This window comes from Neofelis nebulosa, chromosome Y, assembly GCF_028018385.1.
Source record: "Neofelis nebulosa isolate mNeoNeb1 chromosome Y, mNeoNeb1.pri, whole genome shotgun sequence".
NCBI lineage: Eukaryota > Metazoa > Chordata > Mammalia > Carnivora > Felidae > Neofelis > Neofelis nebulosa.
The window spans coordinates 5809116-5878857 of record NC_080801.1 but is presented as its reverse complement, the minus strand read 5'-3'; the positions used below and the strand labels follow the sequence as shown (position 1 = coordinate 5878857).

General features: G+C 55.2%; 6 protein-coding genes across 6 annotated transcripts in view; all 6 read right to left on the bottom strand.

Annotated features, from left to right (window-relative positions):
- Positions 1-1560, bottom strand: part of LOC131503477 (testis-specific Y-encoded protein 3-like) — a 3113-nt gene extending 1553 nt beyond the window's left edge. Inside the window, 2 exon segments of the mRNA XM_058714947.1 lie at positions 457-1082; positions 1245-1560. Of these exon segments, the coding sequence (XP_058570930.1) occupies positions 457-1082; positions 1245-1560 (942 nt within the window).
- A 13333-nt stretch (positions 1561-14893) lies between these two features.
- Positions 14894-17628, bottom strand: LOC131503430 (testis-specific Y-encoded protein 1-like). Its single transcript, XM_058714900.1, has 5 exons — positions 16942-17628; positions 15636-15713; positions 15368-15479; positions 15085-15230; positions 14894-14979 (listed from the first exon to the last, which is right to left on the bottom strand). Exons 1-5 carry the CDS (start codon positions 17626-17628, stop codon positions 14908-14910), a joined length of 1095 nt encoding a protein of 364 aa, XP_058570883.1. The 3' UTR covers positions 14894-14907.
- A 6335-nt stretch (positions 17629-23963) lies between these two features.
- LOC131503476 (testis-specific Y-encoded protein 3-like) lies at positions 23964-27053 on the bottom strand. The gene is given in 7 exon segments (XM_058714946.1): positions 23964-23992; positions 24505-24589; positions 24686-24831; positions 24924-25035; positions 25180-25257; positions 25950-26575; positions 26738-27053. Coding segments are annotated over 7 exon segments (1392 nt in total).
- Positions 27054-40388: 13335 nt separating this feature from the next.
- Positions 40389-43123, bottom strand: LOC131503437 (testis-specific Y-encoded protein 1-like). Its single transcript, XM_058714909.1, has 5 exons — positions 42437-43123; positions 41131-41208; positions 40863-40974; positions 40580-40725; positions 40389-40474 (listed from the first exon to the last, which is right to left on the bottom strand). Exons 1-5 carry the CDS (start codon positions 43121-43123, stop codon positions 40403-40405), a joined length of 1095 nt encoding a protein of 364 aa, XP_058570892.1. The 3' UTR covers positions 40389-40402.
- A 6343-nt stretch (positions 43124-49466) lies between these two features.
- On the bottom strand, positions 49467-52556 carry LOC131503475 (testis-specific Y-encoded protein 3-like). Its single transcript, XM_058714945.1, is given in 7 exon segments — positions 49467-49495; positions 50008-50092; positions 50189-50334; positions 50427-50538; positions 50683-50760; positions 51453-52078; positions 52241-52556. Coding segments are annotated over 7 exon segments (1392 nt in total).
- Positions 52557-65905: 13349 nt separating this feature from the next.
- Positions 65906-68622, bottom strand: LOC131503474 (testis-specific Y-encoded protein 8-like). The gene is made up of 6 exons (XM_058714944.1): positions 68311-68622; positions 67918-68148; positions 66571-66693; positions 66366-66477; positions 66083-66228; positions 65906-65977 (listed from the first exon to the last, which is right to left on the bottom strand). Exons 1-6 carry the CDS (start codon positions 68620-68622, stop codon positions 65906-65908), a joined length of 996 nt encoding a protein of 331 aa, XP_058570927.1.
- Between the last annotated feature and the right edge of the window lie 1120 nt (positions 68623-69742).

The window sequence follows — 69742 nt, the reverse complement described above, 5'->3', positions numbered from 1 at the left end:
GCTCATGAGGACACTGAGGACGCTTACTTCCACACAGCCAGACAGCACACATCCGGTCTCGCGCCGACCAGTGGGCATTCACATCGCCTTCCCCGCAGCAAGATGCTGAGCGGGACCCAGAAACGTGCCCCCACGCGCCTTTGTGTGGGAAGAAGCCCTCGGTCATTTCCCCGTCCTGGCCTGGACCTCCACCGCCACTCCCCACTCTCCCAGCGCTGTTTCCGTGCCAGGTGCGACGTAAAGCACACATGCCTCCCCCACCCCGGCACTGCCCTCCTCCCACACTCATTGCAGAGCCAGGACCGCCGGATGGGATCACGTTTGCACGTTCCCGGCCACTGGAGCGCGGCTTAGCTCCAGTCCCTGTCCTGGGTTCCTCTAAATGTCACCTCCCTTTCCTTCCTCTTGCGCAAGCCCAGCCCCCTCTGGACCCTCCACCAGCAGCAGGAAGGATACAGCCTTGGCCCAGAAACCACGGATGCCCTGGATAAGGGCACTTCTCTGTTCCAGATGACGCTGCCGCCTCTGCCACATCCTGAGTTGGAGTGGAGCGTGCTCCCGGCTGGCTTGTTTATTCACCGGCTGTAGCTCTATCTGAAGGGCCTCCAGAGCCTCCAGTGGGGAAGGGCAAGGACGGAGGCCTGACTCTACCCGCTCCTTCTTCTGCTGCTTCACCTGCAGCTCCTGGGCTTCTTCCACCCATCGGCCTTCCTGCTCACTCGGCTTCTGTTCCTCCTCCTCCTCCCGCTCCTCCTTGTCCTCCTTTCCCTCCACCTCCTCCTCGCCCTGCTGCTGCTCCTCCAGCGCTCCCTTCTCCTGCTCCTCTTCCTCCTCCGTTTGCAATTCTGCTCTCCCTTGGATGGCTCCCACGCCTTCCCTTCCTCCTCCTGCTCCTCCTCCTGGTCCCCTTCCCCTGCCACTGCCGCCGCCGATGCCTCCACCGCCACGGCCGCGCCCGCTTGTACACCCTGGTGCTCCTGCTCCTCCCCTTTCATTTCCGCCAACTCCTCCTCCTTCCGCTCTTCCTCCTTCTGCTTGGGCTTCTGCTGCTCGTCCTCCTTCTAATCTTTGACTCCTGCTGCCTCTCCCCCTCTTCCTCCTCCTCCTCCTTCTGCTCTTCTGTTCCTGCTGCTCCCCCTCGTCCTTCAGGTCCTTCTCCTCGTGAACTTGGACCTTGTCCTTCCCCTGCTCCTGCTCCTCGTCCTCCTCCCCCTTCTTCCTCTGGTCATGCCCCTCTTCCCCACGCGTGTCCTCTTCCGCGGCCGGCACCTCAACCTCCTCCTCCACCAGGCCCCACAGCGCCTCCACCGCCATTATGTCATGCACCAGCGGCACCGATATCTCGCTGGGGCCGCCCACCTGCCTCTCGGGTCGGGCCTGGCCTTCCTGCACAGGCTGTTCGCTTGTGGCCTGCAAGCCTTCGGCCTGCGGCACCTCCGGCGCTGCCGGAGGCCCAGTGTCCCCACGGGCCCTCGTCTCTCGACCGCCCCCTTCCCGGTCGAAGGCGGCATGGGGCCTCCGGGCGTCCCCAGTGTTTCGGAAACACGAGTCGCGCAACATGCGGCCCCGGCCCGAGACACCAACTGTGGCTCCTACCGGCGACGAAGCGGGACGTGAAAGCACGGCCCCCCTCCCCAGACCCAGTCAGTGGAGCCCTGAGGGCAATGGCTGGCAACTCGCTCCCCCTTCCTCCCAGAGCCCAAACGTCGAGGGGGCGCATGCGCATGGTGCTGTACCCAGGATGCCTCGGCGGTGGCTATCGCCATGCCGATGCTGCCTCGGAGGCCTTTGTGGTGAGAGGTGTGCGCCTGCGGCTTTGAGGCTGAGGGAGCTCCAAGCCACGCCCAGGCTGCTTCACTGCCTTCGGGACCAATCATAGGGACGGTGGCGTGCGTGGCTTCGGCGGTCCCGCCCCTAGGTCACCAGGAAACTGGGGCGCGTCTGTTGCATAGGCAGGAAGGCTGTGGGCCCCGTGCGGGGCAACTCCTCCGGGGGGCTTGCAGCCGGCCCTCTGTGCGCTCTGGGTGCCCTGTTTGGCTTCTGGCCATGCGAAAGCGACCTTTGCATTCCACGCTGCGCTGGGCACGCGGCTGTCTATACACACGGGTAAAGGGGGACCTCCACGCTTTTCCCATGTACACCGCCACCGTTGTTCATTGTGCCCCTAGTCTGACAAATCCACTCAGCGGTCACCTTGGCTGTCCGGGAGACGCATTTCAGCTGTGCGCCTGCTGTCTGTGCACCCTGGTTTTCCATCTGCTCAGCCTCCTTTGCATATTCTCTACGTCCATCTTTGCTCCCAGAAGACATGTATGTCATGACAGCAGTCTAGCAGTGCACCGGCTAGGGAAGGTCGGTGACCAGAGGTGTGTGACGTGGAGAGGACGCCACACTAGGGGAGGCTGCGTATCACGCGCGCCGCTCTTGCCGTTTGTCCCCGTTGCCTGGAACGTGACACGCTGGCAAGCACACACCCCCCTCTCACGATCGGCTGCCCATTCCTCCCGTGTGTGGCAGTGCACAGGAAAGACCCGTGCCCGTGAGCCCTGGGATTCCTGGAGCTTGCGTCTGCCGCACAGACAGCGGTCCCCTTCCTCCCACAATGGTCGGCCATCTTCTCACAGGGACCCTCCCCAGGCCTTCGTTGGCCATATGTCTGTTCATCCTGCTCCCATTTCCTTTACCACTCACTTAGGCGGCAGGCTGCCATGAGCGTGGGCGCTGACTCAAAACACTGTCCCCCTGTGCCACAGACAGCATGATTTCAAGGGTCTCCGAGAGGTTTCAGGGGGTTGGGGGATGTAGTGTTGGGACCCAAGTGAGGGACACGCCCCACGGTCTACACGAAGCCACATGACCACTTTGGGGAAGCAATAAGCTGCAGACGGTGTGCAGTGAGGGCAATGATGTGGTCTCCCTCCCTGTCAGGGCAGTGGTGATGTGGACTCCCTGCCGGTCTATGTCAGACAGCACCAGCTACACATACACACACACACACACACACACACACACACACACACACACACACACACACACACCACACAGAGCCACTGCAGGATTGGAGGCTCGAGATGCATTGCCTGGCCAGGCACCACACTCATGCATTGCTTTTCCCTTTGGTGGAGTGCAGTGTTCCCCTACCTCTTTATGGGACCAGGAGGCTGCCCCGCAGGCGGGGGATTTTAGGATTTCCAAATTCGTGTGCCGGGCCCTCTGGCCAACATGTTGCTTCCGTGACACAGAAGAGGTTCCTCCAGACTCGTTGGGCTATGTCACGATACGTACGGGGTACAGAAATGCTCCAGGGTGGCTGTGATATATGAGGCAGCACACCACCGCTTCAGGTGACAGCAATGCATAGACACGCAGGTGGATGGGGGGAGGCTGACCAGGTGGTAGGGGGCTGAGAGGGGGTGGCCAGTGTGACCGACAGAGAGGCAAACGCTTACCCAGAAAGGGAGAGGAACAGGTCCAGTGGTGAGCCCTCAAGCTGCCCTCAGCAGAGGACGTAGGGGGTGGGCAAGACAGGAAAGCAGGCCCAGACCCTGGTGCACCTGACCTATGCAACTCACTCCCTCCAGAGAAATGGGGCCTGTCAAACTCCCACGCATCGCTGGGAGACCCCGTGGCAGCAACGTGGGAGCAAATCTGGGTCCCAGGTGCAGGGACTGTCTGGGACAAGCAGGCAATGCCTTTCAGTTTGACCAACACCTACCACAATATTGGGGCCCAGGGGCCGGGCCCCAACTTCGCAAGGGACTCTAGACCAGCCAGGCCCGTCTCTGCAGGGTCATCCAGGAGGATGTTCACCGAGACACATCCCCAGGCTCGGACCACAAGGCCTTGCGATGATCCCCTAGGCCGCTCCAGGAGCAGGGCCAGACTTACTCTTGCTATCTGCTGCCTCCCTCCACTAATGCCCACTTCCTTGCAGGGAACTTTGGTCCTCCTCCACTGCACCATGGAAGGCCCAACCCCAACTTGCCCCTGGCCAAGGCAACACAGGATGAGCGGACCCAGGCAAAGTCCAGGCTTTCCTCCCGTCATGAAAGGTGTTCAGCTAGCTCCGTGTCGATCCCAGGAGCGAAGGGATTGCACTCGCTGCACTTTGGCACTGGAGCCTCCCCCTTACTCACCAAGTCAGGAAAGCCCCCAGTCTCTTTCCTTCGCTAGCCAACGGCCTACGCACACTCACTCAGGCACAAAGATGCACGGCCACGCGGCACGTGGACACAGACACGCGCACGCTGCCAGCACAAACGCTAAGGCACAGGCAAAAGTACTCACAGGCGCCAGCCACAATACATTCACAGACACGCTCTAGTGGACCTGTGCACTCACTCATGCCCTCTGCCACATCCCACTCACGAAGCTAGCTCCTCCCCACGACTCACACTTGCTTTTCCCCCTCACACAGCACATGCATTTGTCCTGGGGCCCAAACCTGGCTGAAAACTAGGGCCGATTCAGGACCTCCATTGGGTCACGGAAGCTTGCATTGAGATGCCAAGGAAAGAGAGCCACACCTGATACCAACCTTCCAGTACCAATGGCACTGGAACATGGCAGGTGGAGAAACACCAGCTACGACTAGGTTCCCTGCTTCCTCGGCTCCTGCCCTTTCTTCAGACCCTCTCAACACTGGGGAGTCCCTTGGGTCTCAGTACCTCCCAGCTGGCTGCAACCTACAGGGCAAGGGGCAAGGGACTGACCTTTCTCAGTTCACATGCATACCCAGCTTGTGTGGGCTGCCTGGAGGCAGTCACGGCTTAGGAGGTCTGGATGTGCTCTGACCCCTGGTACTTGTGCGTTCCTTTGTGCGTTCCCCTGCAGCCCTGTGCCATCAGCAGCCTACTACGTCCATATGGACATGCACAGCTCACGGAAACCCACATGCACTGATACTGTCCCAGGACAGGACAGAGACAGAGAAAGAGAGATGGAGGTGTGGGAGGGAGGAAGCGTTCCCTAAAGAAAATGATCACAGGGACTCAGAGACAGACAGAGGCCAGAGGGACATGGAAGGAGGCCGAGGAAGGAGAGTAAGTCACAACTAGAGACAGCCACAGAGGGGGAGTGTGTGTGTGTGCCCGTGCCTGTGCCTGTGCGTGCGCGTGCGCGTGCGTATGAATGAGTGAAATTGTCTGGGACTGAGACGGGCGTGCTGCCACGATGCCTGGACTCTCGAACGCCCTCTTCTAGCAGAATGGAGGCCCGGTATTCTCAGGAATCTCAGCGTTTTCCGGAACATGACTCCCTTGCTTTGGGGCCTTAGCCCATCCTCAGGCTAGGGCCATAGAGCACAAGGGGTGGGAACTTGAGGCATGAGGCTCCAGACTAGGCCCGGCAGGTGGAGTGTCGAGGCCCAAGGTTTTTAAATGCCTGCTGCCTCCTTCTGGAGCCCACCAGCTTTTGGGAAGCACGCCCACGGCCACGTGGCCCTTCGGACACTGCAGTGGCTGTGGCTGTGGCTGTGGCTGTGGTGGAGGTGGGGCAGAGGCAGGGCAGTGAACTTTTTGACCACAGGTCCTTGGGGTGAAGGAGCTCCAGGCCAGACCCAGACAGTTGGCTGCTGTTCAGGAACCATCAGCTGGAGGGTGGTGGGCGTGGCTCCAGCATTGGAGCCCCTGCCTCCCCTCCCAGGTCTGGAGCAGGTTCTCTGCCTCCCCCTCCAGGGTGACCTCCCTGTGTGGTACATGCCCTTTTCCGCTTTGTCACCGACCACAACTGTCCTATGGGATGTCTCATATCAGAGAACTGGTGCTACACATCTCACCTCTTTGGGGAGGAGCCAAGATGGCAGACAGCATGGAAGCTTCTTAAGTGTCTCGTGTGCATGAAATACAGCCAGACCAACACTAAACCATCGTACCCACCCAGGAAACTGACTGGGGGATTAGCACAGCAATCTGCATATCCTGAACCTCCGAATTCAGCAGGTACGTGGCATGGAGAAGTGAACTTGGAGAGCGAGGAGGCGCAGGAAGGGAGGTGCTTTTGTGCGCGGAGAGGCAAAGGAGACTGGGCAGGTGGAAATTTTACTAATTTTCTTTAAAACTCTTCTACATTATTCTTTCCTTTTGTGTCTATATTCACAAATTCTATTTTACTCCCATCTTCTCCTTTTAGTCTACTTCAGTGTATTGAGTTTTCAAATTCTCACGACATTTCCCTTTTTAATATTTTTATTGGTATTTTCTAAATTTTTCTCCACTCCCACTATTTTTTTCTCTCCTGTGTCAAAACCACTTTATTTATTTATTTATTTTTTTAATTTTTTTTTCCAACGTTTTTTTTTTATTCATTTTTGGGACAGAGAGAGACAGAGCATGAACGGGGGAGGGGCAGAGAGAGAGGGAGACACAGAATCGGAAACAGGCTCCAGGCTCTGAGCCATCAGCCCAGAGCCTGACGCGGGGCTCGAAATCACGGACCGCGAGATCGTGACCTCGCTGAAGTCGGACGCTTACCGACTGCGCCACCCAGGCGCCCCTCAAAACCACTTTCAACACCCAGATGAAACATGCCTAGAATCTAGCATAATTCATTCCATTATTTACGTGTGTGTTTTTAAGTTTTTACTTTTAACATTTTACACTTTGAATATTTCATTTGAATTTTCCACCTCATGAGTTCCTTTTCTCCATTCCAAATGACAAAAGGAAGGAATTCACCCAGAAAGAAAGAGCATGAAGAAACGAGAGCCAGGGATTCAACCAACACAGGTACAAGCAAGATGTCTGGAGCAGCATTTAGAAGCACGATGATGAGAATACTAGCTGCAGTCCAATGTAGATTAGAGTCCCTTTGTGCAGAGAAAAAATGAAGTGAAAACTGGCCAGAATGAAATTAAAAATGATATAACTGAGCTGCAATGACGGATGGATGCAGCGGTGTCAAGGATGGATGAGACAGAAGAGAGAATCAGCGATTCAGAGGACAAACGTATGGAGACTATGGAAGCAGGAAAATCGAGGGAGATTAAGGGAAAGAGCACGATTGAAGAATTGGAGAAATCAGTGACTCATGCAGAAGGAACAACATCAGAATCATAGGGGTCCCGAGGAGGAAGAGCGAGAAATAGGGGTAGAAAGGTTATGTGAGCAAATCATAGTGGGAAATTTTGCTAACCTGGGGAAAGACACACCATCAAAATCCAGGAAGCACCGAGGACCCCATTAGATTCAACAAAAACTGACCCTCAGCAAGGCATATCATATTCAAACTCACAAAGTACTCAGGCAAAGAGAATCAGGAAGGCACCAAGGGGAAACAAGTCCCTAAACTACAAGAGAAGATAGATCAGGTTTGCAGCAGACCTATCCAGAGAAACTTGGCAGGCCTGAAAGGAGTGGTAGGATACGTTCAAAGTGCTGAATTAGAAACATCCGCAGTGAAGAATTCTTTATCCAGCAAGGCTGTCATTCAAAATAGAAACAGAGAAAAAGGTTCCGAGACAAACAAAATTTATTTTTTTTTAAATTTTTTTTTCAATGTTTTTTATTTATTTTTGGGACAGAGAGAGACAGAGCATGAACAGGGGAGGGGCAGAGAGAGAGGGAGACACAGAATCTGAAACAGGCTCCAGGCTCCAAGCTGTCAGCACAGAGCCCGACGCGGGGCTCGAACTCACAGACCGCGAGATCGTGACCTGGCTGAAGTCGGACGCTTAACCGACTGCGCCACCCAGGCGCCCCTGGACAAACAAAATTTAAAGGAGTTTGTGACCGCTAAATCAGACCTGCATGCAATTTTTAAGGGGGGACACTCAGAGGGAAATTCATATCTATCTATCTATCTATCTATCTATCTATCTATCTATCTATCTACCTACCTACCTACCTACCTATCTACCTGTTTATATTTATACTTTTTATATTTATATTTATATTTAGAAATAGATACAGAATTAGATATATAAAGATATATAGAGATATATAGATATTGATATAGATATAGATATATAGATATAGTTATACAATACGTATACATATACACATACACATACATATACACATACATATAGATATACATATACATATACATATACATATATATATATATAAATATACATATACACATACACATACATATACATATAGATGGAGATGGAGACGTAGATATAGATATAGATATAAAGATATATAGATATTTTATCCTCCAACCCTTCAAACAAGATAATGGCCATAAATTCATATCTTTCAGTACTCACTTTAAACGTCAGTGGACTCAATGCTCCAATCAAAACACACAGGGGAACAGAATGGATGAGAGAACAAGTTGCATCGATATGCTGTTTACCGGAGACCCACTTTAGATGTGAAAACAACTTCAGAGTGAAAATAAGGGGATGGAGAATCATCTGTCATGCTAACCGTCAACCAAACAAAGCCAAAGTAGCCATACTTCTATCAGACAATCCAGACGTTAATGTAAAGACTGTGTCAAGTGATGCACAAGGGCATGATGTCATAATCGAGGGGTCTATCCACCAAGAAGACCTAGCAATTGAAAACATTTATGTGGTGTATTTGAGAGCAACCAAATATACAAATCAGTTAATCACAAACATAAGGAACCTCATTCTTAGTAATGCCATCATAGGAGGAGACATCAACTCCCCACTTGCTGCAATACACAGATAATCTAAACAAAAACTCAACAAGCAAACGGGGGCGTTGAAGGACACACTGGACATGATGGGCTGCACAGATATCTTCAGAACATTTCATAATAAAGCAGCAGAACATACGTTCTTCTCCAGTGCTCATGGAATATTCTCCTCTATAGATCATTTCCTGGTGGAAAAAGTCAACCCTAAGGAAGTTCAAAGAGATCGAGGTCACACCGTGCACATTTTCAGACCACAACACTACGAGACTCGAAATCAACTACAAGAAACAATTTGGAAAGGTCACAAATACTGGGAGACTGAAGAACATCCTACTAAAGACTGAATGGGCTAACCAAGGGTTTAAAGAGGATATACAAAGTATACCGAAGTCAATGAAAATGTATATGGAAGTTACTGATAACACCACAACCCAAAACCCCTGGGACGCACCGGGTGTGTAATAAGAGGACCTATCTAGCAAGTCAGGTCTTCCTAAAGAAGAAAGAAAGGTCTCAGAGACACAACCTCACCTTACGCCTTAAGAGGCTGTAAAAAGAACACCATATGAAACCCAACACATTCAGAAGGCAGAAAATAACAATCATTAGCGGAAATTAACGCTATTGAAACCAAAAATGAAACAAAACAAAAACAAAAACAACCTCAAACCAACCAACCAACCAACCAACCAACCAACCAACCAACCAACCAAAATAGGAGAACAGATCAATGAGCCCAGAAGCTGCTTCTTTGAAGGAGTTAACAAAATTGATAAGCCAGTCATCAGTTTGATGAAACAGAAAAAGGAAACGGCCCAAATCAATAAACGCAAGAATGAAAGAGGAGAGATCACAAGCAACACAGCAGAAAGGCAAACAATAAGAAGAGCATATTAGGAGCAATTATTTGCCAATAAAATGGGCAATCTGGAAGAAATGGACAAATTCCTAGAAACATTTACACTACCAAAGCTGAAAGAGGAAGAAAAGGAAAATCTGAACAGACCCATCACCAGTAAAGAAATCAAGTTAGTAATCAAAAACCTGCTGAAGGAAGAAGACTGCGGGGCCGGATGGCTTTCCAGGGGAGTGCCAGCAAACATTTAAGGAAGAGTTAACACTTATTCTCTTGAAGCTGTTCCCACAATAGAAATGGAAGGAAACTTCCAACCTCTTTCTATGAAGCCAGCGTTACCTTGATTCCAAAACCGGAAAGAGACCCCACTAAAAAGGAGAACTATAGACCAATTTCCCTGATGCACATGGATGCAAAACTCCTCAACAAGATATCAGACACTCGGATCCAACAATACATTAAAATGTTATTCACCACGACCCAGTGGGATTTGCACCTGGGATGCAGGGCTGGTTCAGCATCCGCAAAACAATTAACAGGATTCCTCACATCAACCAAAGAAAAGACGAGAACCACAGGATCCTCTCACTCGATCCAGACAGAGTGTTGGACAAAATACAGCATCCTTTCCTGGTAAAAAAAAAAAAAAACCCTCAGGAAAGTAGGGATAGAAGGAGCACACATCGAGGTCATAAAGCCATGTATGAACGACCCAACGTGAATATCATCTCAATGAGCAAAAGCTCTCAGCTCAAGTCAGGAACGAGACAGGAATGTCCACCCCCTCCGCTGTTACTCAACACAGTATTGGAAGTCTTAGCCTCGGGCCTCTTCATCCTTCTGCTCCCCCTCTGCAGCTACTGCGCTTCCAGCCCTGGCTCTACCTTTCCTCCTCCTCGTCTTCTTCCCTCTGCTCACGTCCTCCTCAATTTCCTCCCCAGCTACTACTGCTCTTCGACTCCTGCTGCTCCTCTTGCTCGTCCTGGACTTCCTCCTCCTCCACTTCTTCCCTCGCCTGCACCCGATCATTCACTCGTCTTCCTCCTCCTCCTCCTCCTGTAACTCCTCCCAATCCTCTTCCTGCATCTGATCCTCCTCGTCCTCGTCCTTCACCTCTTCCTCCTCCTCCAACTCTTCCTCCTAGGACTCTTCCTCCTTCTCCAGGTCCTCTCCTGCTACTGCCCTTCCTGCCCTACCTCTGACCTTTCACCTCTTCTTCCCTCTGCTCTCGTCCTAGTCAACTCCCTCCTCCAGCTGCTCCTGCTCCTTTGGCTCGCGATCCTCCTCTTCCTGGTGCTCGACATCATCCTCTTCCATTTGTCCTTCTCCTGCACCCAGTCATTCCCTACTCCTTCTCCTCCTCCTCTTCTTCTTCTAACCCCACCCAATCCTCTTCCTCCAACTCTTCCCGCTCCTCCTCTCCCTCCACCTTTTCCTCCTCGGGCTCTTCCTCCTTCTGCTCCTACACTTCTACTCATGCTCTTCCACCCTGGCTCTATCTTTTCTCCTCATCCTCTTCCCTCTGATCTCGCCCTCCTCAACATCCTCCCGCAGCCGCTCCTACTCCTTTGGCTCGTGCTCCTCCTCATCCCGGACATCCTCCTCCTCCACTTGTTCCCTCTCCTGCACCCAATCATTCACTCCTTCTCCTCCTGCTCTAACGCCTCCCAATCCTCTTCCTCCAACTCCTCCTCATCGCCCTTCTCCTCCTCCTTTAATGCTTCCTCTGGTCATCCTTCTCTTCTCCAGGCACATCTTTGTCCCTTAAGACCACCGCAATCTCCCCTAAGAACGGGAGCAATAGCTCTCGCACTGCCCCCAAGTCATCCGCAATGAGCACCGGACCCTGAGGCATGGGCCCTGACAAGCCTTTGTGTCCCTGCAAAAGGAGCCTGGCAACCTCCCAGGCCTCCCGGGGAGACCTGGTAGTGGGAACCTGGGAGCAGCGACAGGATCCCCAGTGCAGCGACACCCAAGGGACGATCATATTGTGCTCTGTCTTTTCAACAACACCTACAGCATTATCGGACCTAGAGGCCGGGCCCCAACGGGCCTCACACGCGACCCCTGACCAGCCAGCCCTGTGTCGGCAGTGCCATCCAGGAGGAAGCTCACCGACACACATGCCAGGCCTGGGACCCAAAGGCGCTTCGAACACCCGCTAGGCAGATAAGGTCAGGGCTAGGTTACTGCATGGGACCTGATGCATCCCTACAGTCGTCCCCAATTCCTTGTAGGACAGGTCGGACCTCCTCCACCGGGCCATGGGGTCTCCATGCTGTCAGCTGGCAGCAGCCAACACATGACCAGCGGTACTGGGACACCGTCCAGCCTTCCCTCTCATGCTGGATGGTGGCTGCGTGTTTACCGAAAGCCCTGTATGGGGGCAACGGGCTATGTGGAAGGCAGGTAGGCGGGTAGCCAGGCACAGACGAGACCACCCGCTGTGATCCCGCAGGGTCACTGGGACTTCACTTCCATCTGGCCCACACGCAAATCCTAGGGATGGGGCTTTGGGGGCAGTGCGAAGCCTTGCAGCTTCAGCGTCAAGGAGCTGGGCACACACACCTGTGGGCACAGCCGGCAGCAGACTGGGACCAGTGTTCCTCCCTAGGCCCCTTTGAACCTCCACCACCTGAGAAGAATACGGGAGGGGCTGTAAGGCTTTAGATTCCCCAAAGCACACACAGAGTGGGCCACGTGCTGCCCACTGCGGTTTGGGGCGGGGCAGGTGGAGCCCGGTCAGAATCCTGACCACACTGTCCACAGCATCCTCCGTCGACATGCAACCGCTGAGACGCTGAGAAAGGAACCCAGTTCCCCATTTTCGTGAGGCCAGGAATCGACAAAGCCTGAGGCTAATCAGGGTCGCCCGCACAGGGACTGAGAGGCTCATTCTGGCACCCCGTACGTGCAAGGGGAACAGAGTTCTGGGACACACCTTGACATGTCCCCAGCCCAGCTGCAGCGACAGTGGTGATCTTGTGCTGCGGGGAGAGGTGTTGCTGGCAAGGAACTGTCCCCTCAGAGAGCAGCTGGCAGGCTGCTCACCTGCCCATCCACACACGGATCCCCACACACCATCCTGTATGGCACCCCTGGGGGTCTCAAGTCACCTGAGGTCTAGGGTCCAAGCTCGTCCCTTTCCCTGGGCCTGGTGCACAGGAAGCAGAGAGGAGAGCCCCGAGGAACAGCTGACTCGTGACAAAACATGGCACGTCTGCCAAGAGCAGACATTCTTGCTGGACGGCTCCCTCCAGGGAAATACCTACGCCCTCTGCACACCACGTAGCCTGACAGGTTGGGTTCCCTAGCTACTCTGTGCACAAAGCCTGGGCACAACCATGTAGCCCCTACGTATTTGCTACTGTAGGCCCACCAGGGCAACGCAACACACACACACACAGACACACAGACACACACACACACACACACACACACACACACATACACACTCACTCCCACATAGACACACACTAACACACACACAAGCACACTCACTCACAAGTGGTCCACTGGCCACTGGGCACAGGCTTTCCTCCCCTCGGCCCCCCTCTTGACCTTGCACCAATTTCCCTTTTGCATCCTGACTTGAGCCCTCTGGCACAGCAACGATTGCACCCATCCTGCCGATTACCATCAGGACTCAGGAGGGAAGGGACTGCACTCTTGTATTCTGGCACCTGACTGTCCCACCTAAGCACCTCATCCACAGAGACCCATGTGTCTCTCCTTGTCTCTCCAGCGGCTACACACCCACTCCTGCACACACAGAGACACACGGCTATGCAATCGCACGAACACATGCACGCTCACACTGCTTCACCACCACGGATCTCAGGCCCAGTTTGCCACAGACACCCGCACACACTCGCAGGAACTGACGCTGGATCTCCGCCCTCGCGCGTAGTCTCTCCATGAAATCTCACTCATAAGCCTCGCTGCTGCCCACAACCTACACCTGCCTCTTCCCCTCACACATCTCCCATCCTGAGCCACTGTCTGAGGACAGGGCTCGGGGTCAAAGGGGCCCCGGGTGTGGGAGGCAGCAGCAAGGTATACTGGCATCGACTGTGAGGAGCTTGCCTACTCCTGAGTTCTCCGGGGACACGGGGCCTTAGCTCTGATCCTGACTGGAGGCTTTGTTCCCTGGATTCTATCTCACCAAGGACAGGACACCCTTCTGGGAGCAACGGTCCTGGCTGAATCCCACCAAGGCCTGGCCACACTGTACCAGGACCCAATGGACCAATTTGGTCCCACTGTGCAATCCCCTTCCCTGCCTTTCGGCTTTGGCCTATACAACAGGTCTCCAAATAACAGGTCTGTCTCTTCCTCCTCCTCTTTCCAGGCTCTGCCTGCCCAAGAAGGCAGGCCTCAGTGCACATGGCAACACCTGCCCCACACCAGGACTGCACCTCTCCTGCACACACAGAATCACCCGGGCAGTGGCTAGGACAGTCACACTCAGGTCCCGATCTCGTCGTCCCTCCTGAGGTCCCCATAAACACATACACACACACACACACACACACACACACACACACACACACACACACACAAACAGAAGGGTTTTCAACGTCCTGTATGTGTCCACATAAACATCATGGAAACTCTTCAAGGCTGCCACACGTTATCTCTTCCTCAATTCTCTCCGGGGCACGTAGAAGACAGGAGACTCATCCACCCATCTCTTCCAGCACTCGTGGTGTCCTCCATTGTTTCTGCATGGGCAAAGATAGAAGCTCTGCGCATTCACCCCACACAGATGCAGAGCCCCTGACTCATGTGGGCACACGCAGACACATTTGCGTACACGCTCACACACACACCCCCACGCAACAGACACCAAGAATGATACGGGATATTGGCAAATACTTCCCAGCTGGTGTCACTCTTGTGCCTCGCCCTTTTGCGATCCCCCTTGCTTTCTCACCCAGGGATTCATTTCCAGCCCCCAATGGCCTTGGACCAGTTCTAAGAATGGCTGTGAGGTTGCGCGAGGACATGGCGTGGTGGGGCACATGGAAGGAAGTGCGAGATTCTCACCACAGTGGCGTCTGGGGACACGTCAGCTCCTGACCCAAAGACTGGCAGGCAAATCCAGACTGAAGGAGCAGGGGGAAGTCCGGGAGAGGGCGGACATCCACGGGGAGCATTTGTGGTGGAGAAGCATTGCTCGTCCTGAGTTGCTCTCCAAAGCCCCAGCCCACAGCACAACTGCATTTGGTTTGCAGGCTTCGACCCTCTGTGTGTTTGCAGCTGAGTCTGTGCAGGTCCCCTGTCATCCTCCCACCCTCTCCCCATGCTACCTGTGTCCCTGTCTCGGCGGACCTTCCATTTCCAAGCCAATGTCTGGCCCACGTTCCCTTGCCCATACAACACACAGGTCAACACACCGCATACTGGGGTTCTCACCGACACGTGCGCACGTCAGATCACTGTCTTCTGGTCCCTTCCTCCCTCAGGTAGTACTGCAGGGGATTGGGCCACAGGTCCTCGATGATGATCTGGAAGGGGACACAGGCCGGCACCACATTGGGCATAGCCCATTCTCCTCTCTGGCCGGGGGCCACCCACATTCCCACTGCTGACGAAGGCCTCAGGGGCCCCACCTCGGCAATCCTGTTCGCCCCTGGGCAGCTGTGCTCACACAGCCAGTTGAACAAGTTAAGGCTGGTGGGGTCATGCCTGCGACTGGGAGCTCCACGTTCATAATCCCAGAACCACTGGACTGGAGTGGAATGCGATGCCCTGTAGCCTGCAGGAAGAGAGGATTTGAGGAGCAACCTGATGGCCTCCTCCCCACCCACCTCCCCCTCCCCGTCGCCCTCCCGCATGCCCCTGATTCATGCTCCTCACCCCCTGCCCCGCACCATCATGGGACCCACACCCTACCAGCAAAGCTAAGCTGATACTCCTTAATGATCACTGGGTTCCGGAAGTACGGGTTGGCCCCAAAGAAAAACATCACTCTGCAGCGGTACTTGGGATGGCCCACTTCTTCCACCTGCCGTGAGCAATGGGACAGGAGGGGGCAAGTGTCCTCCCTCGGGCTCCCGAGCTACTTGCCTGGCTGTGAGGGTGAGTACCTTTGCCTCACCCTCTCCCGCCCAAATCCCACACCCGACGGGACGGCCCCCAGCCACAGCCTCCCCGGTCTGACCTCCAAGTCGACCACGTAGCTGAGCACGTCTTTGTCCTGGGCACCCATCATGGCCGACAACTGGGGGTGATTCAGAATCTGTGCTGTGTCAAGGAGCTGTGCCTTCAGATGCTGTGGAAACAGACACACACCCCCTCCAAACCTCCCAGGCTAAGAGCAAAGGACGGGATCATGGCATTTGCAGAAACACCAGGAAACACTAGTCCCCACACTCCTCAGCCTCTGCAAATGCATCAGACCCCATCGACACTGGGCAGTCCGTTGGCTTCCTGTACCTCCCACGCTGTCTGCACACAGCAGGGAGAGACTCCACTGCCTGCACTCCTCACAGTTCCTTCCTATATCTGACCTGTGTGGGCTGCCAGCAGCCCATCATAGCTTGGGATGTCGGCCTGTGCACTGACCCCTCCTCACGGCTGGGTTTCTTGGCATATTCCCGTGAAGACCTAGGTTGTCACCAGCCTTCTGAGTGCAGATGGAAGAACATGGCTTACAGGAACCCGACTGCCCACTTACGATGCAAGCGGAGGGTGTGGGAGGGAGAAAGAGATCAAGAAGCACGGACGAGGAGGGCCGAGGAGGGAAAAGAAATAGACACAGTGACACAGCCAGTCCGGAGAGAAAGACATGGGTGGGACCCAGCCGGAGCCTGAGGACAGAGAGGGAAGCAGCGGTGGACATACCAGGAGAGAATCCTGTGTGTGTGTGTGTGTGTGTGTGTGTGTGTGTGTGTGTGTGTGTGTGTGTATGTCAGGGTCTGTGCAGGCAGCTTGTACCCCGTTCGGAGTGGGTCTGAGTCGTCCTACTGTCTGGCAAAGGGGCGTGGCGTGCTTCCACTAAAGGCCATGAGTGTGTGTCTGAAAAGCTCTCCTTTGACGGAACTGCTAAGAAACCGTGCACAGCCTGTGAATGTGAAGGTGGGTGTGCGGCCTGTGTAACTCTCCCATTTTGCAGCGAAATATTTCCTTGCTTTATCTGCTCTGAGTGAAGGCTGCTTTGTGCTACCCTAGCTCTGGTAGCATGGGGACACATGACTCGCGTCCGCAAATAATGTTTGAGAGCAGCCTGCAGGCCAATGTTGGCGGAGACCAAGAGGAAGCAGCTCCAAGTCCCCGGGTCCCCCCGTGCCCAACAACCGCCCCTGTGCAAGGCCTTACACTGGATCCCAGACCACACCAACCCAGGGCCAGGGACCATTCCCCAGCTCTCCTCCCTCGGGGCCATCGCCCTGAGGCACCCTGCTCTCAGTGCCCAGCCCTCCTGCACAACAGCCCCCGCCATCACCCACCAGCACAAGGAAGGATACCGCCTGGGCCCAGAAGCCAGGGATGTGCTTGATGACGGCCCTTCTGTGATCCAGGTGAGAAATCCGCCTCCGAAGAATCCTGCGCTTCAGCCGCCGTAAGGCCCTGGAATCCTGGGCATTCCCAGCGCTGATCTCCAGCTGAAGACGCTCCAGCACTGCCAGTGGGTCCTGGGCTGAGGCAGGACGCAGCGCTGCCTCTCGCTGCTGCAGCTCCTGTGAGAGCGGGGGCCCCTCCTCCGCCTCTGCATCTGCCTCGCGCTTCTCCTCTTGCTCCTGAATCTCCTCCTGCTGCTGTCTCTCAACTTCCACCTCCTCCTCCTCGTGCATGTCCTCTGCTTCTGGCTTGGCTTCCTCAGAATTCTCCTCTCCAGCCACCTCTTCCTCGGTCGCCCCCCCGCCGTCCTCTTCCTCCTCCCCGATCACCACCTCAGCCGCCACCATTCCGTCATCCAATATCAGCACCAATTCCTCCGCTGGGCTTGCCACCTGTATCTCACACCCGGCCTGGGCTTCCTGCACACGATGGGCGCTTGCCGCCCCTGAACCTGGGGACTGCGGCCAACCCACGCCCTCCAGCGCCCCTGCACTCCCGCGGGTCCGGGACTCTCGACCTTTCTCATCCGGGACGATCAGGGTCCAGGGTCGACGGGAATCGCTGCTTTTTCCGGACCGCGACACGCTGGCCATGACTCTCCGCCCCGGCCCCAGTGTAGCTAGGGCAGCCTCAGGACAAGGACAGGGAAATGGCAGCCGGTGGGGGGAGCCTTGGCCGCAAGACCTTTAGCTCCCTGCTGCCTCCCGCCTCAGCCCGCCCAAGTTGGGCGCAGGCGCACAGGCTCTGGGATTTGAGGACTCCGCATTGGCTGTGGCTGCTGTGGAGGAGGGGCCGAGACAGAGGCAGTGAAGAGTGGGCGCATGCGGCCTGGGGCGAAGTGGTTCCAGGGCAGGTCAGGCCCGCTGGCCAGCTTCGCGGAACAATGAGTTGCAAGACAGCAAGACAGGGTGCTGGTGGCCAGCAAGCGCGCGCCAGCGGCCGGTCCGGGCTCTGGAGCAAGTGCCCAGCCACCAGCGTGAGCCCCGTTTTGCCGCATGTCCTCTTCAGCGCTGTCACCTTCCAGGCCTGACTTGCGAGGTCCCCGGTATCACACAATCTGTGGTCGCTTGTACACCCTTTCCCCAGAGGCCTCAGTACGGGCACCAGAGCATTCAGCACAGGAACGTCCACGCCGTGAGCCACTGCATGCTCCGTCCCTTGCCCCTTCTTCATGAAGCTGGGGCAAGGCCTGGAGAAGTCCTTAGGTGTCGCGCCTACTGGGGCCACATGGCCGTCCGCACGGTTTCTCCTCCCTGGCCGTCAGGCTGAGGGCAGCGGTAAGGTGGGTGCCCACCCAGAACCGGTGACACCCACCCTAGATCCACCCCAGTGCCGTGTCCCTGCCAGAAAGCAGCTCAGTAGACCTCACTGCACTGCAAATGAGAGCAAAGAACAACCCCCAGAGCCCCATCTGCCACTGGTGCCCTACTGATCTCCGTGCAGAGGGCCAGGGAGGTGGGGTAGTAGGATTTAGCAGTTTGCTCCGGTCCGGAAATCTAACCTTCCACTAAAAGAAGGACGACTCCAACCAAGCAGGGCACTTAGGGGGCCCTTCACCGAGTATTGCAAACTTGTCTGTGTCTGTCTCTGAGAAAGCCCCGTGCCTGCTTTCACTAGTACACACGATAGCAGACGAGTTCCCTTCACATTTCCCAGGCGCCAACGAGAATTCTGAAGAAGCATGCACCCAGACACAGAAGGTCCACTGAGAGAGACAGCGAGAAAGAGACACACAGAGAGAGGGAGCTATAGAGGGAGAGAGAGAGACACGTGCAAGCAGATGAAGGAAGGACGAGTGGAGGGGAAGACCGGCCTGGAGAGGGAGAGTCCCAGGGAGATTGGCGGGACTGACAGGGAGGAGGAGCAAGACAAGAAGAGACAGAGGGGCACCTATTACAAGGAAGACCGGCGGAGACAGGGGGAGGCAGTAGTGATGGAGAGGAGGGAGACGAAGACAAAGAGAGCTGGAAGGAAAGTGGGAGGGAGGGACAGGAAGAAGACAAGGGAGGGGGAGGCAAGGAGAGGGTAGGAGGAAGGAGAGCAGGGGCAGCCGAGGCAGAGACAGGTGGGCTGACTCTGAAGACAGGGCAACTGCAGTGTGCAGTTTCACCTGGTGAAATTCACCTGTGCAATTTGCACAGAGACGAATGCTGTACAGTGGTCAGCCCTCAGCACAAAAGGCACCACTCCGACCTGGACCTTAAGGGCAGTCTGAAACGAACCCTGAACTAGAAGGAAGCTAGTTCTAGCTTCCTAGACTGAGGAATGACTGAGGTCATTCGGGGTGAGGAAGAGGGCACCGCAGGGAAGAACACCAGGACCCGATCCCCACAGGGCTGCTGGAAGCCCTGTAGTTACCAGCAGGAGACAGGAAACGGGACTGCCGGAAAGACACAGCAGAGATTTAGGCACAGCACGTGCGGGAAGAAATCACGTCCCAAAGCTCAGCAAACTCAAGCAAAGGCAGAGGCTGCACATGCATGAATGTCAATGCTGTCTGAGTGGAACCAACGAGGTTCTCACAGATGCCCAGGAAATGTGCTCAACTCTGAGAACCCTCGCCTCTGGCAAGCTTCTCATCCAAAGCGACTCATCACGGAGAAAGGGTGCACCGTGAGCAAAAGAGCCAAGGTCTCCTTCGGATCCCCGGACGCAGACAGGTGATCCGCCCAGTACTGTCAAGCCAATGGATGGTTATAAAGCTTACCTTCCACCACAGTGATGGAGGAAACTGGCACCCGAGGGGAGGACAATGAGTGAGAACCGCATCCCAGGCTGTAGGCTAAGGACAGACCATCAAGCTGTATTGGAAGGTCATGAGACCGTGACTCAAATGTCTGTACAGACACAGAGCGTCTGCAGAAGCACGAGGGCTGGATAGTTGTAAGCAGGTGGCGGGATTTCTAAGTCTGCGCTGCCTGTATGATACGAAAGGCTAACACGTGCAAGCAGAGCTATGCCCGTGTGATGCGGATCAGCCTCCTGAGGCGGTACTTTGTACCCTGTGGAGGACCTGGGACACGCATGCAGGCGGGCTCCTTGTGCACCTCTGCCACCAAGCACATAGGTGGGAAACGTAGGGCCAAAGGGCTCGCCGCCGGGCTTAGTGTGGCTCACCCTTGGGCGGGTGCATTGAGCATCGGTGCAGAAAGCACGGGGCTCACTGAAAGAGGCCAGCCCCTGACAGAAGCACAGTGGTGGTGAGCCCTGCCTGATGGATTCCTGAGGAGACTAAAGGAGTTAAAGGCATGCAGTCCACCAGAGAGCAGAGTGGTGTTAATCAGGGGAGGGTGCGATGAGGAGGTGTCGGGCCTCGGGTGTGAAGATGCAGTCCTGCCGTGTGCATGAGTTCTGGAGATCTAACTTGCACAGGGCAGCCGTAAGCAATGCTTCACCGCCTCGTCAGATTCCTCAGAGGCAAGGGCTCTCACCACAAACAAAGAGGGGTCGCTGAGAAATGTCCCGGTGAAGGTGGCTGGACGGAGCGCTTGCACGTGAAGGATACGGGCACATCCGTCACTGCCCGTTGTGTCCCTCACTCACGCACTAGTCCTGGGGGACTAAGCTGAGCTCAGAACCCAGCAGTCACAGGGGTCAGCCTCGTTCCCGCAAACATGAATCAGACTCCCAGGTAGGACGTAATGGACAAATTAGGGACCAGAACACACAGGAGGCACACGGAAACGAGACACACACTGGCAGGGGAAAGTCTCTCCCAGCCAGGAACATGCCACATGGCAAAAGAGTAAGTGGGAAAACGTTGCTGGACCGCTTTACACAATTTACGCGTGCATGTGCAAGGTGCAGGCCAGTGACGTTTGAGCCCCTCAGGTGCAAAGGGTTTGAAAACAGAGGGACAGAAAATAGAGGTGTGACTGCATGCTCACAGCAAGGCAGCTGCATTTGGGGACATGAACTGGCTGGCAGTGAGTGCATGGCCAATCCTCTGACGAAGGTCCTCCAGGCACGGAAGGATTTCTGGCTCCTGGAACACATAACAGAATGCGCAGAAGCCCCTCCACCTGACAGCAGGACAGCAATTGGATCTGTCAGTGGAAGAAAGGGTTTGAATTCAGAGGGAAACACACTCAAGCGCAGAAGCATACATCAAAGTCAAGACAGGCCACCAGAGCCACAGCTGACACAAGACACAGGTGTGCAGAGACGAAGGCGGTTACACGGGTACAGCTGTGCCCACTTAGGCCAGGCAAGGAGGCATCACCAGAGAGGTGTCGGCACAGGCAAAGCCAGGAAAAGACACAAACACGCCAGGGCTCACTCAGGGAGACAGAGGAGCACAGGCAAAGCAAGACATTTCCTGTGCACAGAGGACAACATGACGATCCCAACAGACCAATGAGAGACACGTGTGGTTCAGGAACATGGAAGTCAGAAGGCTCCTGAATTGCTGAGGGTGTCCTCTCTCAAGGGACAGCACTCTGGAGCCCACACACGCTGATGTTGGGGTGGAAGAGGCCGCTGGGCAGCAGATACAGTTGTGCAGGCGGTTTAGCAGCTCCTGGACCCTAGGGGTCCCCAGGGAGTGCTGCGCATTAGGGAGGAAATCCGGGGCTGCCGTGTGTGCAGCATGAGGGCTGTAATCCCTCGGACACAGAGCACCAAGGCCTCTGACCACGGACCTCATGTGTCCACACTTGAGGGTTTGGCTCTGGGGGCCGTGAATGCAACCACACCCACACCTTGTCCGTACCTTGTCTTTGGGACAGGCCGGGCGGAAACATCACCCTGGCCCCTAAGGAGGTATTGGCTGGAGATATTAACGTGTGGGGGACCCTGTGTTCACCTGTCCCGTAAAGTGTTCCTGCTCGGCAAGACCTATCAAGTAACGGCCTGTTTGTGCAGAAAGATGCCCCAAGGGGCCCAGCCTCATGACCACTGAGGCCGTATTCCCACTGCAGAATCATGGGCCATACTTTCTTTGGATGTTCACACCCAAAGACTCGGGTCAGCACAGGGAGCTTTTCCTGGGTACCCTGACATTTACACATCAAGCAGCTGAGAAGACGTGCTTCTCCAGCCAGTGTGCAGACAGCAGCGAGAGAAAGACCTGCCTTCCCTTCTAGAGAGTGCGACAGCTTCCGCCCTGGAAGAGGTGAGGCTTGGTTGCACAGATCCTCAACTCCACAGCCTGGTGACACGCTGCTGACCATGTTGTCTGCATACTGAGAGGGACAAGAGGCCTCCATGCATTGGGACTGCCCTCGCCTTCCCTGGAATAGAGCCACTGCAGAGAAGGCTCTTGTACTGCAGAGCTGTGCAGTGGGGATCCTGGGGGGCTTGGGCAGCTTGGGAGACAGGAATATTAGTGTCGGGATGTCACTCTCAGGCACGCTGTGCTGGGGGCCGTGTTACTTGGGGATACAGAAGAGCCTGCGATGGACAAGGCTGAACTCTGTCTACTGCACTGCTAGCACGGTGGAGCTTTTGCCCCATCCCTAGCACAGACATCTCTGGCAAGCAGCCATCTGCTCTGTAAGGAGTACCCCCGCACTCACGTCGTCGCAGGTGAGGCTCGTCCCAGTCCTTTCTAAGCTCCAGGCCTGCCCGGCACCTCTGCACAGAATGCTAAGGCCTCACAAGTCCATCGTTCCCTATGTGGCTGAGGCAGCCTTTGTCCTGGCACTCAGGCAAAGGAACACAGGCTGCCTGGGACGACGCGACCTCCCTGAGCGCCTGCTGGTGTTTGCACTTGGGAGTCTTCTCACAAGTCTCACATGGCGTGTTGGACACAGGGCTTAAGCCTGTGGACACAGAGGAAGAACATCACCCGACTCATCACGGCTGATGATGAGAGGGCAGAGGGCACACGGGAGAGGATGGTGTGTTCGTGCCCTGTAAGAGCTCCACCTCCCCGCGACCCTCCCCTCTGTTGGCTTGCAATCTGGGAGACCCATTCGTAACCAGAGGTCTTTTCAAAAACAGCGAAGTTCACACAAGGGCATCAGTACTAGGACTCCTTCAGGAGTCGTGTGTGTGTGTGTGTGTGTGTGTGTGTGTGTGTGTGAATAAGTGAAGCGGTGTTTGGGAGGCTCAGCTTCAGGAAGTGGAACCAGAAAAGTTGGCTGTGATTTTGGAGTTGCGTGAGACTGTAGTGGGCTGTTTTCTCTGCAGCGTGTACGTTGTCCCTGTCAACTGTGCCTGAAGCAGAACTTCATCGGTCTTACCCACCCACTCTCCCTCTGGTCCCTCGGTTCCTTCCCCTGGACACCAATCTTACAACCTGCTCACAATCCCTCAAATATGTATGGCTGGTCCTGAGATCCTGACCTTGTCCCCAAGACAGTCTGCATTGGGAGACGTCTGAAAACCAGAGGGTAATCAACCCTGGGAATTCCTCCCTGTGTGGCGGTTCACTCAACATGACTGAGGGTGTCCCCATGCGGGATTCTGGGGGCACCATCATGGACATGCCCAAACCCTGAATATTGGACCTCCCTGGCCTGTGCTGGCGTCTCCATTTCCTTGAATTTCCTCCTTTTCACAGGAAAGATAGGAACCTGGGCACTGGCCTTTCTCTCAGGTTTGTGCCCTGGCCTCCCTCACCCAAGTCCCCATTGCTTCAATCTTACTGACCTCACATGCAATCCCAATGTGTGACCCATCCCTACGGACAATGTCCTACGTCCCGCCCTTCCTTGGAACTCCAATGTGCAGGCACAGAACACTTACACCCCTGGACAGCCGCATGTATACATGGACACGCCCCAGAGCGTACCTGAGAGGAAGACACACAAATCGCTTCATGATATTTATCTCCCATTCTATATTTCTTCAAATGTATTGGACCCCCGCCCTGCGCCACGTGTCACCACCACCCTTGTCCTCATTTCGTGGACAGGAGAATCTTGTGGACCATCGGTGAGCATCGGAAGGGTTTCCACTGGGGTCGATGAAGTGCGATGCTCCTTCATACTCTTCTCTAGATCGTGCATATCCCTGGGATATATGGGTACACACAGACACACACACACACACACAGACACACACACACACACACACACACAGGACAGGTGAGAGTCTGATCTTGGCCCTGATTAAGGTTGCTTGAATGTTTCCAAACGGAAAGTAGAATGGGAGGGTGTGATAAGCTGTGCCAAAGCTGACAAGGGGCTCCCGAAGCCAGACAACATGTGGGATGGTGGTAGGAGGCCTGACGGTGGGGTTCATGGTCCGGGAATGACAGTTGTCACCGTGCTATCTGATGAGCCAGCTTTGGTTGTCCCGCTTTGCTCATTCTTTTTGTCTAGCCCCCTTCCCACCTTCAGGCTCCCCAAAGGGAAAAGCCTCTTTGACACGTTACTTCTTAAGACTCCCCGTCTCAGGCCGATGCCCTTTTGACCTGGTGTCACCTCCTGTGCCACTGTGAGTCTCGGTGCCTCCATGCAGAAGAGAATTGTGCCACGGACCCCACGGCACACATTTCAGTGCCCACACCCTTGGCTGCTCACCTCTTTCCCTCTCAGTTCTCTCTCCTGGGGCCTCCTTCATCTTGAAATACGGCAGGGGATTGGGCCAAAGATCCTCTATGATTATCTGGTAGGGGAGACAGGCCAGGCCTCAGGTAGCTATCCCACGCAGTGGGGGAACCCATGAAAATCACCTCCCTTCCTTGTTACAGGGCCTCACCACCTCAGCAATCCTGCTAGAGCCGGCAAAGCTGTGGTCAGAGAACCAGTTGAAGAAGTTGAGGCTGCTGTTGTCATGCCTGCGTCTGTAGGCCTCCTGTCTGTACCTTGGGTGCCACTGGATGGGACTGGAATGAGACGCCCTATACCCTGCAGGAAGACGAGTATGTGAGACGGCGCCAGAGAACCAGTCACATTCAACCCTCCACCCACTGCCGCCCATGCAGTCAGGGGACACTTACCAGCAAGGCCTAGGACATACTCCTTCGTAACGACTTCATTCTGGAAGTAGGAGTTCTTGACAAAAAACAGCAGGATCTTCCGGCATTCCCTGGGAAACTTGTGTTCCTCCACCTGCCGTGGTACAGTGGGGCAGAAATGTGAAATCTTCTTCCAGGACACCCTCCCTCCCCTGAGGAAGGAACACGTCACTTCTCCCCACCACCTCCCCTCCCCACACGGCCAGCCCCCCACACCACCTCCCACTCCCAGGCCGACCTTCAAATTGGTCCTGTGGCGAAGCATGCTTTCATCGGGCTTACTAATCAGGGCTGACATCTGAGGGTGGTTCACAAACTGCTGCAGGTCAAAGAGCCTTCAGGTGCTGGGCATGAGAGAGCTCGAAGCAGAGAACACGTGTGGACAGCATCCAGGCGTCCTCCCCCCGGGACTGACGTCCTCCCCCAGGGTCTCAAGCCCTCCCCACAGGCTGCGTCCAGGCCCACGGGGTGTCAGGATCGCGCAGGGCTCTGCTAGACACGCACAGGAGGCTGTGCATGCCCAGACGCCCGCAACCACGCCTAGCCTTGTGTGCTCATGAGGACACTGAGGACGCTTACTTCCACACAGCCAGACAGCACACATCCGGTCTCGCGCCGACCAGTGGGCATTCACATCGCCTTCCCCGCAGCAAGATGCTGAGCGGGACCCAGAAACGTGCCCCCACGCGCCTTTGTGTGGGAAGAAGCCCTCGGTCATTTCCCCGTCCTGGCCTGGACCTCCACCGCCACTCCCCACTCTCCCAGCGCTGTTTCCGTGCCAGGTGCGACGTAAAGCACACATGCCTCCCCCACCCCGGCACTGCCCTCCTCCCACACTCATTGCAGAGCCAGGACCGCCGGATGGGATCACGTTTGCACGTTCCCGGCCACTGGAGCGCGGCTTAGCTCCAGTCCCTGTCCTGGGTTCCTCTAAATGTCACCTCCCTTTCCTTCCTCTTGCGCAAGCCCAGCCCCCTCTGGACCCTCCACCAGCAGCAGGAAGGATACAGCCTTGGCCCAGAAACCACGGATGCCCTGGATAAGGGCACTTCTCTGTTCCAGATGACGCTGCCGCCTCTGCCACATCCTGAGTTGGAGTGGAGCGTGCTCCCGGCTGGCTTGTTTATTCACCGGCTGTAGCTCTATCTGAAGGGCCTCCAGAGCCTCCAGTGGGGAAGGGCAAGGACGGAGGCCTGACTCTACCCGCTCCTTCTTCTGCTGCTTCACCTGCAGCTCCTGGGCTTCTTCCACCCATCGGCCTTCCTGCTCACTCGGCTTCTGTTCCTCCTCCTCCTCCCGCTCCTCCTTGTCCTCCTTTCCCTCCACCTCCTCCTCGCCCTGCTGCTGCTCCTCCAGCGCTCCCTTCTCCTGCTCCTCTTCCTCCTCCGTTTGCAATTCTGCTCTCCCTTGGATGGCTCCCACGCCTTCCCTTCCTCCTCCTGCTCCTCCTCCTGGTCCCCTTCCCCTGCCACTGCCGCCGCCGATGCCTCCACCGCCACGGCCGCGCCCGCTTGTACACCCTGGTGCTCCTGCTCCTCCCCTTTCATTTCCGCCAACTCCTCCTCCTTCCGCTCTTCCTCCTTCTGCTTGGGCTTCTGCTGCTCGTCCTCCTTCTAATCTTTGACTCCTGCTGCCTCTCCCCCTCTTCCTCCTCCTCCTCCTTCTGCTCTTCTGTTCCTGCTGCTCCCCCTCGTCCTTCAGGTCCTTCTCCTCGTGAACTTGGACCTTGTCCTTCCCCTGCTCCTGCTCCTCGTCCTCCTCCCCCTTCTTCCTCTGGTCATGCCCCTCTTCCCCACGCGTGTCCTCTTCCGCGGCCGGCACCTCAACCTCCTCCTCCACCAGGCCCCACAGCGCCTCCACCGCCATTATGTCATGCACCAGCGGCACCGATATCTCGCTGGGGCCGCCCACCTGCCTCTCGGGTCGGGCCTGGCCTTCCTGCACAGGCTGTTCGCTTGTGGCCTGCAAGCCTTCGGCCTGCGGCACCTCCGGCGCTGCCGGACGCCCAGTGTCCCCACGGGCCCTCGTCTCTCGACCGCCCCCTTCCCGGTCGAAGGCGGCATGGGGCCTCCGGGCGTCCCCAGTGTTTCGGAAACACGAGTCGCGCAACATGCGGCCCCGGCCCGAGACACCAACTGTGGCTCCTACCGGCGACGAAGCGGGACGTGAAAGCACGGCCCCCCTCCCCAGACCCAGTCAGTGGAGCCCTGAGGGCAATGGCTGGCAACTCGCTCCCCCTTCCTCCCAGAGCCCAAACGTCGAGGGGGCGCATGCGCATGGTGCTGTACCCAGGATGCCTCGGCGGTGGCTATCGCCATGCCGATGCTGCCTCGGAGGCCTTTGTGGTGAGAGGTGTGCGCCTGCGGCTTTGAGGCTGAGGGAGCTCCAAGCCACGCCCAGGCTGCTTCACTGCCTTCGGGACCAATCATAGGGACGGTGGCGTGCGTGGCTTCGGCGGTCCCGCCCCTAGGTCACCAGGAAACTGGGGCGCGTCTGTTGCATAGGCAGGAAGGCTGTGGGCCCCGTGCGGGGCAACTCCTCCGGGGGGCTTGCAGCCGGCCCTCTGTGCGCTCTGGGTGCCCTGTTTGGCTTCTGGCCATGCGAAAGCGACCTTTGCATTCCACGCTGCGCTGGGCACGCGGCTGTCTATACACACGGGTAAAGGGGGACCTCCACGCTTTTCCCATGTACACCGCCACCGTTGTTCATTGTGCCCCTAGTCTGACAAATCCACTCAGCGGTCACCTTGGCTGTCCGGGAGACGCATTTCAGCTGTGCGCCTGCTGTCTGTGCACCCTGGTTTTCCATCTGCTCAGCCTCCTTTGCATATTCTCTACGTCCATCTTTGCTCCCAGAAGACATGTATGTCATGACAGCAGTCTAGCAGTGCACCGGCTAGGGAAGGTCGGTGACCAGAGGTGTGTGACGTGGAGAGGACGCCACACTAGGGGAGGCTGCGTATCACGCGCGCCGCTCTTGCCGTTTGTCCCCGTTGCCTGGAACGTGACACGCTGGCAAGCACACACCCCCCTCTCACGATCGGCTGCCCATTCCTCCCGTGTGTGGCAGTGCACAGGAAAGACCCGTGCCCGTGAGCCCTGGGATTCCTGGAGCTTGCGTCTGCCGCACAGACAGCGGTCCCCTTCCTCCCACAATGGTCGGCCATCTTCTCACAGGGACCCTCCCCAGGCCTTCGTTGGCCATATGTCTGTTCATCCTGCTCCCATTTCCTTTACCACTCACTTAGGCGGCAGGCTGCCATGAGCGTGGGCGCTGACTCAAAACACTGTCCCCCTGTGCCACAGACAGCATGATTTCAAGGGTCTCCGAGAGGTTTCAGGGGGTTGGGGGATGTAGTGTTGGGACCCAAGTGAGGGACACGCCCCACGGTCTACACGAAGCCACATGACCACTTTGGGGAAGCAATAAGCTGCAGACGGTGTGCAGTGAGGGCAATGATGTGGTCTCCCTCCCTGTCAGGGCAGTGGTGATGTGGACTCCCTGCCGGTCTATGTCAGACAGCACCAGCTACACACACACACACACACACACACACACACACACACACACACACACACACACACACCACACAGAGCCACTGCAGGATTGGAGGCTCGAGATGCATTGCCTGGCCAGGCACCACACTCATGCATTGCTTTTCCCTTTGGTGGAGTGCAGTGTTCCCCTACCTCTTTATGGGACCAGGAGGCTGCCCCGCAGGCGGGGGATTTTAGGATTTCCAAATTCGTGTGCCGGGCCCTCTGGCCAACATGTTGCTTCCGTGACACAGAAGAGGTTCCTCCAGACTCGTTGGGCTATGTCACGATACGTACAGGGTACAGAAATGCTCCAGGGTGGCTGTGATATATGAGGCAGCACACCACCGCTTCAGGTGACAGCAATGCATAGACACGCAGGTGGATGGGGGGAGGCTGACCAGGTGGTAGGGGGCTGAGAGGGGGTGGCCAGTGTGACCGACAGAGAGGCAAACGCTTACCCAGAAAGGGAGAGGAACAGGTCCAGTGGTGAGCCCTCAAGCTGCCCTCAGCAGAGGACGTAGGGGGTGGGCAAGACAGGAAAGCAGGCCCAGACCCTGGTGCACCTGACCTATGCAACTCACTCCCTCCAGAGAAATGGGGCCTGTCAAACTCCCACGCATCGCTGGGAGACCCCGTGGCAGCAACGTGGGAGCAAATCTGGGTCCCAGGTGCAGGGACTGTCTGGGACAAGCAGGCAATGCCTTTCAGTTTGACCAACACCTACCACAATATTGGGGCCCAGGGGCCGGGCCCCAACTTCGCAAGGGACTCTAGACCAGCCAGGCCCGTCTCTGCAGGGTCATCCAGGAGGATGTTCACCGAGACACATCCCCAGGCTCGGACCACAAGGCCTTGCGATGATCCCCTAGGCCGCTCCAGGAGCAGGGCCAGACTTACTCTTGCTATCTGCTGCCTCCCTCCACTAATGCCCACTTCCTTGCAGGGAACTTTGGTCCTCCTCCACTGCACCATGGAAGGCCCAACCCCAACTTGCCCCTGGCCAAGGCAACACAGGATGAGCGGACCCAGGCAAAGTCCAGGCTTTCCTCCCGTCATGAAAGGTGTTCAGCTAGCTCCGTGTCGATCCCAGGAGCGAAGGGATTGCACTCGCTGCACTTTGGCACTGGAGCCTCCCCCTTACTCACCAAGTCAGGAAAGCCCCCAGTCTCTTTCCTTCGCTAGCCAACGGCCTACGCACACTCACTCAGGCACAAAGATGCACGGCCACGCGGCACGTGGACACAGACACGCGCACGCTGCCAGCACAAACGCTAAGGCACAGGCAAAAGTACTCACAGGCGCCAGCCACAATACATTCACAGACACGCTCTAGTGGACCTGTGCACTCACTCATGCCCTCTGCCACATCCCACTCACGAAGCTAGCTCCTCCCCACGACTCACACTTGCTTTTCCCCCTCACACAGCACATGCATTTGTCCTGGGGCCCAAACCTGGCTGAAAACTAGGGCCGATTCAGGACCTCCATTGGGTCACGGAAGCTTGCATTGAGATGCCAAGGAAAGAGAGCCACACCTGATACCAACCTTCCAGTACCAATGGCACTGCAACATGGCAGGTGGAGAAACACCAGCTACGACTAGGTTCCCTGCTTCCTCGGCTCCTGCCCTTTCTTCAGACCCTCTCAACACTGGGGAGTCCCTTGGGTCTCAGTACCTCCCAGCTGGCTGCAACCTACAGGGCAAGGGCCAAGGGACTGACCTTTCTCAGTTCACATGCATACCCAGCTTGTGTGGGCTGCCTGGAGGCAGTCACGGCTTAGGAGGTCTGGATGTGCTCTGACCCCTGGTACTTGTGCGTTCCTTTGTGCGTTCCCCTGCAGCCCTGTGCCATCAGCAGCCTACTACGTCCATATGGACATGCACAGCTCACGGAAACCCACATGCACTGATACTGTCCCAGGACAGGACAGAGACAGAGAAAGAGAGATGGAGGTGTGGGAGGGAGGAAGCGTTCCCTAAAGAAAATGATCACAGGGACTCAGAGACAGACAGAGGCCAGAGGGACATGGAAGGAGGCCGAGGAAGGAGAGTAAGTCACAACTAGAGACAGCCACAGAGGGGGAGTGTGTGTGTGTGCCCGTGCCTGTGCCTGTGCGTGCGCGTGCGCGTGCGTATGCATGAGTGAAATTGTCTGGGACTGAGACGGGCGTGCTGCCACGATGCCTGGACTCTCGAACGCCCTCTTCCAGCAGAATGGAGGCCCGGTATTCTCAGGAATCTCAGCGTTTTCCGGAACATGACTCCCTTGCTTTGGGGCCTTAGCCCATCCTCAGGCTAGGGCCATAGAGCACAAGGGGTGGGAACTTGAGGCATGAGGCTCCAGACTAGGCCCGGCAGGTGGAGTGTCGAGGCCCAAGGTTTTTAAATGCCTGCTGCCTCCTTCTGGAGCCCACCAGCTTTTGGGAAGCACGCCCACGGCCACGTGGCCCTTCGGACACTGCAGTGGCTGTGGCTGTGGCTGTGGCTGTGGTGGAGGTGGGGCAGAGGCAGGGCAGTGAACTTTTTGACCACAGGTCCTTGGGGTGAAGGAGCTCCAGGCCAGACCCAGACAGTTGGCTGCTGTTCAGGAACCATCAGCTGGAGGGTGGTGGGCGTGGCTCCAGCATTGGAGCCCCTGCCTCCCCTCCCAGGTCTGGAGCAGGTTCTCTGCCTCCCCCTCCAGGGTGACCTCCCTGTGTGGTACATGCCCTTTTCCGCTTTGTCACCGACCACAACTGTCCTATGGGATGTCTCATATCAGAGAACTGGTGCTACACATCTCACCTCTTTGGGGAGGAGCCAAGATGGCAGACAGCATGGAAGCTTCTTAAGTGTCTCGTGTGCATGAAATACAGCCAGACCAACACTAAACCATCGTACCCACCCAGGAAACTGACTGGGGGATTAGCACAGCAATCTGCATATCCTGAACCTCCGAATTCAGCAGGTACGTGGCATGGAGAAGTGAACTTGGAGAGCGAGGAGGCGCAGGAAGGGAGGTGCTTTTGTGCGCGGAGAGGCAAAGGAGACTGGGCAGGTGGAAATTTTACTAATTTTCTTTAAAACTCTTCTACATTATTCTTTCCTTTTGTGTCTATATTCACAAATTCTATTTTACTCCCATCTTCTCCTTTTAGTCTACTTCAGTGTATTGAGTTTTCAAATTCTCACGACATTTCCCTTTTTAATATTTTTATTGGTATTTTCTAAATTTTTCTCCACTCCCACTATTTTTTTCTCTCCTGTGTCAAAACCACTTTATTTATTTATTTATTTTTTTAATTTTTTTTTCCAACGTTTTTTTTTTATTCATTTTTGGGACAGAGAGAGACAGAGCATGAACGGGGGAGGGGCAGAGAGAGAGGGAGACACAGAATCGGAAACAGGCTCCAGGCTCTGAGCCATCAGCCCAGAGCCTGACGCGGGGCTCGAAATCACGGACCGCGAGATCGTGACCTCGCTGAAGTCGGACGCTTACCGACTGCGCCACCCAGGCGCCCCTCAAAACCACTTTCAACACCCAGATGAAACATGCCTAGAATCTAGCATAATTCATTCCATTATTTACGTGTGTGTTTTTAAGTTTTTACTTTTAACATTTTACACTTTGAATATTTCATTTGAATTTTCCACCTCATGAGTTCCTTTTCTCCATTCCAAATGACAAAAGGAAGGAATTCACCCAGAAAGAAAGAGCATGAAGAAACGAGAGCCAGGGATTCAACCAACACAGGTACAAGCAAGATGTCTGGAGCAGCATTTAGAAGCACGATGATGAGAATACTAGCTGCAGTCCAATGTAGATTAGAGTCCCTTTGTGCAGAGAAAAAATGAAGTGAAAACTGGCCAGAATGAAATTAAAAATGATATAACTGAGCTGCAATGACGGATGGATGCAGCGGTGTCAAGGATGGATGAGACAGAAGAGAGAATCAGCGATTCAGAGGACAAACGTATGGAGACTATGGAAGCAGGAAAATCGAGGGAGATTAAGGGAAAGAGCACGATTGAAGAATTGGAGAAATCAGTGACTCATGCAGAAGGAACAACATCAGAATCATAGGGGTCCCGAGGAGGAAGAGCGAGAAATAGGGGTAGAAAGGTTATGTGAGCAAATCATAGTGGGAAATTTTGCTAACCTGGGGAAAGACACACCATCAAAATCCAGGAAGCACCGAGGACCCCATTAGATTCAACAAAAACTGACCCTCAGCAAGGCATATCATATTCAAACTCACAAAGTACTCAGGCAAAGAGAATCAGGAAGGCACCAAGGGGAAACAAGTCCCTAAACTACAAGAGAAGATAGATCAGGTTTGCAGCAGACCTATCCAGAGAAACTTGGCAGGCCTGAAAGGAGTGGTAGGATACGTTCAAAGTGCTGAATTAGAAACATCCGCAGTGAAGAATTCTTTATCCAGCAAGGCTGTCATTCAAAATAGAAACAGAGAAAAAGGTTCCGAGACAAACAAAATTTATTTTTTTTTAAATTTTTTTTTCAATGTTTTTTATTTATTTTTGGGACAGAGAGAGACAGAGCATGAACAGGGGAGGGGCAGAGAGAGAGGGAGACACAGAATCTGAAACAGGCTCCAGGCTCCAAGCTGTCAGCACAGAGCCCGACGCGGGGCTCGAACTCACAGACCGCGAGATCGTGACCTGGCTGAAGTCGGACGCTTAACCGACTGCGCCACCCAGGCGCCCCTGGACAAACAAAATTTAAAGGAGTTTGTGACCGCTAAATCAGACCTGCATGCAATTTTTAAGGGGGGACACTCAGAGGGAAATTCATATCTATCTATCTATCTATCTATCTATCTATCTATCTATCTACCTACCTACCTACCTACCTACCTATCTACCTGTTTATATTTATACTTTTTATATTTATATTTATATTTAGAAATAGATACAGAATTAGATATATAAAGATATATAGAGATATATAGATATTGATATAGATATAGATATATAGATATAGTTATACAATACGTATACATATACACATACACATACATATACACATACATATAGATATACATATACATATACATATACATATATATATATATATAAATATACATATACACATACACATACATATACATATAGATGGAGATGGAGACGTAGATATAGATATAGATATAAAGATATATAGATATTTTATCCTCCAACCCTTCAAACAAGATAATGGCCATAAATTCATATCTTTCAGTACTCACTTTAAACGTCAGTGGACTCAATGCTCCAATCAAAACACACAGGGGAACAGAATGGATGAGAGAACAAGTTGCATCGATATGCTGTTTACCGGAGACCCACTTTAGATGTGAAAACAACTTCAGAGTGAAAATAAGGGGATGGAGAATCATCTGTCATGCTAACCGTCAACCAAACAAAGCCAAAGTAGCCATACTTCTATCAGACAATCCAGACGTTAATGTAAAGACTGTGTCAAGTGATGCACAAGGGCATGATGTCATAATCGAGGGGTCTATCCACCAAGAAGACCTAGCAATTGAAAACATTTATGTGGTGTATTTGAGAGCAACCAAATATACAAATCAGTTAATCACAAACATAAGGAACCTCATTCTTAGTAATGCCATCATAGGAGGAGACATCAACTCCCCACTTGCTGCAATACACAGATAATCTAAACAAAAACTCAACAAGCAAACGGGGGCGTTGAAGGACACACTGGACATGATGGGCTGCACAGATATCTTCAGAACATTTCATAATAAAGCAGCAGAACATACGTTCTTCTCCAGTGCTCATGGAATATTCTCCTCTATAGATCATTTCCTGGTGGAAAAAGTCAACCCTAAGGAAGTTCAAAGAGATCGAGGTCACACCGTGCACATTTTCAGACCACAACACTACGAGACTCGAAATCAACTACAAGAAACAATTTGGAAAGGTCACAAATACTGGGAGACTGAAGAACATCCTACTAAAGACTGAATGGGCTAACCAAGGGTTTAAAGAGGATATACAAAGTATACGGAAGTCAATGAAAATGTATATGGAAGTTACTGATAACACCACAACCCAAAACCCCTGGGACGCACCGGGTGTGTAATAAGAGGACCTATCTAGCAAGTCAGGTCTTCCTAAAGAAGAAAGAAAGGTCTCAGAGACACAACCTCACCTTACGCCTTAAGAGGCTGTAAAAAGAACACCATATGAAACCCAACACATTCAGAAGGCAGAAAATAACAATCATTAGCGGAAATTAACGCTATTGAAACCAAAAATGAAACAAAACAAAAACAAAAACAACCTCAAACCAACCAACCAACCAACCAACCAACCAACCAACCAACCAACCAACCAAAATAGGAGAACAGATCAATGAGCCCAGAAGCTGCTTCTTTGAAGGAGTTAACAAAATTGATAAGCCAGTCATCAGTTTGATGAAACAGAAAAAGGAAACGGCCCAAATCAATAAACGCAAGAATGAAAGAGGAGAGATCACAAGCAACACAGCAGAAAGGCAAACAATAAGAAGAGCATATTAGGAGCAATTATTTGCCAATAAAATGGGCAATCTGGAAGAAATGGACAAATTCCTAGAAACATTTACACTACCAAAGCTGAAAGAGGAAGAAAAGGAAAATCTGAACAGACCCATCACCAGTAAAGAAATCAAGTTAGTAATCAAAAACCTGCTGAAGGAAGAAGACTGCGGGGCCGGATGGCTTTCCAGGGGAGTGCCAGCAAACATTTAAGGAAGAGTTAACACTTATTCTCTTGAAGCTGTTCCCACAATAGAAATGGAAGGAAACTTCCAACCTCTTTCTATGAAGCCAGCGTTACCTTGATTCCAAAACCGGAAAGAGACCCCACTAAAAAGGAGAACTATAGACCAATTTCCCTGATGCACATGGATGCAAAACTCCTCAACAAGATATCAGACACTCGGATCCAACAATACATTAAAATGTTATTCACCACGACCCAGTGGGATTTGCACCTGGGATGCAGGGCTGGTTCAGCATCCGCAAAACAATTAACAGGATTCCTCACATCAACCAAAGAAAAGACGAGAACCACAGGATCCTCTCACTCGATCCAGACAGAGTGTTGGACAAAATACAGCATCCTTTCCTGGTAAAAAAAAAAAAAAACCCTCAGGAAAGTAGGGATAGAAGGAGCACACATCGAGGTCATAAAGCCATGTATGAACGACCCAACGTGAATATCATCTCAATGAGCAAAAGCTCTCAGCTCAAGTCAGGAACGAGACAGGAATGTCCACCCCCTCCGCTGTTACTCAACACAGTATTGGAAGTCTTAGCCTCGGGCCTCTTCATCCTTCTGCTCCCCCTCTGCAGCTACTGCGCTTCCAGCCCTGGCTCTACCTTTCCTCCTCCTCGTCTTCTTCCCTCTGCTCACGTCCTCCTCAATTTCCTCCCCAGCTACTACTGCTCTTCGACTCCTGCTGCTCCTCTTGCTCGTCCTGGACTTCCTCCTCCTCCACTTCTTCCCTCGCCTGCACCCGATCATTCACTCGTCTTCCTCCTCCTCCTCCTCCTGTAACTCCTCCCAATCCTCTTCCTGCATCTGATCCTCCTCGTCCTCGTCCTTCACCTCTTCCTCCTCCTCCAACTCTTCCTCCTAGGACTCTTCCTCCTTCTCCAGGTCCTCTCCTGCTACTGCCCTTCCTGCCCTACCTCTGACCTTTCACCTCTTCTTCCCTCTGCTCTCGTCCTAGTCAACTCCCTCCTCCAGCTGCTCCTGCTCCTTTGGCTCGCGATCCTCCTCTTCCTGGTGCTCGACATCATCCTCTTCCATTTGTCCTTCTCCTGCACCCAGTCATTCCCTACTCCTTCTCCTCCTCCTCTTCTTCTTCTAACCCCACCCAATCCTCTTCCTCCAACTCTTCCCGCTCCTCCTCTCCCTCCACCTTTTCCTCCTCGGGCTCTTCCTCCTTCTGCTCCTACACTTCTACTCATGCTCTTCCACCCTGGCTCTATCTTTTCTCCTCATCCTCTTCCCTCTGATCTCACCCTCCTCAACATCCTCCCGCAGCCGCTCCTACTCCTTTGGCTCGTGCTCCTCCTCATCCCGGACATCCTCCTCCTCCACTTGTTCCCTCTCCTGCACCCAATCATTCACTCCTTCTCCTCCTGCTCTAACGCCTCCCAATCCTCTTCCTCCAACTCCTCCTCATCGTCCTTCTCCTCCTCCTTTAATGCTTCCTCTGGTCATCCTTCTCTTCTCCAGGCACATCTTTGTCCCTTAAGACCACCGCAATCTCCCCTAAGAACGGGAGCAATAGCTCTCGCACTGCCCCCAAGTCATCCGCAATGAGCACCGGACCCTGAGGCATGGGCCCTGACAAGCCTTTGTGTCCCTGCAAAAGGAGCCTGGCAACCTCCCAGGCCTCCCGGGGAGACCTGGTAGTGGGAACCTGGGAGCAGCGACAGGATCCCCAGTGCAGCGACACCCAAGGGACGATCATATTGTGCTCTGTCTTTTCAACAACACCTACAGCAGTATCGGACCTAGAGGCCGGGCCCCAACGGGCCTCACACGCGACCCCTGACCAGCCAGCCCTGTGTCGGCAGTGCCATCCAGGAGGAAGCTCACCGACACACATGCCAGGCCTGGGACCCAAAGGCGCTTCGAACACCCGCTAGGCAGATAAGGTCAGGGCTAGGTTACTGCATGGGACCTGATGCATCCCTACAGTCGTCCCCAATTCCTTGTAGGACAGGTCGGACGTCCTCCACCGGGCCATGGGGTCTCCATGCTGTCAGCTGGCAGCAGCCAACACATGACCAGCGGTACTGGGACACCGTCCAGCCTTCCCTCTCATGCTGGATGGTGGCCGCGTGTTTACCGAAAGCCCTGTATGGGGGCAACGGGCTATGTGGAAGGCAGGTAGGCGGGTAGCCAGGCACAGACGAGACCACCCGCTGTGATCCCGCAGGGTCACTGGGACTTCACTTCCATCTGGCCCACACGCAAATCCTAGGGATGGGGCTTTGGGGGCAGTGCGAAGCCTTGCAGCTTCAGCGTCAAGGAGCTGGGCACACACACCTGTGGGCACAGCCGGCAGCAGACTGGGACCAGTGTTCCTCCCTAGGCCCCTTTGAACCTCCACCACCTGAGAAGAATACGGGAGGGGCTGTAAGGCTTTAGATTCCCCAAAGCACACACAGAGTGGGCCACGTGCTGCCCACTGCGGTTTGGGGCGGGGCAGGTGGAGCCCGGTCAGAATCCTGACCACACTGTCCACAGCATCCTCCGTCGACATGCAACCGCTGAGACGCTGAGAAAGGAACCCAGTTCCCCATTTTCGTGAGGCCAGGAATCGACAAAGCCTGAGGCTAATCAGGGTCGCCCGCACAGGGACTGAGAGGCTCATTCTGGCACCCCGTACGTGCAAGGGGAACAGAGTTCTGGGACACACCTTGACATGTCCCCAGCCCAGCTGCAGCGACAGTGGTGATCTTGTGCTGCGGGGAGAGGTGTTGCTGGCAAGGAACTGTCCCCTCAGAGAGCAGCTGGCAGGCTGCTCACCTGCCCATCCACACACGGATCCCCACACACCATCCTGTATGGCACCCCTGGGGGTCTCAAGTCACCTGAGGTCTAGGGTCCAAGCTCGTCCCTTTCCCTGGGCCTGGTGCACAGGAAGCAGAGAGGAGAGCCCCGAGGAACAGCTGACTCGTGACAAAACATGGCACGTCTGCCAAGAGCAGACATTCTTGCTGGACGGCTCCCTCCAGGGAAATACCTACGCCCTCTGCACACCACGTAGCCTGACAGGTTGGGTTCCCTAGCTACTCTGTGCACAAAGCCTGGGCACAACCATGTAGCCCCTACGTATTTGCTACTGTAGGCCCACCAGGGCAACGCAACACACACACACACAGACACACAGACACACACACACACACACACACACACACACACATACACACTCACTCCCACATAGACACACACTAACACACACACAAGCACACTCACTCACAAGTGGTCCACTGGCCACTGGGCACAGGCTTTCCTCCCCTCGGCCCCCCTCTTGACCTTGCACCAATTTCCCTTTTGCATCCTGACTTGAGCCCTCTGGCACAGCAACGATTGCACCCATCCTGCCGATTACCATCAGGACTCAGGAGGGAAGGGACTGCACTCTTGTATTCTGGCACCTGACTGTCCCACCTAAGCACCTCATCCACAGAGACCCATGTGTCTCTCCTTGTCTCTCCAGCGGCTACACACCCACTCCTGCACACACAGAGACACACGGCTATGCAATCGCACGAACACATGCACGCTCACACTGCTTCACCACCACGGATCTCAGGCCCAGTTTGCCACAGACACCCGCACACACTCGCAGGAACTGACGCTGGATCTCCGCCCTCGCGCGTAGTCTCTCCATGAAATCTCACTCATAAGCCTCGCTGCTGCCCACAACCTACACCTGCCTCTTCCCCTCACACATCTCCCATCCTGAGCCACTGTCTGAGGACAGGGCTCGGGGTCAAAGGGGCCCCGGGTGTGGGAGGCAGCAGCAAGGTATACTGGCATCGACTGTGAGGAGCTTGCCTACTCCTGAGTTCTCCGGGGACACGGGGCCTTAGCTCTGATCCTGACTGGAGGCTTTGTTCCCTGGATTCTATCTCACCAAGGACAGGACACCCTTCTGGGAGCAACGGTCCTGGCTGAATCCCACCAAGGCCTGGCCACACTGTACCAGGACCCAATGGACCAATTTGGTCCCACTGTGCAATCCCCTTCCCTGCCTTTCGGCTTTGGCCTATACAACAGGTCTCCAAATTACAGGTCTGTCTCTTCCTCCTCCTCTTTCCAGGCTCTGCCTGCCCAAGAAGGCAGGCCTCAGTGCACATGGCAACACCTGCCCCACACCAGGACTGCACCTCTCCTGCACACACAGAATCACCCGGGCAGTGGCTAGGACAGTCACACTCAGGTCCCGATCTCGTCGTCCCTCCTGAGGTCCCCATAAACACATACACACACACACACACACACACACACACACACACACACACACACACACAAACAGAAGGGTTTTCAACGTCCTGTATGTGTCCACATAAACATCATGGAAACTCTTCAAGGCTGCCACACGTTATCTCTTCCTCAATTCTCTCCGGGGCACGTAGAAGACAGGAGACTCATCCACCCATCTCTTCCAGCACTCGTGGTGTCCTCCATTGTTTCTGCATGGGCAAAGATAGAAGCTCTGCGCATTCACCCCACACAGATGCAGAGCCCCTGACTCATGTGGGCACACGCAGACACATTTGCGTACACGCTCACACACACACCCCCACGCAACAGACACCAAGAATGATACGGGATATTGGCAAATACTTCCCAGCTGGTGTCACTCTTGTGCCTCGCCCTTTTGCGATCCCCCTTGCTTTCTCACCCAGGGATTCATTTCCAGCCCCCAATGGCCTTGGACCAGTTCTAAGAATGGCTGTGAGGTTGCGCGAGGACATGGCGTGGTGGGGCACATGGAAGGAAGTGCGAGATTCTCACCACAGTGGCGTCTGGGGACACGTCAGCTCCTGACCCAAAGACTGGCAGGCAAATCCAGACTGAAGGAGCAGGGGGAAGTCCGGGAGAGGGCGGACATCCACGGGGAGCATTTGTGGTGGAGAAGCATTGCTCGTCCTGAGTTGCTCTCCAAAGCCCCAGCCCACAGCACAACTGCATTTGGTTTGCAGGCTTCGACCCTCTGTGTGTTTGCAGCTGAGTCTGTGCAGGTCCCCTGTCATCCTCCCACCCTCTCCCCATGCTACCTGTGTCCCTGTCTCGGCGGACCTTCCATTTCCAAGCCAATGTCTGGCCCACGTTCCCTTGCCCATACAACACACAGGTCAACACACCGCATACTGGGGTTCTCACCGACACGTGCGCACGTCAGATCACTGTCTTCTGGTCCCTTCCTCCCTCAGGTAGTACTGCAGGGGATTGGGCCACAGGTCCTCGATGATGATCTGGAAGGGGACACAGGCCGGCACCACATTGGGCATAGCCCATTCTCCTCTCTGGCCGGGGGCCACCCACATTCCCACTGCTGACGAAGGCCTCAGGGGCCCCACCTCGGCAATCCTGTTCGCCCCTGGGCAGCTGTGCTCACACAGCCAGTTGAACAAGTTAAGGCTGGTGGGGTCATGCCTGCGACTGGGAGCTCCACGTTCATAATCCCAGAACCACTGGACTGGAGTGGAATGCGATGCCCTGTAGCCTGCAGGAAGAGAGGATTTGAGGAGCAACCTGATGGCCTCCTCCCCACCCACCTCCCCCTCCCCGTCGCCCTCCCGCATGCCCCTGATTCATGCTCCTCACCCCCTGCCCCGCACCATCATGGGACCCACACCCTACCAGCAAAGCTAAGCTGATACTCCTTAATGATCACTGGGTTCCGGAAGTACGGGTTGGCCCCAAAGAAAAACATCACTCTGCAGCGGTACTTGGGATGGCCCACTTCTTCCACCTGCCGTGAGCAATGGGACAGGAGGGGGCAAGTGTCCTCCCTCGGGCTCCCGAGCTACTTGCCTGGCTGTGAGGGTGAGTACCTTTGCCTCACCCTCTCCCGCCCAAATCCCACACCCGACGGGACGGCCCCCAGCCACAGCCTCCCCGGTCTGACCTCCAAGTCGACCACGTAGCTGAGCACGTCTTTGTCCTGGGCACCCATCATGGCCGACAACTGGGGGTGATTCAGAATCTGTGCTGTGTCAAGGAGCTGTGCCTTCAGATGCTGTGGAAACAGACACACACCCCCTCCAAACCTCCCAGGCTAAGAGCAAAGGACGGGATCATGGCATTTGCAGAAACACCAGGAAACACTAGTCCCCACACTCCTCAGCCTCTGCAAATGCATCAGACCCCATCGACACTGGGCAGTCCGTTGGCTTCCTGTACCTCCCACGCTGTCTGCACACAGCAGGGAGAGACTCCACTGCCTGCACTCCTCACAGTTCCTTCCTATATCTGACCTGTGTGGGCTGCCAGCAGCCCATCATAGCTTGGGATGTCGGCCTGTGCACTGACCCCTCCTCACGGCTGGGTTTCTTGGCATATTCCCGTGAAGACCTAGGTTGTCACCAGCCTTCTGAGTGCAGATGGAAGAACATGGCTTACAGGAACCCGACTGCCCACTTACGATGCAAGCGGAGGGTGTGGGAGGGAGAAAGAGATCAAGAAGCACGGACGAGGAGGGCCGAGGAGGGAAAAGAAATAGACACAGTGACACAGCCAGTCCGGAGAGAAAGACATGGGTGGGACCCAGCCGGAGCCTGAGGACAGAGAGGGAAGCAGCGGTGGACATACCAGGAGAGAATCCTGTGTGTGTGTGTGTGTGTGTGTGTGTGTGTGTGTGTGTGTGTGTGTGTGTATGTCAGGGTCTGTGCAGGCAGCTTGTACCCCGTTCGGAGTGGGTCTGAGTCGTCCTACTGTCTGGCAAAGGGGCGTGGCGTGCTTCCACTAAAGGCCATGAGTGTGTGTCTGAAAAGCTCTCCTTTGACGGAACTGCTAAGAAACCGTGCACAGCCTGTGAATGTGAAGGTGGGTGTGCGGCCTGTGTAACTCTCCCATTTTGCAGCGAAATATTTCCTTGCTTTATCTGCTCTGAGTGAAGGCTGCTTTGTGCTACCCTAGCTCTGGTAGCATGGGGACACATGACTCGCGTCCGCAAATAATGTTTGAGAGCAGCCTGCAGGCCAATGTTGGCGGAGACCAAGAGGAAGCAGCTCCAAGTCCCCGGGTCCCCCCGTGCCCAACAACCGCCCCTGTGCAAGGCCTTACACTGGATCCCAGACCACACCAACCCAGGGCCAGGGACCATTCCCCAGCTCTCCTCCCTCGGGGCCATCGCCCTGAGGCACCCTGCTCTCAGTGCCCAGCCCTCCTGCACAACAGCCCCCGCCATCACCCACCAGCACAAGGAAGGATACCGCCTGGGCCCAGAAGCCAGGGATGTGCTTGATGACGGCCCTTCTGTGATCCAGGTGAGAAATCCGCCTCCGAAGAATCCTGCGCTTCAGCCGCCGTAAGGCCCTGGAATCCTGGGCATTCCCAGCGCTGATCTCCAGCTGAAGACGCTCCAGCACTGCCAGTGGGTCCTGGGCTGAGGCAGGACGCAGCGCTGCCTCTCGCTGCTGCAGCTCCTGTGAGAGCGGGGGCCCCTCCTCCGCCTCTGCATCTGCCTCGCGCTTCTCCTCTTGCTCCTGAATCTCCTCCTGCTGCTGTCTCTCAACTTCCACCTCCTCCTCCTCGTGCATGTCCTCTGCTTCTGGCTTGGCTTCCTCAGAATTCTCCTCTCCAGCCACCTCTTCCTCGGTCGCCCCCCCGCCGTCCTCTTCCTCCTCCCCGATCACCACCTCAGCCGCCACCATTCCGTCATCCAATATCAGCACCAATTCCTCCGCTGGGCTTGCCACCTGTATCTCACACCCGGCCTGGGCTTCCTGCACACGATGGGCGCTTGCCGCCCCTGAACCTGGGGACTGCGGCCAACCCACGCCCTCCAGCGCCCCTGCACTCCCGCGGGTCCGGGACTCTCGACCTTTCTCATCCGGGACGATCAGGGTCCAGGGTCGACGGGAATCGCTGCTTTTTCCGGACCGCGACACGCTGGCCATGACTCTCCGCCCCGGCCCCAGTGTAGCTAGGGCAGCCTCAGGACAAGGACAGGGAAATGGCAGCCGGTGGGGGGAGCCTTGGCCGCAAGACCTTTAGCTCCCTGCTGCCTCCCGCCTCAGCCCGCCCAAGTTGGGCGCAGGCGCACAGGCTCTGGGATTTGAGGACTCCGCATTGGCTGTGGCTGCTGTGGAGGAGGGGCCGAGACAGAGGCAGTGAAGAGTGGGCGCATGCGGCCTGGGGCGAAGTGGTTCCAGGGCAGGTCAGGCCCGCTGGCCAGCTTCGCGGAACAATGAGTTGCAAGACAGCAAGACAGGGTGCTGGTGGCCAGCAAGCGCGCGCCAGCGGCCGGTCCGGGCTCTGGAGCAAGTGCCCAGCCACCAGCGTGAGCCCCGTTTTGCCGCATGTCCTCTTCAGCGCTGTCACCTTCCAGGCCTGACTTGCGAGGTCCCCGGTATCACACAATCTGTGGTCGCTTGTACACCCTTTCCCCAGAGGCCTCAGTACGGGCACCAGAGCATTCAGCACAGGAACGTCCACGCCGTGAGCCACTGCATGCTCCGTCCCTTGCCCCTTCTTCATGAAGCTGGGGCAAGGCCTGGAGAAGTCCTTAGGTGTCGCGCCTACTGGGGCCACATGGCCGTCCGCACGGTTTCTCCTCCCTGGCCGTCAGGCTGAGGGCAGCGGTAAGGTGGGTGCCCACCCAGAACCGGTGACACCCACCCTAGATCCACCCCAGTGCCGTGTCCCTGCCAGAAAGCAGCTCAGTAGACCTCACTGCACTGCAAATCAGAGCAAAGAACAACCCCCAGAGCCCCATCTGCCACTGGTGCCCTACTGATCTCCGTGCAGAGGGCCAGGGAGGTGGGGTAGTAGGATTTAGCAGTTTGCTCCGGTCCGGAAATCTAACCTTCCACTAAAAGAAGGACGACTCCAACCAAGCAGGGCACTTAGGGGGCCCTTCACCGAGTATTGCAAACTTGTCTGTGTCTGTCTCTGAGAAAGCCCCGTGCCTGCTTTCACTAGTACACACGATAGCAGACGAGTTCCCTTCACATTTCCCAGGCGCCAACGAGAATTCTGAAGAAGCATGCACCCAGACACAGAAGGTCCACTGAGAGAGACAGCGAGAAAGAGACACACAGAGAGAGGGAGCTATAGAGGGAGAGAGAGAGACACGTGCAAGCAGATGAAGGAAGGACGAGTGGAGGGGAAGACCGGCCTGGAGAGGGAGAGTCCCAGGGAGATTGGCGGGACTGACAGGGAGGAGGAGCAAGACAAGAAGAGACAGAGGGGCACCTATTACAAGGAAGACCGGCGGAGACAGGGGGAGGCAGTAGTGATGGAGAGGAGGGAGACGAAGACAAAGAGAGCTGGAAGGAAAGTGGGAGGGAGGGACAGGAAGAAGACAAGGGAGGGGGAGGCAAGGAGAGGGTAGGAGGAAGGAGAGCAGGGGCAGCCGAGGCAGAGACAGGTGGGCTGACTCTGAAGACAGGGCAACTGCAGTGTGCAGTTTCACCTGGTGAAATTCACCTGTGCAATTTGCACAGAGACGAATGCTGTACAGTGGTCAGCCCTCAGCACAAAAGGCACCACTCCGACCTGGACCTTAAGGGCAGTCTGAAACGAACCCTGAACTAGAAGGAAGCTAGTTCTAGCTTCCTAGACTGAGGAATGACTGAGGTCATTCGGGGTGAGGAAGAGGGCACCGCAGGGAAGAACACCAGGACCCGATCCCCACAGGGCTGCTGGAAGCCCTGTAGTTACCAGCAGGAGACAGGAAACGGGACTGCCGGAAAGACACAGCAGAGATTTAGGCACAGCACGTGCGGGAAGAAATCACGTCCCAAAGCTCAGCAAACTCAAGCAAAGGCAGAGGCTGCACATGCATGAATGTCAATGCTGTCTGAGTGGAACCAACGAGGTTCTCACAGATGCCCAGGAAATGTGCTCAACTCTGAGAACCCTCGCCTCTGGCAAGCTTCTCATCCAAAGCGACTCATCACGGAGAAAGGGTGCACCGTGAGCAAAAGAGCCAAGGTCTCCTTCGGATCCCCGGACGCAGACAGGTGATCCGCCCAGTACTGTCAAGCCAATGGATGGTTATAAAGCTTACCTTCCACCACAGTGATGGAGGAAACTGGCACCCGAGGGGAGGACAATGAGTGAGAACCGCATCCCAGGCTGTAGGCTAAGGACAGACCATCAAGCTGTATTGGAAGGTCATGAGACCGTGACTCAAATGTCTGTACAGACACAGAGCGTCTGCAGAAGCACGAGGGCTGGATAGTTGTAAGCAGGTGGCGGGATTTCTAAGTCTGCGCTGCCTGTATGATACGAAAGGCTAACACGTGCAAGCAGAGCTATGCCCGTGTGATGCGGATCAGCCTCCTGAGGCGGTACTTTGTACCCTGTGGAGGACCTGGGACACGCATGCAGGCGGGCTCCTTGTGCACCTCTGCCACCAAGCACATAGGTGGGAAACGTAGGGCCAAAGGGCTCGCCGCCGGGCTTAGTGTGGCTCACCCTTGGGCGGGTGCATTGAGCATCGGTGCAGAAAGCACGGGGCTCACTGAAAGAGGCCAGCCCCTGACAGAAGCACAGTGGTGGTGAGCCCTGCCTGATGGATTCCTGAGGAGACTAAAGGAGTTAAAGGCATGCAGTCCACCAGAGAGCAGAGTGGTGTTAATCAGGGGAGGGTGCGATGAGGAGGTGTCGGGCCTCGGGTGTGAAGATGCAGTCCTGCCGTGTGCATGAGTTCTGGAGATCTAACTTGCACAGGGCAGCCGTAAGCAATGCTTCACCGCCTCGTCAGATTCCTCAGAGGCAAGGGCTCTCACCACAAACAAAGAGGGGTCGCTGAGAAATGTCCCGGTGAAGGTGGCTGGACGGAGCGCTTGCACGTGAAGGATACGGGCACATCCGTCACTGCCCGTTGTGTCCCTCACTCACGCACTAGTCCTGGGGGACTAAGCTGAGCTCAGAACCCAGCAGTCACAGGGGTCAGCCTCGTTCCCGCAAACATGAATCAGACTCCCAGGTAGGACGTAATGGACAAATTAGGGACCAGAACACACAGGAGGCACACGGAAACGAGACACACACTGGCAGGGGAAAGTCTCTCCCAGCCAGGAACATGCCACATGGCAAAAGAGTAAGTGGGAAAACGTTGCTGGACCGCTTTACACAATTTACGCGTGCATGTGCAAGGTGCAGGCCAGTGACGTTTGAGCCCCTCAGGTGCAAAGGGTTTGAAAACAGAGGGACAGAAAATAGAGGTGTGACTGCATGCTCACAGCAAGGCAGCTGCATTTGGGGACATGAACTGGCTGGCAGTGAGTGCATGGCCAATCCTCTGACGAAGGTCCTCCAGGCACGGAAGGATTTCTGGCTCCTGGAACACATAACAGAATGCGCAGAAGCCCCTCCACCTGACAGCAGGACAGCAATTGGATCTGTCAGTGGAAGAAAGGGTTTGAATTCAGAGGGAAACACACTCAAGCGCAGAAGCATACATCAAAGTCAAGACAGGCCACCAGAGCCACAGCTGACACAAGACACAGGTGTGCAGAGACGAAGGCGGTTACACGGGTACAGCTGTGCCCACTTAGGCCAGGCAAGGAGGCATCACCAGAGAGGTGTCGGCACAGGCAAAGCCAGGAAAAGACACAAACACGCCAGGGCTCACTCAGGGAGACAGAGGAGCACAGGCAAAGCAAGACATTTCCTGTGCACAGAGGACAACATGACGATCCCAACAGACCAATGAGAGACACGTGTGGTTCAGGAACATGGAAGTCAGAAGGCTCCTGAATTGCTGAGGGTGTCCTCTCTCAAGGGACAGCACTCTGGAGCCCACACACGCTGATGTTGGGGTGGAAGAGGCCGCTGGGCAGCAGATACAGTTGTGCAGGCGGTTTAGCAGCTCCTGGACCCTAGGGGTCCCCAGGGAGTGCTGCGCATTAGGGAGGAAATCCGGGGCTGCCGTGTGTGCAGCATGAGGGCTGTAATCCCTCGGACACAGAGCACCAAGGCCTCTGACCACGGACCTCATGTGTCCACACTTGAGGGTTTGGCTCTGGGGGCCGTGAATGCAACCACACCCACACCTTGTCCGTACCTTGTCTTTGGGACAGGCCGGGCGGAAACATCACCCTGGCCCCTAAGGAGGTATTGGCTGGAGATATTAACGTGTGGGGGACCCTGTGTTCACCTGTCCCGTAAAGTGTTCCTGCTCGGCAAGACCTATCAAGTAACGGCCTGTTTGTGCAGAAAGATGCCCCAAGGGGCCCAGCCTCATGACCACTGAGGCCGTATTCCCACTGCAGAATCATGGGCCATACTTTCTTTGGATGTTCACACCCAAAGACTCGGGTCAGCACAGGGAGCTTTTCCTGGGTACCCTGACATTTACACATCAAGCAGCTGAGAAGACGTGCTTCTCCAGCCAGTGTGCAGACAGCAGCGAGAGAAAGACCTGCCTTCCCTTCTAGAGAGTGCGACAGCTTCCGCCCTGGAAGAGGTGAGGCTTGGTTGCACAGATCCTCAACTCCACAGCCTGGTGACACGCTGCTGACCATGTTGTCTGCATACTGAGAGGGACAAGAGGCCTCCATGCATTGGGACTGCCCTCGACTTCTCTGGAATAGAGCCACTGCAGAGAAGGCTCTTGTACTGCAGAGCTGTGCAGTGGGGATCCTGGGGGGCTTGGGCAGCTTGGGAGACAGGAATATTAGTGTCGGGATGTCAGTCTCAGGCACGCTGTGCTGGGGGCCGTGTTACTTGGGGATACAGAAGAGCCTGCGATGGACAAGGCTGAACTCTGTCTACTGCACTGCTAGCACGGTGGAGCTTTTGCCCCATCCCTAGCACAGACATCTCTGGCAAGCAGCCATCTGCTCTGTAAGGAGTACCCCCGCACTCACGTCGTCGCAGGTGAGGCTCGTCCCAGTCCTTTCTAAGCTCCAGGCCTGCCCGGCACCTCTGCACAGAATGCTAAGGCCTCACAAGTCCATCGTTCCCTATGTGGCTGAGGCAGCCTTTGTCCTGGCACTCAGGCAAAGGAACACAGGCTGCCTGGGACGACGCGACCTCCCTGAGCGCCTGCTGGTGTTTGCACTTGGGAGTCTTTTCACAAGTCTCACATGGCGTGTTGGACACAGGGCTTAAGCCTGTGGACACAGAGGAAGAACATCACCCGACTCATCACGGCTGATGATGAGAGGGCAGAGGGCACACGGGAGAGGATGGTGTGTTCGTGCCCTGTAAGAGCTCCACCTCCCCGCGACCCTCCCCTCTGTTGGCTTGCAATCTGGGAGACCCATTCGTAACCAGAGGTCTTTTCAAAAACAGCGAAGTTCACACAAGGGCATCAGTACTAGGACTCCTTCAGGAGTCGTGTGTGTGTGTGTGTGTGTGTGTGTGTGTGTGTGTGTGTGTGTGAATAAGTGAAGCGGTGTTTGGGAGGCTCAGCTTCAGGAAGTGGAACCAGAAAAGTTGGCTGTGATTTTGGAGTTGCGTGAGACTGTAGTGGGCTGTTTTCTCTGCAGCGTGTACGTTGTCCCTGTCAACTGTGCCTGAAGCAGAACTTCATCGGTCTTACCCACCCACTCTCCCTCTGGTCCCTCGGTTCCTTCCCCTGGACACCAATCTTACAACCTGCTCACAATCCCTCAAATATGTATGGCTGGTCCTGAGATCCTGACCTTGTCCCCAAGACAGTCTGCATTGGGAGACGTCTGAAAACCAGAGGGTAATCAACCCTGGGAATTCCTCCCTGTGTGGCGGTTCAGTCAACATGACTGAGGGTGTCCCCATGCGGGATTCTGGGGGCACCATCATGGACATGCCCAAACCCTGAATATTGGACCTCCCTGGCCTGTGCTGGCGTCTCCATTTCCTTGAATTTCCTCCTTTTCACAGGAAAGATAGGAACCTGGGCACTGGCCTTTCTCTCAGGTTTGTGCCCTGGCCTCCCTCACCCAAGTCCCCATTGCTTCAATCTTACTGACCTCACATGCAATCCCAATGTGTGACCCATCCCTACGGACAATGTCCTACGTCCCGCCCTTCCTTGGAACTCCAATGTGCAGGCACAGAACACTTACACCCCTGGACAGCCGCATGTATACATGGACACGCCCCAGAGCGTACCTGAGAGGAAGACACACAAATCGCTTCATGATATTTATCTCCCATTCTATATTTCTTCAAATGTATTGGACCCCCGCCCTGCGCCACGTGTCACCACCACCCTTGTCCTCATTTCGTGGACAGGAGAATCTTGTGGACCATCGGTGAGCATCGGAAGGGTTTCCACTGGGGTCGATGAAGTGCGATGCTCCTTCATACTCTTCTCTAGATCGTGCATATCCCTGGGATATATGGGTACACACAGACACACACACACACACACAGACACACACACACACACACACACACAGGACAGGTGAGAGTCTGATCTTGGCCCTGATTAAGGTTGCTTGAATGTTTCCAAACGGAAAGTAGAATGGGAGGGTGTGATAAGCTGTGCCAAAGCTGACAAGGGGCTCCCGAAGCCAGACAACATGTGGGATGGTGGTAGGAGGCCTGACGGTGGGGTTCATGGTCCGGGAATGACAGTTGTCACCGTGCTATCTGATGAGCCAGCTTTGGTTGTCCCGCTTTGCTCATTCTTTTTGTCTAGCCCCCTTCCCACCTTCAGGCTCCCCAAAGGGAAAAGCCTCTTTGACACGTTACTTCTTAAGACTCCCCGTCTCAGGCCGATGCCCTTTTGACCTGGTGTCACCTCCTGTGCCACTGTGAGTCTCGGTGCCTCCATGCAGAAGAGAATTGTGCCACGGACCCCACGGCACACATTTCAGTGCCCACACCCTTGGCTGCTCACCTCTTTCCCTCTCAGTTCTCTCTCCTGGGGCCTCCTTCATCTTGAAATACGGCAGGGGATTGGGCCAAAGATCCTCTATGATTATCTGGTAGGGGAGACAGGCCAGGCCTCAGGTAGCTATCCCACGCAGTGGGGGAACCCATGAAAATCACCTCCCTTCCTTGTTACAGGGCCTCACCACCTCAGCAATCCTGCTAGAGCCGGCAAAGCTGTGGTCAGAGAACCAGTTGAAGAAGTTGAGGCTGCTGTTGTCATGCCTGCGTCTGTAGGCCTCCTGTCTGTACCTTGGGTGCCACTGGATGGGACTGGAATGAGACGCCCTATACCCTGCAGGAAGACGAGTATGTGAGACGGCGCCAGAGAACCAGTCACATTCAACCCTCCACCCACTGCCGCCCATGCAGTCAGGGGACACTTACCAGCAAGGCCTAGGACATACTCCTTCGTAACGACTTCATTCTGGAAGTAGGAGTTCTTGACAAAAAACAGCAGGATCTTCCGGCATTCCCTGGGAAACTTGTGTTCCTCCACCTGCCGTGGTACAGTGGGGCAGAAATGTGAAATCTTCTTCCAGGACACCCTCCCTCCCCTGAGGAAGGAACACGTCACTTCTCCCCACCACCTCCCCTCCCCACACGGCCAGCCCCCCACACCACCTCCCACTCCCAGGCCGACCTTCAAATTGGTCCTGTGGCGAAGCATGCTTTCATCGGGCTTACTAATCAGGGCTGACATCTGAGGGTGGTTCACAAACTGCTGCAGGTCAAAGAGCCTTCAGGTGCTGGGCATGAGAGAGCTCGAAGCAGAGAACACGTGTGGACAGCATCCAGGCGTCCTCCCCCCGGGACTGACGTCCTCCCCCAGGGTCTCAAGCCCTCCCCACAGGCTGCGTCCAGGCCCACGGGGTCTCAGGATCGCGCAGGGCTCTGCTAGACACGCACAGGAGGCTGTGCATGCCCAGACGCCCGCAACCACGCCTAGCCTTGTGTGCTCATGAGGACACTGAGGACGCTTACTTCCACACAGCCAGACAGCACACATCCGGTCTCGCGCCGACCAGTGGGCATTCACATCGCCTTCCCCGCAGCAAGATGCTGAGCGGGACCCAGAAACGTGCCCCCACGCGCCTTTGTGTGGGAAGAAGCCCTCGGTCATTTCCCCGTCCTGGCCTGGACCTCCACCGCCACTCCCCACTCTCCCAGCGCTGTTTCCGTGCCAGGTGCGACGTAAAGCACACATGCCTCCCCCACCCCGGCACTGCCCTCCTCCCACACTCATTGCAGAGCCAGGACCGCCGGATGGGATCACGTTTGCACGTTCCCGGCCACTGGAGCGCGGCTTAGCTCCAGTCCCTGTCCTGGGTTCCTCTAAATGTCACCTCCCTTTCCTTCCTCTTGCGCAAGCCCAGCCCCCTCTGGACCCTCCACCAGCAGCAGGAAGGATACAGCCTTGGCCCAGAAACCACGGATGCCCTGGATAAGGGCACTTCTCTGTTCCAGATGACGCTGCCGCCTCTGCCACATCCTGAGTTGGAGTGGAGCGTGCTCCCGGCTGGCTTGTTTATTCACCGGCTGTAGCTCTATCTGAAGGGCCTCCAGAGCCTCCAGTGGGGAAGGGCAAGGACGGAGGCCTGACTCTACCCGCTCCTTCTTCTGCTGCTTCACCTGCAGCTCCTGGGCTTCTTCCACCCATCGGCCTTCCTGCTCACTCGGCTTCTGTTCCTCCTCCTCCTCCCGCTCCTCCTTGTCCTCCTTTCCCTCCACCTCCTCCTCGCCCTGCTGCTGCTCCTCCAGCGCTCCCTTCTCCTGCTCCTCTTCCTCCTCCGTTTGCAATTCTGCTCTCCCTTGGATGGCTCCCACGCCTTCCCTTCCTCCTCCTGCTCCTCCTCCTGGTCCCCTTCCCCTGCCACTGCCGCCGCCGATGCCTCCACCGCCACGGCCGCGCCCGCTTGTACACCCTGGTGCTCCTGCTCCTCCCCTTTCATTTCCGCCAACTCCTCCTCCTTCCGCTCTTCCTCCTTCTGCTTGGGCTTCTGCTGCTCGTCCTCCTTCTAATCTTTGACTCCTGCTGCCTCTCCCCCTCTTCCTCCTCCTCCTCCTTCTGCTCTTCTGTTCCTGCTGCTCCCCCTCGTCCTTCAGGTCCTTCTCCTCGTGAACTTGGACCTTGTCCTTCCCCTGCTCCTGCTCCTCGTCCTCCTCCCCCTTCTTCCTCTGGTCATGCCCCTCTTCCCCACGCGTGTCCTCTTCCGCGGCCGGCACCTCAACCTCCTCCTCCACCAGGCCCCACAGCGCCTCCACCGCCATTATGTCATGCACCAGCGGCACCGATATCTCGCTGGGGCCGCCCACCTGCCTCTCGGGTCGGGCCTGGCCTTCCTGCACAGGCTGTTCGCTTGTGGCCTGCAAGCCTTCGGCCTGCGGCACCTCCGGCGCTGCCGGACGCCCAGTGTCCCCACGGGCCCTCGTCTCTCGACCGCCCCCTTCCCGGTCGAAGGCGGCATGGGGCCTCCGGGCGTCCCCAGTGTTTCGGAAACACGAGTCGCGCAACATGCGGCCCCGGCCCGAGACACCAACTGTGGCTCCTACCGGCGACGAAGCGGGACGTGAAAGCACGGCCCCCCTCCCCAGACCCAGTCAGTGGAGCCCTGAGGGCAATGGCTGGCAACTCGCTCCCCCTTCCTCCCAGAGCCCAAACGTCGAGGGGGCGCATGCGCATGGTGCTGTACCCAGGATGCCTCGGCGGTGGCTATCGCCATGCCGATGCTGCCTCGGAGGCCTTTGTGGTGAGAGGTGTGCGCCTGCGGCTTTGAGGCTGAGGGAGCTCCAAGCCACGCCCAGGCTGCTTCACTGCCTTCGGGACCAATCATAGGGACGGTGGCGTGCGTGGCTTCGGCGGTCCCGCCCCTAGGTCACCAGGAAACTGGGGCGCGTCTGTTGCATAGGCAGGAAGGCTGTGGGCCCCGTGCGGGGCAACTCCTCCGGGGGGCTTGCAGCCGGCCCTCTGTGCGCTCTGGGTGCCCTGTTTGGCTTCTGGCCATGCGAAAGCGACCTTTGCATTCCACGCTGCGCTGGGCACGCGGCTGTCTATACACACGGGTAAAGGGGGACCTCCACGCTTTTCCCATGTACACCGCCACCGTTGTTCATTGTGCCCCTAGTCTGACAAATCCACTCAGCGGTCACCTTGGCTGTCCGGGAGACGCATTTCAGCTGTGCGCCTGCTGTCTGTGCACCCTGGTTTTCCATCTGCTCAGCCTCCTTTGCATATTCTCTACGTCCATCTTTGCTCCCAGAAGACATGTATGTCATGACAGCAGTCTAGCAGTGCACCGGCTAGGGAAGGTCGGTGACCAGAGGTGTGTGACGTGGAGAGGACGCCACACTAGGGGAGGCTGCGTATCACGCGCGCCGCTCTTGCCGTTTGTCCCCGTTGCCTGGAACGTGACACGCTGGCAAGCACACACCCCCCTCTCACGATCGGCTGCCCATTCCTCCCGTGTGTGGCAGTGCACAGGAAAGACCCGTGCCCGTGAGCCCTGGGATTCCTGGAGCTTGCGTCTGCCGCACAGACAGCGGTCCCCTTCCTCCCACAATGGTCGGCCATCTTCTCACAGGGACCCTCCCCAGGCCTTCGTTGGCCATATGTCTGTTCATCCTGCTCCCATTTCCTTTACCACTCACTTAGGCGGCAGGCTGCCATGAGCGTGGGCGCTGACTCAAAACACTGTCCCCCTGTGCCACAGACAGCATGATTTCAAGGGTCTCCGAGAGGTTTCAGGGGGTTGGGGGATGTAGTGTTGGGACCCAAGTGAGGGACACGCCCCACGGTCTACACGAAGCCACATGACCACTTTGGGGAAGCAATAAGCTGCAGACGGTGTGCAGTGAGGGCAATGATGTGGTCTCCCTCCCTGTCAGGGCAGTGGTGATGTGGACTCCCTGCCGGTCTATGTCAGACAGCACCAGCTACACATACACACACACACACACACACACACACACACACACACACACACACACACACACACCACACAGAGCCACTGCAGGATTGGAGGCTCGAGATGCATTGCCTGGCCAGGCACCACACTCATGCATTGCTTTTCCCTTTGGTGGAGTGCAGTGTTCCCCTACCTCTTTATGGGACCAGGAGGCTGCCCCGCAGGCGGGGGATTTTAGGATTTCCAAATTCGTGTGCCGGGCCCTCTGGCCAACATGTTGCTTCCGTGACACAGAAGAGGTTCCTCCAGACTCGTTGGGCTATGTCACGATACGTACGGGGTACAGAAATGCTCCAGGGTGGCTGTGATATATGAGGCAGCACACCACCGCTTCAGGTGACAGCAATGCATAGACACGCAGGTGGATGGGGGGAGGCTGACCAGGTGGTAGGGGGCTGAGAGGGGGTGGCCAGTGTGACCGACAGAGAGGCAAACGCTTACCCAGAAAGGGAGAGGAACAGGTCCAGTGGTGAGCCCTCAAGCTGCCCTCAGCAGAGGACGTAGGGGGTGGGCAAGACAGGAAAGCAGGCCCAGACCCTGGTGCACCTGACCTATGCAACTCACTCCCTCCAGAGAAATGGGGCCTGTCAAACTCCCACGCATCGCTGGGAGACCCCGTGGCAGCAACGTGGGAGCAAATCTGGGTCCCAGGTGCAGGGACTGTCTGGGACAAGCAGGCAATGCCTTTCAGTTTGACCAACACCTACCACAATATTGGGGCCCAGGGGCCGGGCCCCAACTTCGCAAGGGACTCTAGACCAGCCAGGCCCGTCTCTGCAGGGTCATCCAGGAGGATGTTCACCGAGACACATCCCCAGGCTCGGACCACAAGGCCTTGCGATGATCCCCTAGGCCGCTCCAGGAGCAGGGCCAGACTTACTCTTGCTATCTGCTGCCTCCCTCCACTAATGCCCACTTCCTTGCAGGGAACTTTGGTCCTCCTCCACTGCACCATGGAAGGCCCAACCCCAACTTGCCCCTGGCCAAGGCAACACAGGATGAGCGGACCCAGGCAAAGTCCAGGCTTTCCTCCCGTCATGAAAGGTGTTCAGCTAGCTCCGTGTCGATCCCAGGAGCGAAGGGATTGCACTCGCTGCACTTTGGCACTGGAGCCTCCCCCTTACTCACCAAGTCAGGAAAGCCCCCAGTCTCTTTCCTTCGCTAGCCAACGGCCTACGCACACTCACTCAGGCACAAAGATGCACGGCCACGCGGCACGTGGACACAGACACGCGCACGCTGCCAGCACAAACGCTAAGGCACAGGCAAAAGTACTCACAGGCGCCAGCCACAATACATTCACAGACACGCTCTAGTGGACCTGTGCACTCACTCATGCCCTCTGCCACATCCCACTCACGAAGCTAGCTCCTCCCCACGACTCACACTTGCTTTTCCCCCTCACACAGCACATGCATTTGTCCTGGGGCCCAAACCTGGCTGAAAACTAGGGCCGATTCAGGACCTCCATTGGGTCACGGAAGCTTGCATTGAGATGCCAAGGAAAGAGAGCCACACCTGATACCAACCTTCCAGTACCAATGGCACTGGAACATGGCAGGTGGAGAAACACCAGCTACGACTAGGTTCCCTGCTTCCTCGGCTCCTGCCCTTTCTTCAGACCCTCTCAACACTGGGGAGTCCCTTGGGTCTCAGTACCTCCCAGCTGGCTGCAACCTACAGGGCAAGGGGCAAGGGACTGACCTTTCTCAGTTCACATGCATACCCAGCTTGTGTGGGCTGCCTGGAGGCAGTCACGGCTTAGGAGGTCTGGATGTGCTCTGACCCCTGGTACTTGTGCGTTCCTTTGTGCGTTCCCCTGCAGCCCTGTGCCATCAGCAGCCTACTACGTCCATATGGACATGCACAGCTCACGGAAACCCACATGCACTGATACTGTCCCAGGACAGGACAGAGACAGAGAAAGAGAGATGGAGGTGTGGGAGGGAGGAAGCGTTCCCTAAAGAAAATGATCACAGGGACTCAGAGACAGACAGAGGCCAGAGGGACATGGAAGGAGGCCGAGGAAGGAGAGTAAGTCACAACTAGAGACAGCCACAGAGGGGGAGTGTGTGTGTGTGCCCGTGCCTGTGCCTGTGCGTGCGCGTGCGCGTGCGTATGCATGAGTGAAATTGTCTGGGACTGAGACGGGCGTGCTGCCACGATGCCTGGACTCTCGAACGCCCTCTTCTAGCAGAATGGAGGCCCGGTATTCTCAGGAATCTCAGCGTTTTCCGGAACATGACTCCCTTGCTTTGGGGCCTTAGCCCATCCTCAGGCTAGGGCCATAGAGCACAAGGGGTGGGAACTTGAGGCATGAGGCTCCAGACTAGGCCCGGCAGGTGGAGTGTCGAGGCCCAAGGTTTTTAAATGCCTGCTGCCTCCTTCTGGAGCCCACCAGCTTTTGGGAAGCACGCCCACGGCCACGTGGCCCTTCGGACACTGCAGTGGCTGTGGCTGTGGCTGTGGCTGTGGTGGAGGTGGGGCAGAGGCAGGGCAGTGAACTTTTTGACCACAGGTCCTTGGGGTGAAGGAGCTCCAGGCCAGACCCAGACAGTTGGCTGCTGTTCAGGAACCATCAGCTGGAGGGTGGTGGGCGTGGCTCCAGCATTGGAGCCCCTGCCTCCCCTCCCAGGTCTGGAGCAGGTTCTCTGCCTCCCCCTCCAGGGTGACCTCCCTGTGTGGTACATGCCCTTTTCCGCTTTGTCACCGACCACAACTGTCCTATGGGATGTCTCATATCAGAGAACTGGTGCTACACATCTCACCTCTTTGGGGAGGAGCCAAGATGGCAGACAGCATGGAAGCTTCTTAAGTGTCTCGTGTGCATGAAATACAGCCAGACCAACACTAAACCATCGTACCCACCCAGGAAACTGACTGGGGGATTAGCACAGCAATCTGCATATCCTGAACCTCCGAATTCAGCAGGTACGTGGCATGGAGAAGTGAACTTGGAGAGCGAGGAGGCGCAGGAAGGGAGGTGCTTTTGTGCGCGGAGAGGCAAAGGAGACTGGGCAGGTGGAAATTTTACTAATTTTCTTTAAAACTCTTCTACATTATTCTTTCCTTTTGTGTCTATATTCACAAATTCTATTTTACTCCCATCTTCTCCTTTTAGTCTACTTCAGTGTATTGAGTTTTCAAATTCTCACGACATTTCCCTTTTTAATATTTTTATTGGTATTTTCTAAATTTTTCTCCACTCCCACTATTTTTTTCTCTCCTGTGTCAAAACCACTTTATTTATTTATTTATTTTTTTAATTTTTTTTTCCAACGTTTTTTTTTTATTCATTTTTGGGACAGAGAGAGACAGAGCATGAACGGGGGAGGGGCAGAGAGAGAGGGAGACACAGAATCGGAAACAGGCTCCAGGCTCTGAGCCATCAGCCCAGAGCCTGACGCGGGGCTCGAAATCACGGACCGCGAGATCGTGACCTCGCTGAAGTCGGACGCTTACCGACTGCGCCACCCAGGCGCCCCTCAAAACCACTTTCAACACCCAGATGAAACATGCCTAGAATCTAGCATAATTCATTCCATTATTTACGTGTGTGTTTTTAAGTTTTTACTTTTAACATTTTACACTTTGAATATTTCATTTGAATTTTCCACCTCATGAGTTCCTTTTCTCCATTCCAAATGACAAAAGGAAGGAATTCACCCAGAAAGAAAGAGCATGAAGAAACGAGAGCCAGGGATTCAACCAACACAGGTACAAGCAAGATGTCTGGAGCAGCATTTAGAAGCACGATGATGAGAATACTAGCTGCAGTCCAATGTAGATTAGAGTCCCTTTGTGCAGAGAAAAAATGAAGTGAAAACTGGCCAGAATGAAATTAAAAATGATATAACTGAGCTGCAATGACGGATGGATGCAGCGGTGTCAAGGATGGATGAGACAGAAGAGAGAATCAGCGATTCAGAGGACAAACGTATGGAGACTATGGAAGCAGGAAAATCGAGGGAGATTAAGGGAAAGAGCACGATTGAAGAATTGGAGAAATCAGTGACTCATGCAGAAGGAACAACATCAGAATCATAGGGGTCCCGAGGAGGAAGAGCGAGAAATAGGGGTAGAAAGGTTATGTGAGCAAATCATAGTGGGAAATTTTGCTAACCTGGGGAAAGACACACCATCAAAATCCAGGAAGCACCGAGGACCCCATTAGATTCAACAAAAACTGACCCTCAGCAAGGCATATCATATTCAAACTCACAAAGTACTCAGGCAAAGAGAATCAGGAAGGCACCAAGGGGAAACAAGTCCCTAAACTACAAGAGAAGATAGATCAGGTTTGCAGCAGACCTATCCAGAGAAACTTGGCAGGCCTGAAAGGAGTGGTAGGATACGTTCAAAGTGCTGAATTAGAAACATCCGCAGTGAAGAATTCTTTATCCAGCAAGGCTGTCATTCAAAATAGAAACAGAGAAAAAGGTTCCGAGACAAACAAAATTTATTTTTTTTTAAATTTTTTTTTCAATGTTTTTTATTTATTTTTGGGACAGAGAGAGACAGAGCATGAACAGGGGAGGGGCAGAGAGAGAGGGAGACACAGAATCTGAAACAGGCTCCAGGCTCCAAGCTGTCAGCACAGAGCCCGACGCGGGGCTCGAACTCACAGACCGCGAGATCGTGACCTGGCTGAAGTCGGACGCTTAACCGACTGCGCCACCCAGGCGCCCCTGGACAAACAAAATTTAAAGGAGTTTGTGACCGCTAAATCAGACCTGCATGCAATTTTTAAGGGGGGACACTCAGAGGGAAATTCATATCTATCTATCTATCTATCTATCTATCTATCTACCTACCTACCTACCTACCTACCTATCTACCTGTTTATATTTATACTTTTTATATTTATATTTATATTTAGAAATAGATACAGAATTAGATATATAAAGATATATAGAGATATATAGATATTGATATAGATATAGATATATAGATATAGTTATACAATACGTATACATATACACATACACATACATATACACATACATATAGATATACATATACATATACATATACATATATATATATATATAAATATACATATACACATACACATACATATACATATAGATGGAGATGGAGACGTAGATATAGATATAGATATAAAGATATATAGATATTTTATCCTCCAACCCTTCAAACAAGATAATGGCCATAAATTCATATCTTTCAGTACTCACTTTAAACGTCAGTGGACTCAATGCTCCAATCAAAACACACAGGGGAACAGAATGGATGAGAGAACAAGTTGCATCGATATGCTGTTTACCGGAGACCCACTTTAGATGTGAAAACAACTTCAGAGTGAAAATAAGGGGATGGAGAATCATCTGTCATGCTAACCGTCAACCAAACAAAGCCAAAGTAGCCATACTTCTATCAGACAATCCAGACGTTAATGTAAAGACTGTGTCAAGTGATGCACAAGGGCATGATGTCATAATCGAGGGGTCTATCCACCAAGAAGACCTAGCAATTGAAAACATTTATGTGGTGTATTTGAGAGCAACCAAATATACAAATCAGTTAATCACAAACATAAGGAACCTCATTCTTAGTAATGCCATCATAGGAGGAGACATCAACTCCCCACTTGCTGCAATACACAGATAATCTAAACAAAAACTCAACAAGCAAACGGGGGCGTTGAAGGACACACTGGACATGATGGGCTGCACAGATATCTTCAGAACATTTCATAATAAAGCAGCAGAACATACGTTCTTCTCCAGTGCTCATGGAATATTCTCCTCTATAGATCATTTCCTGGTGGAAAAAGTCAACCCTAAGGAAGTTCAAAGAGATCGAGGTCACACCGTGCACATTTTCAGACCACAACACTACGAGACTCGAAATCAACTACAAGAAACAATTTGGAAAGGTCACAAATACTGGGAGACTGAAGAACATCCTACTAAAGACTGAATGGGCTAACCAAGGGTTTAAAGAGGATATACAAAGTATACGGAAGTCAATGAAAATGTATATGGAAGTTACTGATAACACCACAACCCAAAACCCCTGGGACGCACCGGGTGTGTAATAAGAGGACCTATCTAGCAAGTCAGGTCTTCCTAAAGAAGAAAGAAAGGTCTCAGAGACACAACCTCACCTTACGCCTTAAGAGGCTGTAAAAAGAACACCATATGAAACCCAACACATTCAGAAGGCAGAAAATAACAATCATTAGCGGAAATTAACGCTATTGAAACCAAAAATGAAACAAAACAAAAACAAAAACAACCTCAAACCAACCAACCAACCAACCAACCAACCAACCAACCAACCAACCAACCAACCAAAATAGGAGAACAGATCAATGAGCCCAGAAGCTGCTTCTTTGAAGGAGTTAACAAAATTGATAAGCCAGTCATCAGTTTGATGAAACAGAAAAAGGAAACGGCCCAAATCAATAAACGCAAGAATGAAAGAGGAGAGATCACAAGCAACACAGCAGAAAGGCAAACAATAAGAAGAGCATATTAGGAGCAATTATTTGCCAATAAAATGGGCAATCTGGAAGAAATGGACAAATTCCTAGAAACATTTACACTACCAAAGCTGAAAGAGGAAGAAAAGGAAAATCTGAACAGACCCATCACCAGTAAAGAAATCAAGTTAGTAATCAAAAACCTGCTGAAGGAAGAAGACTGCGGGGCCGGATGGCTTTCCAGGGGAGTGCCAGCAAACATTTAAGGAAGAGTTAACACTTATTCTCTTGAAGCTGTTCCCACAATAGAAATGGAAGGAAACTTCCAACCTCTTTCTATGAAGCCAGCGTTACCTTGATTCCAAAACCGGAAAGAGACCCCACTAAAAAGGAGAACTATAGACCAATTTCCCTGATGCACATGGATGCAAAACTCCTCAACAAGATATCAGACACTCGGATCCAACAATACATTAAAATGTTATTCACCACGACCCAGTGGGATTTGCACCTGGGATGCAGGGCTGGTTCAGCATCCGCAAAACAATTAACAGGATTCCTCACATCAACCAAAGAAAAGACGAGAACCACAGGATCCTCTCACTCGATCCAGACAGAGTGTTGGACAAAATACAGCATCCTTTCCTGCTAAAAAAAAAAAAAAAAAAAAACCCTCAGGAAAGTAGGGATAGAAGGAGCACACATCGAGGTCATAAAGCCATGTATGAACGACCCAACGTGAATATCATCTCAATGAGCAAAAGCTCTCAGCTCAAGTCAGGAACGAGACAGGAATGTCCACCCCCTCCGCTGTTACTCAACACAGTATTGGAAGTCTTAGCCTCGGGCCTCTTCATCCTTCTGCTCCCCCTCTGCAGCTACTGTGCTTCCAGCCCTGGCTCTACCTTTCCTCCTCCTCGTCTTCTTCCCTCTGCTCACGTCCTCCTCAATTTCCTCCCCAGCTACTACTGCTCTTCGACTCCTGCTGCTCCTCTTGCTCGTCCTGGACTTCCTCCTCCTCCACTTCTTCCCTCGCCTGCACCCGATCATTCACTCGTCTTCCTCCTCCTCCTCCTCCTGTAACTCCTCCCAATCCTCTTCCTGCATCTGATCCTCCTCGTCCTCGTCCTTCACCTCTTCCTCCTAGGACTCTTCCTCCTTCTCCAGGTCCTCTCCTGCTACTGCCCTTCCTGCCCTACCTCTGACCTTTCACCTCTTCTTCCCTCTGCTCTCGTCCTAGTCAACTCCCTCCTCCAGCTGCTCCTGCTCCTTTGGCTCGCGATCCTCCTCTTCCTGGTGCTCGACATCATCCTCTTCCATTTGTCCTTCTCCTGCACCCAGTCATTCCCTACTCCTTCTCCTCCTCCTCTTCTTCTTCTAACCCCACCCAATCCTCTTCCTCCAACTCTTCCCGCTCCTCCTCTCCCTCCACCTTTTCCTCCTCGGGCTCTTCCTCCTTCTGCTCCTACACTTCTACTCATGCTCTTCCACCCTGGCTCTATCTTTTCTCCTCATCCTCTTCCCTCTGATCTCGCCCTCCTCAACATCCTCCCGCAGCCGCTCCTACTCCTTTGGCTCGTGCTCCTCCTCATCCCGGACATCCTCCTCCTCCACTTGTTCCCTCTCCTGCACCCAATCATTCACTCCTTCTCCTCCTGCTCTAACGCCTCCCAATCCTCTTCCTCCAACTCCTCCTCATCGCCCTTCTCCTCCTCCTTTAATGCTTCCTCTGGTCATCCTTCTCTTCTCCAGGCACATCTTTGTCCCTTAAGACCACCGCAATCTCCCCTAAGAACGGGAGCAATAGCTCTCGCACTGCCCCCAAGTCATCCGCAATGAGCACCGGACCCTGAGGCATGGGCCCTGACAAGCCTTTGTGTCCCTGCAAAAGGAGCCTGGCAACCTCCCAGGCCTCCCGGGGAGACCTGGTAGTGGGAACCTGGGAGCAGCGACAGGATCCCCAGTGCAGCGACACCCAAGGGACGATCATATTGTGCTCTGTCTTTTCAACAACACCTACAGCAGTATCGGACCTAGAGGCCGGGCCCCAACGGGCCTCACACGCGACCCCTGACCAGCCAGCCCTGTGTCGGCAGTGCCATCCAGGAGGAAGCTCACCGACACACATGCCAGGCCTGGGACCCAAAGGCGCTTCGAACACCCGCTAGGCAGATAAGGTCAGGGCTAGGTTACTGCATGGGACCTGATGCATCCCTACAGTCGTCCCCAATTCCTTGTAGGACAGGTCGGACGTCCTCCACCGGGCCATGGGGTCTCCATGCTGTCAGCTGGCAGCAGCCAACACATGACCAGCGGTACTGGGACACCGTCCAGCCTTCCCTCTCATGCTGGATGGTGGCCGCGTGTTTACCGAAAGCCCTGTATGGGGGCAACGGGCTATGTGGAAGGCAGGTAGGCGGGTAGCCAGGCACAGACGAGACCACCCGCTGTGATCCCGCAGGGTCACTGGGACTTCACTTCCATCTGGCCCACACGCAAATCCTAGGGATGGGGCTTTGGGGGCAGTGCGAAGCCTTGCAGCTTCAGCGTCAAGGAGCTGGGCACACACACCTGTGGGCACAGCCGGCAGCAGACTGGGACCAGTGTTCCTCCCTAGGCCCCTTTGAACCTCCACCACCTGAGAAGAATACGGGAGGGGCTGTAAGGCTTTAGATTCCCCAAAGCACACACAGAGTGGGCCACGTGCTGCCCACTGCGGTTTGGGGCGGGGCAGGTGGAGCCCGGTCAGAATCCTGACCACACTGTCCACAGCATCCTCCGTCGACATGCAACCGCTGAGACGCTGAGAAAGGAACCCAGTTCCCCATTTTCGTGAGGCCAGGAATCGACAAAGCCTGAGGCTAATCAGGGTCGCCCGCACAGGGACTGAGAGGCTCATTCTGGCACCCCGTACGTGCAAGGGGAACAGAGTTCTGGGACACACCTTGACATGTCCCCAGCCCAGCTGCAGCGACAGTGGTGATCTTGTGCTGCGGGGAGAGGTGTTGCTGGCAAGGAACTGTCCCCTCAGAGAGCAGCTGGCAGGCTGCTCACCTGCCCATCCACACACGGATCCCCACACACCATCCTGTATGGCACCCCTGGGGGTCTCAAGTCACCTGAGGTCTAGGGTCCAAGCTCGTCCCTTTCCCTGGGCCTGGTGCACAGGAAGCAGAGAGGAGAGCCCCGAGGAACAGCTGACTCGTGACAAAACATGGCACGTCTGCCAAGAGCAGACATTCTTGCTGGACGGCTCCCTCCAGGGAAATACCTACGCCCTCTGCACACCACGTAGCCTGACAGGTTGGGTTCCCTAGCTACTCTGTGCACAAAGCCTGGGCACAACCATGTAGCCCCTACGTATTTGCTACTGTAGGCCCACCAGGGCAACGCAACACACACACACACAGACACACAGACACACACACACACACACACACACACACACACACACACACACATACACACTCACTCCCACATAGACACACACTAACACACACACAAGCACACTCACTCACAAGTGGTCCACTGGCCACTGGGCACAGGCTTTCCTCCCCTCGGCCCCCCTCTTGACCTTGCACCAATTTCCCTTTTGCATCCTGACTTGAGCCCTCTGGCACAGCAACGATTGCACCCATCCTGCCGATTACCATCAGGACTCAGGAGGGAAGGGACTGCACTCTTGTATTCTGGCACCTGACTGTCCCACCTAAGCACCTCATCCACAGAGACCCATGTGTCTCTCCTTGTCTCTCCAGCGGCTACACACCCACTCCTGCACACACAGAGACACACGGCTATGCAATCGCACGAACACATGCACGCTCACACTGCTTCACCACCACGGATCTCAGGCCCAGTTTGCCACAGACACCCGCACACACTCGCAGGAACTGACGCTGGATCTCCGCCCTCGCGCGTAGTCTCTCCATGAAATCTCACTCATAAGCCTCGCTGCTGCCCACAACCTACACCTGCCTCTTCCCCTCACACATCTCCCATCCTGAGCCACTGTCTGAGGACAGGGCTCGGGGTCAAAGGGGCCCCGGGTGTGGGAGGCAGCAGCAAGGTATACTGGCATCGACTGTGAGGAGCTTGCCTACTCCTGAGTTCTCCGGGGACACGGGGCCTTAGCTCTGATCCTGACTGGAGGCTTTGTTCCCTGGATTCTATCTCACCAAGGACAGGACACCCTTCTGGGAGCAACGGTCCTGGCTGAATCCCACCAAGGCCTGGCCACACTGTACCAGGACCCAATGGACCAATTTGGTCCCACTGTGCAATCCCCTTCCCTGCCTTTCGGCTTTGGCCTATACAACAGGTCTCCAAATTACAGGTCTGTCTCTTCCTCCTCCTCTTTCCAGGCTCTGCCTGCCCAAGAAGGCAGGCCTCAGTGCACATGGCAACACCTGCCCCACACCAGGACTGCACCTCTCCTGCACACACAGAATCACCCGGGCAGTGGCTAGGACAGTCACACTCAGGTCCCGATCTCGTCGTCCCTCCTGAGGTCCCCATAAACACATACACACACACACACACACACACACACACACACACACACACACACACACACAAACAGAAGGGTTTTCAACGTCCTGTATGTGTCCACATAAACATCATGGAAACTCTTCAAGGCTGCCACACGTTATCTCTTCCTCAATTCTCTCCGGGGCACGTAGAAGACAGGAGACTCATCCACCCATCTCTTCCAGCACTCGTGGTGTCCTCCATTGTTTCTGCATGGGCAAAGATAGAAGCTCTGCGCATTCACCCCACACAGATGCAGAGCCCCTGACTCATGTGGGCACACGCAGACACATTTGCGTACACGCTCACACACACACCCCCACGCAACAGACACCAAGAATGATACGGGATATTGGCAAATACTTCCCAGCTGGTGTCACTCTTGTGCCTCGCCCTTTTGCGATCCCCCTTGCTTTCTCACCCAGGGATTCATTTCCAGCCCCCAATGGCCTTGGACCAGTTCTAAGAATGGCTGTGAGGTTGCGCGAGGACATGGCGTGGTGGGGCACATGGAAGGAAGTGCGAGATTCTCACCACAGTGGCGTCTGGGGACACGTCAGCTCCTGACCCAAAGACTGGCAGGCAAATCCAGACTGAAGGAGCAGGGGGAAGTCCGGGAGAGGGCGGACATCCACGGGGAGCATTTGTGGTGGAGAAGCATTGCTCGTCCTGAGTTGCTCTCCAAAGCCCCAGCCCACAGCACAACTGCATTTGGTTTGCAGGCTTCGACCCTCTGTGTGTTTGCAGCTGAGTCTGTGCAGGTCCCCTGTCATCCTCCCACCCTCTCCCCATGCTACCTGTGTCCCTGTCTCGGCGGACCTTCCATTTCCAAGCCAATGTCTGGCCCACGTTCCCTTGCCCATACAACACACAGGTCAACACACCGCATACTGGGGTTCTCACCGACACGTGCGCACGTCAGATCACTGTCTTCTGGTCCCTTCCTCCCTCAGGTAGTACTGCAGGGGATTGGGCCACAGGTCCTCGATGATGATCTGGAAGGGGACACAGGCCGGCACCACATTGGGCATAGCCCATTCTCCTCTCTGGCCGGGGGCCACCCACATTCCCACTGCTGACGAAGGCCTCAGGGGCCCCACCTCGGCAATCCTGTTCGCCCCTGGGCAGCTGTGCTCACACAGCCAGTTCAACAAGTTAAGCCTGGTGGGGTCATGCCTGCGACTGGGAGCTCCACGTTCATAATCCCAGAACCACTGGACTGGAGTGGAATGCGATGCCCTGTAGCCTGCAGGAAGAGAGGATTTGAGGAGCAACCTGATGGCCTCCTCCCCACCCACCTCCCCCTCCCCGTCGCCCTCCCGCATGCCCCTGATTCATGCTCCTCACCCCCTGCCCCGCACCATCATGGGACCCACACCCTACCAGCAAAGCTAAGCTGATACTCCTTAATGATCACTGGGTTCCGGAAGTACGGGTTGGCCCCAAAGAAAAACATCACTCTGCAGCGGTACTTGGGATGGCCCACTTCTTCCACCTGCCGTGAGCAATGGGACAGGAGGGGGCAAGTGTCCTCCCTCGGGCTCCCGAGCTACTTGCCTGGCTGTGAGGGTGAGCACCTTTGCCTCACCCTCTCCCGCCCAAATCCCACACCCGACGGGACGGCCCCCAGCCACAGCCTCCCCGGTCTGACCTCCAAGTCGACCACGTAGCTGAGCACGTCTTTGTCCTGGGCACCCATCATGGCCGACAACTGGGGGTGATTCAGAATCTGTGCTGTGTCAAGGAGCTGTGCCTTCAGATGCTGTGGAAACAGACACACACCCCCTCCAAACCTCCCAGGCTAAGAGCAAAGGACGGGATCATGGCATTTGCAGAAACACCAGGAAACACTAGTCCCCACACTCCTCAGCCTCTGCAAATGCATCAGACCCCATCGACACTGGGCAGTCCGTTGGCTTCCTGTACCTCCCACGCTGTCTGCACACAGCAGGGAGAGACTCCACTGCCTGCACTCCTCACAGTTCCTTCCTATATCTGACCTGTGTGGGCTGCCAGCAGCCCATCATAGCTTGGGATGTCGGCCTGTGCACTGACCCCTCCTCACGGCTGGGTTTCTTGGCATATTCCCGTGAAGACCTAGGTTGTCACCAGCCTTCTGAGTGCAGATGGAAGAACATGGCTTACAGGAACCCGACTGCCCACTTACGATGCAAGCGGAGGGTGTGGGAGGGAGAAAGAGATCAAGAAGCACGGACGAGGAGGGCCGAGGAGGGAAAAGAAATAGACACAGTGACACAGCCAGTCCGGAGAGAAAGACATGGGTGGGACCCAGCCGGAGCCTGAGGACAGAGAGGGAAGCAGCGGTGGACATACCAGGAGAGAATCCTGTGTGTGTGTGTGTGTGTGTGTGTGTGTGTGTGTGTGTGTGTGTGTATGTCAGGGTCTGTGCAGGCAGCTTGTACCCCGTTCGGAGTGGGTCTGAGTCGTCCTACTGTCTGGCAAAGGGGCGTGGCGTGCTTCCACTAAAGGCCATGAGTGTGTGTCTGAAAAGCTCTCCTTTGACGGAACTGCTAAGAAACCGTGCACAGCCTGTGAATGTGAAGGTGGGTGTGCGGCCTGTGTAACTCTCCCATTTTGCAGCGAAATATTTCCTTGCTTTATCTGCTCTGAGTGAAGGCTGCTTTGTGCTACCCTAGCTCTGGTAGCATGGGGACACATGACTCGCGTCCGCAAATAATGTTTGAGAGCAGCCTGCAGGCCAATGTTGGCGGAGACCAAGAGGAAGCAGCTCCAAGTCCCCGGGTCCCCCCGTGCCCAACAACCGCCCCTGTGCAAGGCCTTACACTGGATCCCAGACCACACCAACCCAGGGCCAGGGACCATTCCCCAGCTCTCCTCCCTCGGGGCCATCGCCCTGAGGCACCCTGCTCTCAGTGCCCAGCCCTCCTGCACAACAGCCCCCGCCATCACCCACCAGCACAAGGAAGGATACCGCCTGGGCCCAGAAGCCAGGGATGTGCTTGATGACGGCCCTTCTGTGATCCAGGTGAGAAATCCGCCTCCGAAGAATCCTGCGCTTCAGCCGCCGTAAGGCCCTGGAATCCTGGGCATTCCCAGCGCTGATCTCCAGCTGAAGACGCTCCAGCACTGCCAGTGGGTCCTGGGCTGAGGCAGGACGCAGCGCTGCCTCTCGCTGCTGCAGCTCCTGTGAGAGCGGGGGCCCCTCCTCCGCCTCTGCATCTGCCTCGCGCTTCTCCTCTTGCTCCTGAATCTCCTCCTGCTGCTGTCTCTCAACTTCCACCTCCTCCTCCTCGTGCATGTCCTCTGCTTCTGGCTTGGCTTCCTCAGAATTCTCCTCTCCAGCCACCTCTTCCTCGGTCGCCCCCCCGCCGTCCTCTTCCTCCTCCCCGATCACCACCTCAGCCGCCACCATTCCGTCATCCAATATCAGCACCAATTCCTCCGCTGGGCTTGCCACCTGTATCTCACACCCGGCCTGGGCTTCCTGCACACGATGGGCGCTTGCCGCCCCTGAACCTGGGGACTGCGGCCAACCCACGCCCTCCAGCGCCCCTGCACTCCCGCGGGTCCGGGACTCTCGACCTTTCTCATCCGGGACGATCAGGGTCCAGGGTCGACGGGAATCGCTGCTTTTTCCGGACCGCGACACGCTGGCCATGACTCTCCGCCCCGGCCCCAGTGTAGCTAGGGCAGCCTCAGGACAAGGACAGGGAAATGGCAGCCGGTGGGGGGAGCCTTGGCCGCAAGACCTTTAGCTCCCTGCTGCCTCCCGCCTCAGCCCGCCCAAGTTGGGCGCAGGCGCACAGGCTCTGGGATTTGAGGACTCCGCATTGGCTGTGGCTGCTGTGGAGGAGGGGCCGAGACAGAGGCAGTGAAGAGTGGGCGCATGCGGCCTGGGGCGAAGTGGTTCCAGGGCAGGTCAGGCCCGCTGGCCAGCTTCGCGGAACAATGAGTTGCAAGACAGCAAGACAGGGTGCTGGTGGCCAGCAAGCGCGCGCCAGCGGCCGGTCCGGGCTCTGGAGCAAGTGCCCAGCCACCAGCGTGAGCCCCGTTTTGCCGCATGTCCTCTTCAGCGCTGTCACCTTCCAGGCCTGACTTGCGAGGTCCCCGGTATCACACAATCTGTGGTCGCTTGTACACCCTTTCCCCAGAGGCCTCAGTACGGGCACCAGAGCATTCAGCACAGGAACGTCCACGCCGTGAGCCACTGCATGCTCCGTCCCTTGCCCCTTCTTCATGAAGCTGGGGCAAGGCCTGGAGAAGTCCTTAGGTGTCGCGCCTACTGGGGCCACATGGCCGTCCGCACGGTTTCTCCTCCCTGGCCGTCAGGCTGAGGGCAGCGGTAAGGTGGGTGCCCACCCAGAACCGGTGACACCCACCCTAGATCCACCCCAGTGCCGTGTCCCTGCCAGAAAGCAGCTCAGTAGACCTCACTGCACTGCAAATCAGAGCAAAGAACAACCCCCAGAGCCCCATCTGCCACTGGTGCCCTACTGATCTCCGTGCAGAGGGCCAGGGAGGTGGGGTAGTAGGATTTAGCAGTTTGCTCCGGTCCGGAAATCTAACCTTCCACTAAAAGAAGGACGACTCCAACCAAGCAGGGCACTTAGGGGGCCCTTCACCGAGTATTGCAAACTTGTCTGTGTCTGTCTCTGAGAAAGCCCCGTGCCTGCTTTCACTAGTACACACGATAGCAGACGAGTTCCCTTCACATTTCCCAGGCGCCAACGAGAATTCTGAAGAAGCATGCACCCAGACACAGAAGGTCCACTGAGAGA

What these genes read in the sequence shown, in the direction of transcription:
- LOC131503430 (XM_058714900.1), bottom strand. Translation starts at nt 17,628, where the DNA reads ATGGCCAGCGTGTCGCGGTCCGGAAAAAGCAGCGATTCCCGTCGACCC. An exon ending in CTGGCTTCTGGGCCCAGGCG is followed by an intron (nt 15,714 to 16,941) that starts GTATCCTTCCTT and finishes GACACAGCACAG; the next exon opens with ATTCTGAATCACCCCCAGTT. An exon ending in GCTACGTGGTCGACTTGGAG is followed by an intron (nt 15,480 to 15,635) that starts GTCAGACCGGGG and finishes TGCTCACGGCAG; the next exon opens with GTGGAAGAAGTGGGCCATCC.
- LOC131503437 (XM_058714909.1), bottom strand. Translation starts at nt 43,123, where the DNA reads ATGGCCAGCGTGTCGCGGTCCGGAAAAAGCAGCGATTCCCGTCGACCC. An exon ending in GTATCAGCTTAGCTTTGCTG is followed by an intron (nt 40,726 to 40,862) that starts GTAGGGTGTGGG and finishes CTCTTCCTGCAG; the next exon opens with GCTACAGGGCATCGCATTCC. An exon ending in GGGCGAACAGGATTGCCGAG is followed by an intron (nt 40,475 to 40,579) that starts GTGGGGCCCCTG and finishes GTCCCCTTCCAG; the next exon opens with ATCATCATCGAGGACCTGTG.
- LOC131503474 (XM_058714944.1), bottom strand. Translation starts at nt 68,622, where the DNA reads ATGGCCAGCGTGTCGCGGTCCGGAAAAAGCAGCGATTCCCGTCGACCC. An exon ending in GTATCAGCTTAGCTTTGCTG is followed by an intron (nt 66,229 to 66,365) that starts GTAGGGTGTGGG and finishes CTCTTCCTGCAG; the next exon opens with GCTACAGGGCATCGCATTCC. An exon ending in GGGCGAACAGGATTGCCGAG is followed by an intron (nt 65,978 to 66,082) that starts GTGGGGCCCCTG and finishes GTCCCCTTCCAG; the next exon opens with ATCATCATCGAGGACCTGTG.